We start from the raw sequence: 72,089 nt of genomic DNA on the forward strand, positions 1-72,089 counted from the left end.
ACAAAAACCAGGGAACTAGTAGAGTGTGTGAGAGATTCCGCAGCAGTAGTGTGTAAATTGATCAGGAATTGTTATATTTTCAGCATGGTGACATTGCGCGAGCTACCAGTTAGCAGTTCAGGCGTTGAGGAGGGATCTGGCTCGGGCTTTGGAGCCGGGCAGCTTGACGATCAAATGAGGGATTTCATTTCCGCAGAGATCATGTGCAACATCATTAATCAGACTCCAGTGATTTTCGGTTCGGTTAGAGAGGCCATTGTGGAGCTCATAGACAGTCATCTTGAGGCCTTTAAGGCCGGGATAGTTTCAGGACAGATTGGGGCTCGTCAAGATCCCGATTCTTATGGAGTTCGGGGATCCATCAGGGGGGGGGGGAGATCCCATTTCTAGTTTTTGCCATCAGGGGACAGGAGTGAGTGGGGCATCCTGTCTCCAAGAGAGACCTCTGTATGATTGGATAGTTGAGGAAGTTTCACGAGCCATTCGCGAGGATCTGCCCGACATGGTCGTGAGGATCACTGATAGATTGATCGAGAGGCTCCAGGATCAGACAACTGTTGTTCAGTCGACGGGCAGGGAGTCTGAAAGGAAGAGGAAAACGGATGAGACTCAGGTAGCCACATGTTCGGGTAAGAGGCTCAAGGGTTCGGATTTGAGGACGAGGAACTATCAGATCCGCAGTCGATGCGGGAAGTGCGGAAGGACGCACATGGGTGTGTGCAGGCGTAGAAGTGGTGGCGATGTTGGATGTTTCAAGTGCGGCCAGATTGGTCATTTTAGCAGAGACTGTGTTGTTACCATCGCCCAGGGACTTGATCCGTTATGTTTCCATTGCATTCAGAGGGGCCACAAGAAGGCCCACTGTCCGAGTTTGTATACAGCAGGGCAGGTGCCAGCTCCTGCCCCTGGGACTTCGAGAGCCACCAACGGACATCAGGGCCGGGCAAGGGCGCCTACGGCTCGGAGCCGAGTTTTCCGGTAGATTTCAGCAGGGATTCGAGCAGCACTGAGTGATGGAGGTATGTATCTTTTACTTTTCTGTCAACTATTATTTGTGATATTATTGTTATGTTGCTGCATTGTTATCAATAAGCTTAAGTGTTGGGGTATTATATTACCTGCTTGTGACTGAGTTTTATGCCATCTGCATACCTTGGAATTAGAATGGTGAATTGGAGGACGTCCCCCCTCCAGATCAGGTTACTTCGGATATAGTAACTGTAGCATGTATGTGTAAGATGCAGTAGTGCCTTACTACTTGTGGAAGGCGTTAGTCGGGTAATGATCAGTTATATTTTCAGTAGTGATAACCCAGAGTTTTTAGTGGAGTAGCTAGCGGTCAGTAAGGAAGTGGGTTGGGGATGTGCGCCCCAAACGCAGATTCTCGGGATGTAATCCCTAAAGCAAATACATTTAAGGATCGAAGGGTGCTCAGTCAGATAGCAAGAAGGGTGCGGATCTGGTAAGAGTTAGTTAGAGCGCTGGCAAGGGTAAACGTCGGCGGACAGCATATCGCCCTTTTAATGGAAGGAAGGATGGAAATCCTTTCGACCAGTGAGTAGTAAGGATCTAGCCGAATCCAAGTGGGGGAGAACCCTCCGAGTATACAAGGATAAGAGCCACGTAGACTCAGAACGAGTGCGCGGCCTCCGAGAAGAAATGATAGTAGCACAGTGATCGATGGATTGAGAAGTTCAGAATTGGGAGTTTGAGGACCTTCTCAGCAGTTAGTTCATGTAATCGAGATGGTTAGAAGCTGGTTGAGAATCCAGGATTGGAGGACCACTTGTAGGGGCTCAAGTGAGTCGGAATGAGGATCCTGAGAACGGTTAGCAAGAGATGTTTTCGTATTAGTAGCCAGTGACAGAGTCAGCATGCAGGATTGTGTAGATTCAGGAGTTGGGAGTTTGGAAACTTCCCAACAATAGCTTCTTGTATCCGGATTAGTAGACGGTTGGTTTGGGAACCAAGCCGAAGAGTTCCTCGACAAAGCGCTAAGTATATCAAGGATATAAGATGTCGAGGATTATGCAGTATTCAAAGACTGAGGGCTGGTTTTGAGAAATCAGGATGAGGAATCACTAGCGGGACTAGGGATAGTCAGGATGTCCTCGGGATAGTAGTAGTAGTGTTGTAAGTCTGCGGGGGTAGCCGTAGCATTCACTAGCAGTCAGATAGTAGTAGTAGTGTTGTAAATCTGCAGGGGTAGCCGTAGCATTCACTAGCAGTCAGATAGTAGTAGTAGTGTTGTAAGTCTGCGGGGGTAGCCGTAGCATTCACTAGCAGTCAGGTAGTAGTAGTGGTGTTGTAAGTCTGTGGGGGTAGCCGTAGCATTCACTAGCAGCCAGATAATATTAGAGAGTTGTAAGTCCGCGAGCGTAGCCGCAGCCTTTATCAGATTGGTAGGCAGCATGAGCGCGTTGTTGGACGCGGGAAAGCAGTAGTACCCACCAATTCGGGTGCAGTAGTGAGGATATGGGAATCCACGGGTTAGATTTCGGATTTCCAAGTATTTCAGTTATGGTTAAGTCGGCGATTTGTCAGTAGATCGTCACCTCAATTATGAGATCAGAGTAGTAGTGGACCGTTGGGGTTCGGGTATGTTAAGGGCTACCATCAGTTTGGGAGCCATCATATTGTTAGTCGTGGAATTGATGATGTCAGGATGTGACGTAAGGACCTGATCGGTGGATTGGGAGGTTGTTAAAGTTACAGTGTCAGGATGACTGGTGGAAACTAGTTCCAGAGGAAGATTTCGTTTAGAAGTTGTGGGAAGCAGCCATTCAGCCAGTTCAGTGATTCAGTCAGCTCAGTGTTTCAGCCAGTTCAGTGTATCAGGCAGTTCAGTGTTTCAATCAGTTCAGTGTTTCGGGCAGCTCAGTGTTCCAGGCAGTTTAGATTTTCAGGCATGTTCAGTACTGCAGGCAGTTCAGTGTTTGGATAGTTTCAGAGTTTTGGACAGTATTAGTATTTGTGTTGGAATGCAGGTGCTGACGGTATAGTTGGTTGGTTTGAAAAAGTGAAAAGAATTTTGAAAAGAGAAAAGGGTGTGGTGCATGCAATTAGCCGAGCTCAAGTAAGTACTCCCAATTTACCCATACAAGTTATGTTATGATTATCAGTATCAGTATCAGTTTCAGTTTCAGTTTCAGTTTCAGCTTCAGTAGAACAGCATGCTAGAATAGGACTAAGGATCTAGGATGATGCCTTATATGCCTGCTTTATGTGTTTCAGCTTGATAAGAATTTCATGCTAGTAATGAGTAGACAGTAGTAGGATAGTCTGTGTAGGTTATGCCTGGTAGTATGAGCTTAGCATCGTATGCTAGTACAGTTTCTTGTTATGAGAATAGTTTTGCCTGAGTATGTTTCCTTTATCCGAATGCTGCTTGCTTTGTGCATTGTGGGATTCTGAGTGATGGGAGTTAGCCATTAGGTGAATACGTCACATCACATGTGATCAGGATTGAATAATCTCAGAGTGCTGGATTTGGCCCTATTGCGCAGCTCTTGTCTGAGTCCAACCGTTGTAGGGACGAGACTTTTACTCGAAGGATTATCCGAGCCTCATTGCATGTGATGGTAATCAGGTGGTGGCTAATTGGCATTACAAGGAGGCCTTCAGCAGCTGACTGTTTGGGTAGAGTTAGAGGTTCCCGAGGGCAAGCCTAGGATGAGAGTAGCAGAGATCAGTAGAAGAGTAAAGGGGACTTGGTGGAGTTGAGGTAACTCTTGAGGAAAGTACGGATAGATGTGGAAGGTAGTATGGGCCCGTACTACTGAAAGTAGAGGATCCGTACTCGATTCAAGAAGGGCCAAGACAAAAACCAGGGAACTAGTAGAGTGTGTGAGAGATTCCGCAGCAGTAGTGTGTAAATTGATCAGGAATTGTTATATTTTCAGCATGGTGACATTGCGCGAGCTACCAGTTAGCAGTTCAGGCGTTGAGGAGGGATCTGGCTCGGGCTTTGGAGCCGGGCAGCTTGACGATCAAATGAGGGATTTCATTTCCGCAGAGATCATGTGCAACATCATTAATCAGACTCCAGTGATTTTCGGTTCGGTTAGAGAGGCCATTGTGGAGCTCATAGACAGTCATCTTGAGGCCTTTAAGGCCGGGATAGTTTCAGGACAGATTGGGGCTCGTCAAGATCCCGATTCTTATGGAGTTCGGGGATCCATCAGGGGGGGGGGGGGAGATCCCATTTCTAGTTTTTGCCATCAGGGGACAGGAGTGAGTGGGGCATCCTGTCTCCAAGAGAGACCTCTGTATGATTGGATAGTTGAGGAAGTTTCACGAGCCATTCGCGAGGATCTGCCCGACATGGTCGTGAGGATCACTGATAGATTGATCGAGAGGCTCCAGGATCAGACAACTGTTGTTCAGTCGACGGGCAGGGAGTCTGAAAGGAAGAGGAAAACGGATGAGACTCAGGTAGCCACATGTTCGGGTAAGAGGCTCAAGGGTTCGGATTTGAGGACGAGGAACTATCAGATCCGCAGTCGATGCGGGAAGTGCGGAAGGACGCACATGGGTGTGTGCAGGCGTAGAAGTGGTGGCGATGTTGGATGTTTCAAGTGCGGCCAGATTGGTCATTTTAGCAGAGACTGTGTTGTTACCATCGCCCAGGGACTTGATCCGTTATGTTTCCATTGCATTCAGAGGGGCCACAAGAAGGCCCACTGTCCGAGTTTGTATACAGCAGGGCAGGTGCCAGCTCCTGCCCCTGGGACTTCGAGAGCCACCAACGGACATCAGGGCCGGGCAAGGGCGCCTACGGCTCGGAGCCGAGTTTTCCGGTAGATTTCAGCAGGGATTCGAGCAGCACTGAGTGATGGAGGTATGTATCTTTTACTTTTCTGTCAACTATTATTTGTGATATTATTGTTATGTTGCTGCATTGTTATCAATAAGCTTAAGTGTTGGGGTATTATATTACCTGCTTGTGACTGAGTTTTATGCCATCTGCATACCTTGGAATTAGAATGGTGAATTGGAGGACGTCCCCCCTCCAGATCAGGTTACTTCGGATATAGTAACTGTAGCATGTATGTGTAAGATGCAGTAGTGCCTTACTACTTGTGGAAGGCGTTAGTCGGGTAATGATCAGTTATATTTTCAGTAGTGATAACCCAGAGTTTTTAGTGGAGTAGCTAGCGGTCAGTAAGGAAGTGGGTTGGGGATGTGCGCCCCAAACGCAGATTCTCGGGATGTAATCCCTAAAGCAAATACATTTAAGGATCGAAGGGTGCTCAGTCAGATAGCAAGAAGGGTGCGGATCTGGTAAGAGTTAGTTAGAGCGCTGGCAAGGGTAAACGTCGGCGGACAGCATATCGCCCTTTTAATGGAAGGAAGGATGGAAATCCTTTCGACCAGTGAGTAGTAAGGATCTAGCCGAATCCAAGTGGGGGAGAACCCTCCGAGTATACAAGGATAAGAGCCACGTAGACTCAGAACGAGTGCGCGGCCTCCGAGAAGAAATGATAGTAGCACAGTGATCGATGGATTGAGAAGTTCAGAATTGGGAGTTTGAGGACCTTCTCAGCAGTTAGTTCATGTAATCGAGATGGTTAGAAGCTGGTTGAGAATCCAGGATTGGAGGACCACTTGTAGGGGCTCAAGTGAGTCGGAATGAGGATCCTGAGAACGGTTAGCAAGAGATGTTTTCGTATTAGTAGCCAGTGACAGAGTCAGCATGCAGGATTGTGTAGATTCAGGAGTTGGGAGTTTGGAAACTTCCCAACAATAGCTTCTTGTATCCGGATTAGTAGACGGTTGGTTTGGGAACCAAGCCGAAGAGTTCCTCGACAAAGCGCTAAGTATATCAAGGATATAAGATGTCGAGGATTATGCAGTATTCAAAGACTGAGGGCTGGTTTTGAGAAATCAGGATGAGGAATCACTAGCGGGACTAGGGATAGTCAGGATGTCCTCGGGATAGTAGTAGTAGTGTTGTAAGTCTGCGGGGGTAGCCGTAGCATTCACTAGCAGTCAGATAGTAGTAGTAGTGTTGTAAATCTGCAGGGGTAGCCGTAGCATTCACTAGCAGTCAGATAGTAGTAGTAGTGTTGTAAGTCTGCGGGGGTAGCCGTAGCATTCACTAGCAGTCAGGTAGTAGTAGTGGTGTTGTAAGTCTGTGGGGGTAGCCGTAGCATTCACTAGCAGCCAGATAATATTAGAGAGTTGTAAGTCCGCGAGCGTAGCCGCAGCCTTTATCAGATTGGTAGGCAGCATGAGCGCGTTGTTGGACGCGGGAAAGCAGTAGTACCCACCAATTCGGGTGCAGTAGTGAGGATATGGGAATCCACGGGTTAGATTTCGGATTTCCAAGTATTTCAGTTATGGTTAAGTCGGCGATTTGTCAGTAGATCGTCACCTCAATTATGAGATCAGAGTAGTAGTGGACCGTTGGGGTTCGGGTATGTTAAGGGCTACCATCAGTTTGGGAGCCATCATATTGTTAGTCGTGGAATTGATGATGTCAGGATGTGACGTAAGGACCTGATCGGTGGATTGGGAGGTTGTTAAAGTTACAGTGTCAGGATGACTGGTGGAAACTAGTTCCAGAGGAAGATTTCGTTTAGAAGTTGTGGGAAGCAGCCATTCAGCCAGTTCAGTGATTCAGTCAGCTCAGTGTTTCAGCCAGTTCAGTGTATCAGGCAGTTCAGTGTTTCAATCAGTTCAGTGTTTCGGGCAGCTCAGTGTTCCAGGCAGTTTAGATTTTCAGGCATGTTCAGTACTGCAGGCAGTTCAGTGTTTGGATAGTTTCAGAGTTTTGGACAGTATTAGTATTTGTGTTGGAATGCAGGTGCTGACGGTATAGTTGGTTGGTTTGGAAACGACAAATCCCTCTCAGTAGGATCAGTTGAGCCCTTCTGCCAAGTATAAGTGATATGTAAGGATAGCTAGGCAGGTAGCTTTTCTATCAGGATGAAAGGCTTGAGTTAGTAGGAGTTGAGTAATCAGGTGAGAGATAAGCAGGCTGGTTCCAGCAGCATCGATTCAGTATGGATGGCAGAATGGATAGAACAGTTGTAGATAGTCGAAGTATATTCCGGAGTCGCTGGGAGCGACTAGGAGATTGCGATGGAGTGTAGTGACCGGTGGGAGTCCGGTAACTCAGATATTGGCAGAATAGTTGGACCAGGGTGGTCTCAGTGCATCCGGTAGGCGGTTGAGGGGTAACAAAATTTTCAGTCGGAGGAAGTAACGTTGAGAAAATTATGGAAAAGAGAAGGATTCAGTATGTACCAATAGTAGCGACCAGCACTGTAAGTGGCTGGAGTGATGGACAAAAGGGTGTTAACTTTCCCAGACAGAGAGTTAAAGGCAGTTCGCAGGACAGTTGGCCATAGCAAACTTCGAGGACGTAGTTTAGTTTAAGTGGGGGAGAGTTGTAACACCCAAGATCAGAAAGGCCAAGAAAAAGAAAGAAACCCTAAGTCAAGGAGTGGACTCGTCGAGCCCGGGGAGGAACTCAACGAGTCGGAGCGGGATCCGGGGAATCGAGTAAGTGACCAACTCGGCGAGTCGGCTCGTGAACTCGGCGAGTTGGGTCTGAACAAGGAAACCCTAATTTCAGGAATTGGTACTCTATTTAAGCAACTTATTCTCTTCCCTAGGGCTCATTTGCGACCCTATAGTCCAGAACTAGAAACCCTAAGCCTCCATTGTTGCTCATTCAAGCTTTCTTGCCATTTTGGGTGATTTGAAGGAAGAAGGAAGAAGGCACTCATCGGGGATTCAAGAATTGGCAGTAGATCCAGAGTTGTGAGGTCTTCCAGAGCATTTGAAGGTAATGAGTCGCTACCTTCCCTCTTTTGCATATAGATCAACCTTTATCTTGGGATTTGGGACTTTTAGGGCAAGTTTATGAGCTATTCCGAGTTAGAAGCCCAGATCTGAAGTTGCTACTTCAGATCTATGTGTATCTTGGCCTAGAGAATCATAAAGCATTAGTCTATGGGTTGATTGTTGAGCCCCTTTGTCTCAAACCCTAGTTTATAGTGATTTGAGCCTAGATCTCGTTAGCTACACGTAAAGTTTGCCACTTTACGTAAGGAATAGGCTTTAGAAGAGTGGATCTACAGTTTGGAGTCCATGCATGACTCTAAAGTCCTCTGCATGTATGTAGATCTGTTGGGACTCGGCGAGTAGCTTGAAGATGAGGAGGAACTCGACGAGTGGGATGAACAGCTCGTCGAGTCGGATGAAGTTAGGCATGAAATCGACAAGTTGGAAGAACAACTCGACGAGTTGGTTGAAGATTGCCTTGGGCTCGGCGAGTCTATTCTTGGACTCGGCGAGTCAGGTCGCGAAACCCCAAACCCTTCGAGTTGAAACTCGAATCAGTGAGTCGGGTGGAGACTCAGCGAGTTGGACAGGTCAGGACTCGGGAATAGTTGACTCGGCGAGTCATGGACTGACTCGGCGAGTCGAGTCGCGAATAGAAAGACCCTGAGCATATGAACTCGGCAAGTTATTAGGTGGACTCGGCGAGTAGGGTTGACCTGGAAGGTTGACTTTGACCAGGATTTTGACCTTGACTAGAGTTGACCTAGTTGACCTTTGTAGGTCAGTTGGGTCGTTACATCAAGCCTGAGATGCAATTTGGTCTCTTGAATATGGGTCATCATGCCACTTAGGTACCAAATTTGTTTTCTTTCTACTGATTTTTTTTTTCTGGGCAATCATAAGCATACAATTTTTTTTTATTATTGTTATCTATTATTCGGGCTTTCATGCGATTATAAGATTATTTGCAAAACTGATATACCCATACCCTTCCTTTGGCATGGTGAGATATGCTTTTAAATTTCGTTATATATCAATTCGACATATCCATTATATTTTATTTGCCGCCAAATTATGACTTACGCCATTTAGAATTTTGGAAGAAAATAATCATTATCTGACGAAAAGAAACTAATTGCTAGAAAAAAAAACTATTCGCAACCCGCCGCTTTGCGCGGGCAGACGGCTAGTATATATATATATATATATATATATATATATATATATATATATATATATATATATATATATATATTGTGTGTTTGTATGATTGATTATGGACCAATCATTTTAGTTATTTTAAGAAAGTAATTAATGCTTATTAAATGTTGAAGATGTAATTAATACCTATTATATCTTCAACATGTAATATGCATTAATTACTTTCTTAAAATAACTAAAATGATTGGTCCAGAATCAGTCATACATGCACACAATAGATAATGAAAACAAAATAACATAACCCTATATATATATATATATATATATATATATATATATATATATATATATATATATATCTTAATTACCTTATAAAACATTTTTGGTCAAATGCTGAATTTTAAGTCGTACAAACATACAATGCATTTGTACAATCAATTTATGCATTATAAAAAGAGTAGAGTACATATGATCAACAATTGAAAATGTCAAATCTCTTATCCCGTATTCTTAGGCTATTTTGACCCGGTTCATTCCTTATCTCCGTATTTCCCCAAATCTCGCAATTTCTGTTCACAAATCTTGGATATATATCGCTGACGTTTCCATTTCTAGGGTTTAATTCATCTTTCAGCATTCAACGACCATTGTCACATCCGTCGCTTGGCGTGGGTAAACGGCTAGTATGTGTGTGTATATATATATATATATATATATATATATATATATATAATTGGATAATAATCGGGTGATAATCGGATATATTCAATTGGATAATCAGATATATTCAAGTAAATGATAATTGGATATCCAATCGGTGAATCGGTTCAATTTAGGATCGGATCCGGATGTTCATTTAAAAACCGACTGATCGAGTTTGGATTAGGCCTGGCAATCGTGTCATGTTCGGGTTGGCGTGTCGCGTGTTGGCGGGTTGGCGTGTCAAAATATGCCAACCCAAACACGACCCATTTAAATATACAGGTCACGTGTTAGCGGGTCACGGGTTGGCGGGTTTGAAACATAAACCCATATATGACCCACCAATCCATTTATTTATACGGGTTCACAAGTTGGCGGGTTCGTGGGTCAGATTTGGGTTCATGGGTCCGAATTTTAGATATTTAATTCTTAAACATTCAAATGAAAACTAAAAACATTCATAGAAATATGTTACAAACTTAGCTTTATAAGTTACGACTTATGACATTAGACCATCCACCACGAGTCATAATGTCGAAACATTCAAATGGTCTATGAATAAATGGTATATATTATGTAATACTTATTAAATATTAATACTTGATACATAAATACATTTAAAAATAAAATAATTTTTTTTTATTAACAATGCCAACCCGTTTGTTTTTTGAGAAACCTATATATGACCCGTTTAATAAACGGGTTGGCGGGTTAACGGGTTGGTACCCAAACCCGTTTATTTCGTGTCGTGTCGAGAATTGTCGATCCTAGTTTGGATGTTGTTGAAATTTCAACCAGTTGTAATCGAATTACTATTGGATAACAATGTTTGAATTTGATTCGTCTTGCACGCATATAAAAACAATTCCGTATCGTGAAAAAGAGTTTTTGGCGAAAGATAACGGGATACGGTCGATAAAACCGACGTGGACACAACATAACCACCAGAACAGCAACTGTCGTCTTCTTCACTAGCTAGCTCATAATCACCACAACCACACCAATATATTCATACGAATTTCCAAGGAATTCGAATTCCAAACCTTTTGTATTATCCTCTACAAACAAAACCAAACAAAGTAAAGTTCGCCGATGACATACTTCGGTTGCAAGAACTAAAATGGCGTTAACAACTCCGATTTCTTCACCATCACAGTTAATTCATTTACCAGTGGGTCATCGGCCATCTCCGTCGTCGTACGCTCCATTTAGGGGATACACTTTGATCCGGTCAAAATTCCAAGTGATCGCTCTGCGGAACACTGGGAATTCGTTGTTTCCGGTTCTACCGAAATTCTCGTCGACTGTTAGGTTTAGGTGTTATGGCAAATCGACGGAGGAGAGAGAGGTCGACACGTTAACAAGTGACAACGATGACGATTCCCGTGAAAACTCTCATCAGAGTCCCAATAATGTGGAGAAGGCGGAGGACGGTGGTTCTCGAAGGAATGTATCGTCTTTGTCTGATGCTCTAAACCTTGGGATTCGTGAACCGGTTTATGAGGTCTGTTACGAAATTATTCAATTCCATTTTTGCTTCAGTTGCAGTTCAGGGCTTCAGGCTGGGGAGATTGATATACCTAGAATTACTTTATCCTAATTCTTAAGTGGCAGTTTAGTTTAGCTTATTTCATCGTGAACTTGATCGACGTTTCTAATAGAGTTTTATGTTTATTCCTCTAAAGGTTGTAGAAGTGAGTTCAAGTGGAATGGTGTCGACCAGAAAAATCAATAGACGGGATCTACTAAAGTCGAGTGGTGTGTGGAATGTTCTAATTAATAACATAACTTTTGCTATTCTAGTGAACAAAATTGTAGCTGTTACTTGCCATTCTCTGTTCCATCTATATAGCGCTTTTCAAAAATCTATGATGTTCAAGCTTCTTCATATGCACATACAAGCTATTCCTAATTGCATTTCACCTTATTTATACTTGTGATTAATACCACAACATCTGAGTTGTGATTTACTGAGATTACTTTCTCTGCATCTTCACTAAAATGAGGTTTTGGTTGCAGGTCTCCGCCCTCGAGACATTCGTAGTGTTGATCCTTCACTATGGTTGACCAATACAATGCCTTCGTTGCTGGTAAGATATCAACTCAAATTATCACCAATGGTGTTTTAGTTCATGCCTAAGAAAATCAAAATCCTGTAGCCACTTTCTTCATCTCCATTCTGAGATATTCCATCAATTCATTTGCTGCCAAAATTGCATATGCTTTTAGGGCACCTACATATTATACCCAAGGTGAAATGAAATTGGCGTTCTGAATTCATTAAAGAATTTATCTTCTTATTTGAAGATCATTTGAAACTGCAAGATAGATCATGGGAATAATCTACTTGATAATGACTTATAATTGCATTTAGGCTCAAGTTATGATCCATTAGTAGTTTTTTTGTTACCACTTATATGACTTGTGTGGTTGATGTGTAGAAGAATTTTGGGTGTTTTGCAGGTTCGTGAGAATGCCATACTATTAAATTTGGGGCCATTGCGGGCAATTGCAATGCAAGAAAGTGTGTTTATATTTAATTACAACAGGTAAGCATTGTTTTCCTCCATATCTTGCGAAATCAAAGGTTAAAGGGATAGTTAAGATTGGTATTTTGTGGTTTATTTATGTTAGGAGAGCAGGGAAAGCTTTTATAGATGCATTATTACCACGATTAAATCCTAAAAGCAGTAATGGAGGCCCTGTAATGCCCTTTGAACTTGAGGTTGGTTAATGGTGATTGAGTGATTTCTCTCCCATGTTTATTAGAAAGAATATTGGAGTTTGAACTTGATATTTCAGGTAGTTGAAGCTGCCCTGCATTCGCGAATACAACGGTTTGAGGATAGACTGATGGAATTAGACCCACGTGTGAGTATGGAAACATAGTGAGTATATATGTAATTATCTTTCATTTTACAGCAAGATCATATTTATAATTTATGGAAATGATGAGAAGCTTTTATTTCTGTATGTATGTATTGTTCAGGTTCAAGCTTTACTAGAGGTTTTGCCAAACAAGTTAACTGCTGACATATTGGAGCAACTTCGGATTAGCAAGCAAACCTTGGTATGTATTTTCAGTTGTACATCACATCAACTTGCCATACATATATAATTGGAATTTTTTTATGGCATTGAAGGTTGAATTGGGATCGAAAGCAGGGGCACTGAAACAAATGTTGTTTGATATACTTGAGGATTCTCATGAAATACGTCGCCTTTGTATAGTGGGCAGAAACTGCATCCTCAGTAGAAACAATGATTTGGAGTGCTCTGTCCCACAGGAAAAGCAGATAGCCGAGGGTAACTTACTTGTCACATATTTTCAAACTAGATGCCCATTCCCATTATTATTGACTGTTGAATATTCTAACTGTTGGAATCATTCTCATTTCTCACATGCAGAAGAAGAGGAAGAAATTGAGATGCTACTGGAAAACTATCTTCAAAGGTAACTGTAACTAATTCAATGGTCCCTGAACCACTTCCACTTGAAGTCCAGAATTGTGATTTATCATTTATGTGTGTGGTTGCTTTTGCAGATGTGAATCATGTCATAATCAAGCAGAAAGGCTTCTTGAGTCAGCAAGAGAAATGGAAGACTCCATATCTGTTAACCTAAGGTTTTGTAATCTTCTACTACTTTTGTCTGACTTTTGTTGTTGAGGAATTTTTAATATTATTATTAATTAATCTTAATCGTTTTTGTTATCAGCTCTCGGAGGCTTGAGGTGAGCAGATTTGAGTTGCTTCTTCAGGTTGGGACTTTTTGTGTTGCGGTTGGTGCTCTCGTTGCAGGTTAAATTGCCCATCCTCTATTCTATTACTTTCTTTCTTTTTCAATAATGAAAACACTCACTTTCTGTTTGTTTTTTGGTTGTACTTGTTATTTGTATTATTGTAGGTATATTTGGCATGAATCTAAAATCCTACCTCGAAGAACATGTGGTATACTACTTTTTTCTTTTCTTTATTCTAATCATATGCTTAATGGAAAAATCAAATCATGTCTTATTTCTACCATATATATGCAGTTTGCCTTTTGGCTTACAACAGGAGGAATCATCTTTGGTGCTGTGGTGGCGTTTTTCGTCATGTACACATACCTCAGAACAAGGAAAATACTTTAGGCTTAATTTGCAAACAATGTACTAAGTTACACCCGTATGTATGATCAAAGTCACATCACATAAACTCAGATAGTATCATTTCAGACTTGCAACAAGGAATTACCATTTTTAGCCTCACCTGCCCAAATCAAGACATGATGCAAGATGACAAAACTCTCAAGTCTAGTACTGTACTTCACTTCCCAGAGAAGATATTATTGCTGATTTGGATCTTTCTTCTTCTTGTGAATACAATTTATTTACTACTTGTTATGTGAGGGAGGCGATACATACTATCATTGTTAAAATGTTAATGCTTGAGTGTGAATTACTTGGATTACTGTTGAATCATATTTTATACATAAATAGAATCGGGGACAAAAAAAGAAAAGCAAAATCATCAAAACAAATAGACAAGACATAAGAGTATCCAGGGTGGGCATTGATCAAGATGAGGATATCAGAAATAACACAAAATGAGGGCCCAAACTTGCTGTCAAATGGGACCAAAGAGATTTCAACAGATTGGCAAATAAAAGTAGTATTAAAAAATAATAATAATAATAATCCAGATTAAGACATGCGCATATGCATTAATGCATATTCTCATTTGTCTGGTAGCAAAAGAAAAAGAAAATCACGGACCCAGTCCAATAAGATGTACAATTGGTTTGGGATCATCATAAATCATACCAATCCAAGCAAATCCCCCTAATACATAAATTGTACAAAGAATATGCATACAGCCTTAAGAAAATTGGCAATGTTTTTCCAATAACCTGATGCACAAAATCCCCATGCCACGGTCAAAAATATCAACTGCTAAGCCCAGACAACTGAAAAGTAAAAAAACAAATAAATGTATAAGATAACTTTTAAATCAAAAACCTAAAACGATAAAATAGTTACCTCAAGAAGCTTGTTTTGATGGTGTCTTTGAAACTCCGCCAATAGCTATGTTCCCAACTCCAGCCTCCATAGCTTCCCTCTCATGTTTCTCTTTACTTTTCTCACAACTCTTATTATTATCATCATCAACAACATCAGCCTTGGGAGTAAGTACCCGAGGTCCACCAGTGAACCATGAATGACTAAGGCATTGAGCAGCTGTAGGCCTTTTCTCAGGGACAAAATCAAGAATAGGAACAAGAAAATCAGCCAAATCAGTCGCCTCTTGTTCACTAAACTCATATTTCTCCTTAAGCACCTTATGCAAAGGCCAAAAACGCAATCGCCTTATATGCCTCAAATCCCCATGTCTATTAAAAAACTCACGCGAGTATCTCCCACCTAAAGCTATCTGCAATATCAATTTTTTTCATGTTATAAACCTTAAACATAAACCATCAATTATCCATATCCACCCAACTCACCTTTCGAGGCATCATTCCAAGAAGTTCCATCATTAGAGCCAAATGATCCTGTAAAAAGTACATACCATGTCAATATGTCATAACTCATTATATACTCACAAGTCACAACAAAAGTAAAATGTTAAAAAAACTCACCTCATCTCTGTCATAGTTGTCACCACTATGAGGATCAAAGAGGACATCACCAGTTGCAAGCTCGAAGCAAATGCAAGCAAAAGACCATAGATCAGCAGAAGTTGAATATTTGGATCCCAGTAGAACCTCTGGACACCTGTATTGCCTAGTTTGTATATCTCCAGTAAATTGTTTATAAGTCCAACATGCGTTACCAAAATCAACTAACTTGCATTTAACATCAACATCAGCCAATAGCTTTTGTCTTGTTGATCGACTCCCTCTTCCACGAAGTTGATTCCTTTCCCTTACATCAGGATGATTCTTGGAGTCATCTTTCACAACTGAAGAAGAAGCATGGTCTTCAATGGAGTCCACCCCATTTGGTTTCTCATTAGAGCAAGAATCAGGATTGATTGAATCATTGTCTTGTTCAACTTCATCAAGATCTTCCCTTCCAGCACCGTTTTGGGCAGCCTTCTTAGCCTTTTTCTTGATTTTCTTTTTCTGGTTCTTGGTGAGATCACCATTTGAATTCTTAACTTCTTTAGAAGGCCCGGAGTCAGCTAAAAGATCTTTACTTGATGAGAGGATGAGGGGTGTGCCTGATTTTGTTCGATCTCTTTCTGGATCAATCATGGATAGAAGTAAAATGTTTTCTGGTTTAAGATCAGTGTGTATAATGGAAAGCTGGCGATGTAAGTAATCCAAACCCCCTAAAATGTGGAAGCAAATTTCTTTAACCTTGTGGAGAGGGACTCCTCGGTAATCTGAATACTTGATTAATGTCAGAAGATTATCACCCAAATACTCAAAAACCATACAAACATGCTGTCCATTTGGTCCTGAGTGTTTGAAATGATCCAAAAGCTTCACAACAGACTTTTGATCATCTGGATCCCCCTCAGCTATCTGCTTCAATATAGTGATTTCATCCATTGCTGCCTCGGTGTAGTGTTGAGCACTTTTTTGAACTTTTAAAGCTACATATCTCTACAAACCAAATCCAGGTTTTAATTCGTCAATTAGAAAACATCAAGCGATCATAAACAACATAGCAGGTAATTTCAGTGCTCAAATTATCAAAACCAATCCTCAAACAGCTAATTTCAGAGCTCAAATTAAACTAATTAGCTTTAAAAGTTTATTCTCTCTGTACTAATATATCGCGAATGATAAGCTTGAGAATCTTTGTAATGCAAACAAGCAAGTTATCTAAAGTAGAGTTTGGTATAGTTGATAGAAGGAGGAAGTAGTATTAGAATAGAAAACAATTTTGTCCAGAATCAACGAAACCACTGATATTGACTAACGGAAACTCAGGTACAACGAAAGAAGTAGAAGACATACCGATTTCTGAGTGTCCCAAGCGAGCCAAACGGTGGAAAAATGACCCCAACCGAGCTTGCTCTGAACAATATATCTCGAATGCTTAAATTTATCACCAATACGAACAGCATGATAACCTCCGCGCCTGTAATCCTCCGTCCCTTCGTCCTCAGATGAGTAATCACTCGTCTCGCTCCGATCGTCTCCAGTGCCGCCGTTTCTTCTATTATTATCTTCCGCCATCGAACAGAACACAGCTGTACGAGTAGAAGCTCCAAAAACGGACGAAATCAAAGCTTCCAGACAAACCGATTGCGATCGATCTGATATTGGAACCCTAAAAATGAAGAGAGTATCTCGAACCTTGAAAGTTGAAACTAGGGTTTCTACTTGCCCCCTGGTCTTTGTGTTCTAGTTTCTTCTTTTTGTTCTCGTGTAGATAGAAGATTAGTTTCGTTTATAATTTCTTTACAAAATAATATTTTGACAAACATTCGACAAAATAATAAATCATGATTATTTTTTTGTGGGGGTGTTATCAATTTTTATTAAATATCTTCTAATCAAAGATTTTATTTTAATAATTAAAATGAACATAATAATGTTCTATGTAATTTGAGATACTGAAAACATGACCGTTTACCCAAAATTTTTTTCCAATAGTTTCTATTGAATGATTGTGGATCTTGCTCAAACCTTTAAAAGAAATTTAAATGATTTAAATAGAATGATTTGTAAAACTTGATTATTAATTGGCGATCAAGTAATTCCAAATCTTTATATTATTAAAACTGAATAATTGAGCCTCTTAAATATCTACAGTATAATCTTTAATGTTTTTTTTTCTAAAATTTTATTGAAATAGTATAATATTAATCCATGGTTGTAATCAATTTGCACATTCTTTCCTTTTCATTTTATCCGTAGGCCTTAAAAATTAGGTAAAAAGATGCATAAGTATCATTTATGTTCATTGGCACTCGATTAGTTTAAAACGTGAAGAGTAGAATTAACGTAAGAGAACAACCTCTTTATCAATTTCATAACATTTGTTCATTTAACATTAGATTTGTTTTTAGTTATTTTATTTGAGCTTATTTTTTAATAAACTTATATTTATAAATATATGAATTATAAATGAAACATCTTGATTTTGGATATTTTTTATATAACAAAATCATTAAGTGAAATCATATTTTATATGATGAAAATATTGTATAGTTTATCATCATATATCGATACAGATGATATCGTACAAAAAAATGGATTGTGAATTTTTTGTGATAACTCTACTCATTAATCCATTTTATCAACTAAAACAACACAATCAAGAGGAATCAAATTACTTGGTGTCTTTTCTTCAAACATGCATTCACAAACTCATGTATGTATGGTTGTTCTTAGAAGTATATCATCCATTTCTTGTGTTTCCAATTCATGCCAATTGCTCAAATCACAAGTCACATCTCACAGTTTTATAAGTTTTATAAGCTTGATTTGAGTGAATATTGTATTTGATTTATTGCTCCACATGATGGATAGTCATGCACACTACAGGGAAATTCAACATGAACATTCTTCTTGTATTTTTGTTATTCCTAATTGTGGTTATAACTTCAAAATTAATTATTCTCTCTTTCCTTTTTTTGTGAAATGTTGCTTCCAAATTTAATTACCTCATTTTCATGTTTTATTTTTTCCCTATGGATCATTTGTATTTTACCAATTAGCAAGGCATATATGTTTAATATTTGGTATTCTGGGACAATCAATCGGTGTCTTTAATGATAATAAAATCACATCCTTATTAAAAGAAAGAAATTACAAGTGTTCTTGATAGAAAAGCTTAGAGCTACAAACAAGAAGAAAAAAATTAAATACTAGCAAAAACCAAACCCTAATTGGCTAAAGACTAAAAGGCTCATAAACATATAGGCTAATAACATATGGGCTAACCCCCCCCCCCCCCCCCCCTCTCCAACTGACAATGTCACAACAATAAGCATTGAGAGTTTGTCACACAAAAAAACAAAGCCAAGACACTCATAGAGCATTCGTAAAAATATATGCAAGTTGCAACGTTGATGGAACAAACGAAAGTGATATGGTCTCGAGTTGTAAGTGATGACGGATGAAGTGATAATCAATCTCAACGTGCTTCATCCGCTCATGGAAAACAGAATTCTTCGCAATTTATATCACACTTTTGTTATCAAAATGAGGGAGTAGGTGAAGAAATGTGAACCCCCATATCTGCAAGAAGCCATTATAACCAGATAATCTCACATGTAGTCACATCCATAACACGATACTCAACTTCCACGGAAGATCTAGAGACAATGTCTTGTTTCTTGCTCTTCCATGAAATTAGGGACTCTCCAAGAAACACGCAAAATCTGATGGTGGATTTACGATTATGACGATCACCCTCCCAATCAGCATCATTGTAGGCACGTAACTCAAGAGATAAAGTCGAGGGAAATAATAGGGTCTGGAACTGAGTGCCACGAAGATATCTCAGAATACGGAGTATAGCCCCCCAAGCTGATTGACAACATGAACAGCACGAGCAATATCTGAACGAGTAACTGTGAGATAAACCAAACTTTCCACAACAGTCCGGTAAAGATTCAAATCGGACAAAGGAACACCATCGATAAGAGAGTATCGTGCATTGGTTTCAAGAGGATTATCTACAGTTCGATTGTCAGAGAGGCATGCCCGTGTAAACATGTCAGATATATATTATTTAGTATGAGAAAGAATATACCCTTTCTTAGACTGAGCTACCTCAATACCAAGTCAGATATATATTATTTAGTATGAGAAAGAATAACGCAACAAGCTTGAATCCTTCATAGCAAATCAATGAGCTAGATCATTTTTCAAAGACTCAATACCACCATGGTTATCACCAGTAATAATCATGACATCCAGATATAAGGACAAAAGAATATCTCATGCATTTGTGCATCTAATAAACAGATTTGAATCATGATTGCTTTAGACAAATCCAAGAGAGGTAATCACTTAGGAAAATTTCTCAAACCAAGCATAAGGTGCTTGCTTGAGACCATTCAAAGCTTTGTGAAGCCGAAAAACCTCACCTGACTGGTGTTGAATTCCTCGAGGGAGAGATATATAAACCTCCTCATGGAGGCCACCATTCAAAAAAACATTCTTGACATCCATTTAGACGATCTTCCACTGTCGAACGAATGCAACCACAATCATATTACAGACTGTCATCAACTTTGCCATTGGGGCAAAGGTCTCCAGGTAGTCAAAACCATACTGTTAGGAATACCCTTTTGCTGCAAGTCTGGCATTGTACCACTCAACAAACCCATCAAAATTTGTTTTTATCTTGTACACCAATGACAACCAATCATATGTTTCCCAGGAGGAACATAAACCCAATCCCATGTTTGAGTTTGATAAAGAACAGTGAGTTACTTAGCCACAACATTATGCCAAAGAGGATCTAAATAGCCTCTCTATACGATTCGGGTTTAGACAGATGATGGATGTTGGCTATAAATGAAGAAAATGATCCTGAGTATGTAGAGTAAACAAAATTTGGAAGCTTGGTGGACTTGATAGGACAAGTAGACCTCCTGAGGGGTGGTGGAGGTGGGTCTTCAATCTCAACAGTCGAAGGGGCAGACTCAAGAACAGGATGAGTCGAGGAACTCTCTGAAGAAGCGGGTGTGTCATGAACTGGAGGACCAGGCAGCATAGATGAATCTCGAGCCTCTATATCCATATCAAAAGGATCAATATGCAGGAGATATGTCTTTGTTACATTGTGGGGTGTAACAGGAATCGAGTAGAAAGGAATATGTTCCAAAAGACATGTTGGGAAACATATAACTTCTGACTCACAAGTTCATAGCAATGCTATCCTTTCTGTCCAACACCGTACCCCAAAATACACAAATAGTAGATTTCGGCCCAACTTGTTCCTCTCAACACGAGGACAAAGAACAAAATAAGTACATCCAAGACTCATAGAGCATAATAGTCTGGTAGGTGACAATATAGCTTCTCAAAAGGAGAAATTATTGAATTCAATGCAGTATAAACACGATTAATCACATAAACAACTGATAAGACTGATTCTCCCCAAAAGGCACTAGGGACCCACACATACAAGAGCAATGAGCGGGTTGTCTCAATAATATGACGGTGTTTCCATTATGTCACACCGTTTTTGCTGAGGAGTATCAATACACGATGACTAATGTATGGTACCATCAGAAGCAAGTAACTTAATAAAATAATTAGAGGTATATTCACCCCTTAAGTCACACTTGAAGCACTATATCACAACCGAAGGTTGAGCTTTAACAAGAGCTCTAAAATTGTTGTAAATGTCAACGAAATCATACATGTGTTTCATAAGATTAACCCAGGTATAGCGAGTATAATTGTAACACCCATAAAATTTGAGCCAAATTAAAACATTTGATTTCATTCAAAAACCATTAAGTTTAGTGAACTTGTTTTCAAAATAGTTTAAACATCAGAGTATCCCCCAGAACCATATCACATAAATCATAAAACATGAGGAGCGGTACGATCACGCCTTCGCCTTGCCACGATCTCCTGAAGTACCTGAAACAATACACTGAACTGTAAGCCCAAAAGCTAGTGAGTTACCCCTAAAATACTAACCACACATAAACATACTCATAACATATCACAAATAGAACAGGCATGCACATCGGGTCTACTGTGTAACTAGTCCGCCCGCACCGGCCTTCAGTCCTCCTAGTCCACCCTCCGAGTCTAGCCATGTACATCGAGTCTACAGTGTGATTGGTCCGCCCGCATCGGGCCTTCAATCCACCTGGTCCACTCTCTGAATCTACAGTATGACTGGTCCGCCCACACTGGGCCTTCAGTCGGCCTGGTCCACTCTCCGAGCCTCGACACGTCTGGTCCGCCCTCTTGGGGCCTTCAGCCTATCCAGACCGCTTGCTGGGCCTTTGGAATATCTGGTCTGCCCTGGGTATGTTGGCCTACAGCACAAAGCAGGACCCACCTCAACCCAACCCCCGTCAAACAACCATGTACACATAAAACAATTAATCATATAACAAATCCTTAACCAGACAAACAGTCTAACATATCACATAGCATATCAACATCTTAACTAGGATTCCGACCTAGCCGATCACTAGCACAACATTACCCTATATACCGGGTACCGACCTTAACCAGGTCACTAACATAACACCATCCTAAATACTAGGATGCAGATCTAGCAAAGCAATAACATAAAAAACAATACCCAGATTTCCATCCGATAAAGGGTCGGCGTTGGTGCCGTAGACCTGTCGATATAGTGAGGATAACTCACCTGCAATTGTCGACTGAAGAGACATGACCAAGCTGCTCTGACCACCGACACGAACTTCACCACAGAACACTACCAAAGAACCAATTCCATAAATACTAAAATTACCAAAATACCCTTGGAAGTCAAACAGGTCAACTCTTGGTCAAAGTCAAAGTCCTCAGTCAAAGTCAACCTTCCTGGTTGACTCTACTCGCCGAGTCAACCCGTCGACTCGTCGAGTTCTTATACTCAGAAAACTCCTATAGCACAACTCAATTCGCCGAGTCGCCCCAAGACTCGTCGAGTTCAACGATCTCGGAATTCCATCATGTCCAACTCACTGAGTCGCCAACAGACTCACTAATCCAAAGCTTTAACCAAAAGAGGATGGGTTCTGCGACCAAACTCGCCGAGTCCAAGAACAGACTCGCCGAGTCCAAGGCAATTTTCAACAGACTCGCCGAATTATTCTTCCAACTCGCCGAGTCCATGCACATGTTCATACAACTCGCCGAGTACACCCATGTGGCTCACCGAGTCTCTCCAGTTCTCAATCCATACAGAGGCTTTTCGAGCCATGCAGGGGCTCCAATCCATATATCCACTCTTCTACAGTCTAACCCTCACATAAAGTTGCAAACTTTATGTGAAACCAAGGAGATATAGGCCCAAAACACACTAGGTCTAGGGTTAAGGACTATGAGGCTTCACCAACAACTCTTAAACATATGCTTTATGACAATTTGGACCATCACAAGCCTAGATCTGGAGTGGCAACCTCAGATCTAAACTCCAAACCCGAAAACAAGCTAAGGAACTCCAAATCAACCACCAAGGAGGAACCAAAAAGGAAATAGCTTAAGATAATGGCTCCTTACCTCTGAGATATGCCCAAACTGATATAGATCCTAGATCTACACAATCCCCTTGATGCTAGCCTCTAATTTCTCAAGCTCCTTCCACTAAACTCTTCTTCTAAGCTCCAATCTCCTCAACAATGAAGTATCACACGAAAATTAGGGTTTTTTGGAACTCTCTGGGGGAATAAGAGGCTGGGAGAAGGACATAAAGTCCTTTAAATAGGGGTGCAACCCTCGGGATTAGGGTTTCTTATTCCAGCACCAACTCGTCGAGTACATCTTCCGACTCGGCGATTTGGCCACTTAACCCGCGTTCAAATCCCGCCCCGACTTGACGAGTAGCTTACCTACTCGTCGAGTAGCTTCCTTAATTTACACTTAGCACCCTTCAACTTCTTGCTTCCGAACTTGGGATGTTACAATTCTCCCCCACTTAAATCAGGCTTCGTCCTCGAAGCCTGCGGCAACACAAACTTCCGGATGATACTCCCACAATGCATCCACTGATCTCAAACCGACCCAGATTCCTTCAAACACTGCTATCGAAACCCTAAAATCCATATATTCCCTTGAAGGGTCCTGATCAACTGCTTCAAGCTGGCCATCGGCTTCTTTTCTCTGATGACAACACTCATCAACTAAGTGTCACCTGAAGACACTAGCTTACTTCCGTCTTACGCTTTCATTCGCCACCTACGAAAACTGGATACCACAAACACCCACTGAGCTCCGCGAAGACACTAATCTATCTTCCTTCGCTCAAAATTGGCGATAACCTTGGTAACTTGCAACCTGGAACGAATCCTCATGATGGAATACCCAGATTGGAATACCTCCACATACTTAACTCAAGCCTACAACCATGCTCGGGACTAAGGATCTTGTCCTTGCGTCACCCTCGAACCCTTCGGTTCGACACAACAGAGTGCAACCCACTCACACCTCTCTATCACGATCTCTAGATCCTTGACCTCCGACTGTAATATCCTTATACAATCCTCAGCACCGGTCCAGACTACTCCCGAGTCTGTTAACTTATTATCTCACCTTCCTCTGTCCCAATCTCCAATCTGGAACCACTATCCTCCTCCTCTTCCAAGGAGACCGAAAACATGTATGTGCATCATCCAACATTGCCACAACCTCAACGGGCATCCAACCCGTATGTGCTTCCATATATCTGGTACAATCATAGTGCTTACTACCAATAACTGAAGCACTTTCGCTCATCCATTTACTCTGCTGTTGTGACAACCCAAAATTTTCATTTGTATAAACTCCGCAATCAAGCACATCAAAATTTTTCCAAATCCATCTCAAAACATTTTTGACCGGATTTAAGCCCGTTCGAGTATTTTATTTTATATTCGTCAAGCAAACAAAAATAAGGAAGTATACTTTAGAGTTTGTTGTATATCACGTAAGTCGCGAAACTCCAAAAGTTTGGAGTTTACGGACGTAAACAGGGAGTTTACGGCCATAAACCCCAAAGAGTATAAATATGACACTTAGTCATTTTTGGCTCATTTTTCACTTCCAACTTCAAGAACACCAATAATTCTCTCTCAACTATCATAAAATCATTTCGTCAAATCCGCCAAAATGTAAGTGTTTTCTTCTTAGATTTGTTCATATAACACTTTATCTAGTGTTTATACTCGATTTCATCCATGGAAATCTTCTCTTTTCTTAGATCTTCAAGTGTTCATCAAGAACACCAAGAACACATACTAGTGTTTTTGGCCAAAATCGATCATTCAAGCTCCTAGATCGTAAGTACACTTGCCCTAGCTTCTTGTGTGCTTAATATGAACTTGCTTACACTCGAAAATCATCAAAATCCCCATGTTCATATGTGTTTACGGTTTGGGGAGACCTCCCAAAACCATAAACACCTTCAAAGGGTGTTTAAGTGCCCTTAACACCTTCCAATGCTTGTATAAGTGACTAGAACCTTGCATGCATAAGATAGAAACACCAAAACACGAAAGAAATGGACAAACATGAGTTTACGGCCTTAAACCCATGTGTTTACGACCGTAAACTCCCAAGGAGTGGTCCAAGGACCGTAAACTCCAAAAGGAGGTCATTTCGAGCCCCAATCACTTCCTAAGCCTTTGATTCGAGTCTAGCATAATTCCTTGAGTGGTTTAGGACCTTTGAACACCCAATGACACCACTTCCATGAGTTTACGGCTGTAAAATCATGGGGGAAGTGGTCCAGAAACCGTAAACACCCCTACGGGCCACCATTTGAGGAGTAAACTCCAATGTGAGGCCATACTCTCTTTATATGCAACCCTTGGTACTCCTAGCACTTGTAGCAAAGTGTTTTCATGCATTCGGATGTCCTTACTTGCATAATTAGTTATTAAATGACTAATTAGATATTTAAATGTATCATTACATGTTAAATAGGATTCACGTGTGTGCCCAAGTCCTCACTTGACACTTAACATCTTGTACCATCCGTTCATCTGAATCACCCACGTCAGGTGAGTTCATACCCCTGAATTAACCTTTTTAAATGATTTTAAATGCTTTTTCTGGGGGGAATACAAGTTGAACTATAGAGTTATTATATCAATCACATGTGATTAATAACTGTATAGCAAATAGATTTTTGCATGTTAAACTGCTTTATCCAGCTAAAGGTTTTCAAATCTTATTTTTATAAACTGGCATCAAGTCATAAATTATTATTGATAGATTTTCCAAAGGTTTTACCAAAACTTATTTTATGCTTTTATATTGTAAAATGCATGCCTATATATGTATAGTTATATAAGAAATGTTGAAGGACTTAGGAAGGCTAACTCGCTTTAATTCCTTTTCCTTATTTGGATGTGGCTTTAGGGTGTCGGTTATCCGTTCAAAGGTCATTTAAATATTAGTTATATATCATGTATACATATGTAGTCATAAAAGTTCTATCAACCAGATCATCATCCTTTGGGTAGCAAAGGCATCTAGATAACTTTTCAAGTAAACTATAATAGGTATAGTTTAGAAACCAACAATAAATTTCATGAAGGGGAACCTAGTTATATCTATATTCTAAACACTTATACTTTTTAATAAAGATAAAGGTTATAGAAATCAAAACACGAGATACATCCTCATGACGCGGATTCCACCGTTGTCAAGTTGGTAACCAGAGTCTACTAGAGGGAGAGCGGGCATTATGTGTATAGATCTATACGGGACAGACACTCCCACATCCTGACTGCTAGCTACAGTCCCGGCCGACCAAGCCAAGGGGTGACAAATGTCACATTCATTCCGACGCCAGCAGGTCGTCAAGTATTCGATCGTCAACCAGTATGGTTACGAGTATCTTTACATTTACCTTATAATTCATGGCTTTAAGGTAAGAAGCATTATCACGGTATTTTCTATATATGAAACCATCATGATATATTTTCCTAGTTATATACTAGGCCACATTTTAAACCGTTAAACTAATCTACATAAGATTAAAGGCTATTTTAGACTCTCCGAGGCGTATTGTTCACTTAATACTTCTTGGAGTCTGTATTTTATTCTTTTAGACCCTCCAAGGCGTGTTGTTCATTCAACACCACCCTGGGGTCTGTATTTGATCCTTTTAGACTTTGCTAGGCGTGTTGTTCATTCAATACCACCTGGGGTCTGTATTTATTTACCCTTTTTAGACTTTGCGAGGTGTCCCGCCTGGAGTCTATATTTTGTTTACTTTTAGACTTTGTTAGGCATGTTGTTCATTTAATACCACCTGGAGTCTGTATTTATTTACCCTTTTTAGACTTTGCGAGGCATCCTGCCTGGAGTCTATGTTTTGTTTACTTTTAGACTTTGCTAGGCGTGTTGTTCATTCAATACCACTTAGAGTCTGTATTTATTTACCCTTTTTAGACTTTGCGAAGCGTCCCGCCTGGAGTCTATGTTTTGTTTACCTTTAGACTTTGCTAGGCGTGTTGTTCATTCAATACTACCCGAAGTCTATGTTTTATTTACTTTTAGCCAGCAGCGTTACTGCTGAGGAAAAAAATTATTTTCCCTATTACTTGTGAATATGATTTTCTCACATATTCTTTAAAGTATAAGTCATATTTTGATAATGATAGTACCTTTAAGGGGAAAATGTTTCTTAAACATAAAACATATGGGTCTTGGTAGAAGACTGCTTTTAATAGAGATACTCCTTGGTTTAAACATAAAACAATTAGGTCTTGGTAGAAGACTACTTTTATTAGAAAATATAGGATTTTCTGGAAGGGATTCTAATACTCTGTAAACTCAAATCACCATCATCGTGTGAGATTATTTTTGAAGTAAAACATGTATTTATACCAATGTCATTAAATACTTATGAACTCACCAGCATTTAAAAATGCTGATACTCGCTTTCAAAATAACTTGTATTCTCAAGTCATCCGTAGACAGGTACACTCCGGGAGCTTTTGTGAATATAGCCTTGTACCGAGTTGCATTATATGTTTTTCTCTGTATTTACTTTGATGTTGTTGCTAAATGTAACCTATGTAAAATTATTACTATTAATGCAATGGTTGTTGTACTTTGATTACTATAATGTATATGTTGTGATACTTGACATGACGTCCTCCACCCTAGAACGTTTCCACCGTTACGGTTTTGGGGTGTGACAACTGCCTTCTTTCAAAGGACCCACACTCCTTCTGGAGCTACATACCTTTCCTTTCCAGGAAGTCTACTCAACAACCCTTACCGCACCTATAAGTGTCACTGAGCTAAACTCCACTCTACATTATCCATGTAGAGCAACTGCTATTCTCGAACTCCCATGTACTCCGAATTTGATCACATAACTAACAAGGCCCACGCACGGCCTCTAGCCAACTCCATCATCATGATCAATACTTGGGGTCATACCATATCGATTACTATTGCATGGCGACATATCCACTCATTCTACGTATACAGATCTACTAACACATACATAGTCTTCAGCATGAATGGACCGCCTTACCAGGCCTTCAGCCTATCTGGACCACTCTCAGAACCTTCAGCATGTCTGGACCGCCCTCCTGGGCCTTCAGCCTGTCTGGACCGTTCCCCGAGCCTTCGGTCTGAATGGTACGCCTTCCGTCCTTCAGTCTATCCTGACCGCTCAAAACTGTCGTACGTCACCCTGAACCATCCTTCCCGGGAATCTCTCCCATGCAGTCTGTTCTAGCCCTCTTGGGGTTCCGAACTCCAGTTCCATTCCCAGAATCCTTTCCATGGCCTAAACCCAGACCTCACATCGACCAACTACCTTTCCTGAAACCATGGTCTGTTCCCTGACCCACTTGTCTATCACTTGCTCCAGTCATGCCACACTCTCAGCTAACAACACTGATAATTCTAAACAGCTAACCAACCCTGGATACTTGCTGTTTTACCGGAGAATTTTCCAATTCTCCCCACTTAGTGTACCAACTACTAACTTCCGCTGACAAACCGGCATAACTCGATCGACCTTACTTGATAATGTTCCCCCTCTTCTCCCGGAACTAAATCCCTCCAGAGTGAGCAATCTCCATAGAACACTCTCCCGACATCGCACATCCCAAACTCCAAGGAAGTTCGAATCCCAACTGAACACTTCCCCCATCGCAGTTGCTATTCCTAGCAACGAGATCGTATATCCTATCTTACGATCACCTATCCTCTTGGATGCTAACAGACTACAACCCCAACTACTAAGATCCTCAATCATACCAAGGCGAACAGATTTACAATACCACACAAATAACAAGATAACAAGATAGAAACATACCCGCAGCTGCATCTGGCTCTGACCCGACCTCCTCTACAATGAGCTAGAAAACACGACCGTGAACCCTCGGAGGCTCCGCTCCCCCTGACCCCATCGGTACCATTTCTAGTCGTTCTTATGGTTGTTAATGTTGGATTAGGTGTCTAAGCTCATAACTATTTTGGTATGTACTTGACTCGATTATGAGCATGGTCTTTTTGGGTTGCCTTCACCATAGCAACTTGATAGGATGACAAGAGGAGAGAGAGTATAATTTATTATATGAATAAAATGTATTATATGAATAATAAACTGGTACTCGAAAATAGTTTTATTAATATATTACAAGTTTAATATATTATTTGGAAATCATATTATTTAATTGCTATTGATCAGAAATTAATTTAGTGATCAAAAAAGACCGATTAAATAAATGGGACTGATTTTGCAATTAAATGTTAGTTGCTAGTTGGGCTGATGGACTCCATAGAGTGGAGTGGACGAAATTTATGGGAAAACCCATAAGATTTCGTCCATGGGCTCTAAGGAAGGAGTTCATAGGCTGCTTAAGGCTTAAGCAGTCATATTAGGGTTTCCATTTAAAAACCCTAGCAACCACAAGTATAAATAGAACCCTTAATATAAGGATTTCGGCTCTATGCTTCCTGGTGTTGCCCTAGCCGATATCCTCCCCTCTCCTAAGTCATCTTGTTGCTAGTGGTGTTTGTGACTCCATTAGAGGTGCAACGCTCGAGGCACTAAGCTTTCAAAGGTCAAGGATATTGAAGGAGGACTTGTTATTACTACATAACAAGAAATGTAAGATCCAAACCCTAGTTTATATATTAATTTGATTGTTGTATGCTAATTCATAGGATCATTGCTTTGGTATTCAATGTTGTTTTGTTCATAGTAGAAAAACCTAGATCAAAGCAATTAGGGTTGCATGAACACCATAGAAATGATCTTATGCTCATAACCCATTAGCGGTATCAGAGACTAGGTCATTTTTCTAATGAACCGATGTAAAAATGAACCACCAAATATCAAGAAAATCGAAAATTTTGGTTTATGTCTGACAGACTCGTCGAGTCCATGTATGGACTCGACGCGTTCCATAGTGGACTCGACGAGTCCAAGGGTCTGTTGCCGAATTTTTCGATTTTCCTGCCAGATTTTGCTGAGGATAATTGCCAAAACTCGTTTTTCTTTCCAAAATCTGATTTTTTATGTTTGGAATGGTTATCCTCATCAAAATTAATGGATTTGGTTAAATATGGATAATATAGGATTATTATTAGTCAAATATTTAACCTAGTAAGATTGAAAAGTTTCAATTTAAACCCTTTTAAGTTTTATAGTTTAAATTTGAACTTAAAAGTTTTAGTTTTTGAAATTTAAATAGTTAAACCCCAATGTTTTGAAAGGTTTCAAACCTGTCCACAAGTTTTGGAATTTAAAATTTTAATTAAAAGGTATTAATTTTGAAATATTAAATTCTAAGACCCTGGTATTTTGAAAAGTTCAAATTGCACCCTTATGGTTTTATTAAATTAATTAAGTGTTTAATTAAAGGAGATAAGTAATAAATTCATAATAATATGGTTTAAGTTAATTAAATTAAAAGTTTAATTTATTATTAGATTAAACCACATAGTATTTTAAAAAGTGTAAAATACACCCTTATACTATATAGAATTAAAAGTTTAATATTATATATGTATAAGTAAATAGTTAGTCTTACCGTTAGTAGGTCTGATTCACGAAGCTAGTCTCTAAGGGGTGTTTAAGGAAATTGCCTATAAAATGGTGATTGAATGAGTATCCACTCTTACCCACCGCACTCTTGACTAGTGGAGGGTCGTTAGCAGAACGGGTAGGATAAGACACAACCTTCCATTATAAGTATAATGAAGTACGAAGTAACTAAACTCTTTTAAAAATTCCTAAATCTTAGTTACTTTAGGAAAAATGTGGAGTTGGTGCTAATCCAAAAAATTGCACATTGCACCTTGTTGGTCGTTAGTGGAGCGTGTGTGGTTAACCGACACACTAATAAGGGACCAATGAAGGATGGCAATGGGTAGCTCGTAGAATATCATAGATCAATGGAGCGTGTGTGGTTAACCGACACATTGATTAGGTGATATGCATCTTCGAGAGTACCAAGCTAATTTGCATGGTTATCCACACCTTGTTTGTGATCCTCAGCATCCCAGTTACAAACTTGAAGGGCACAATCGAGATTTAAACATGCCATTGAAAAGTTCAATGAATCTCAAAAGATCTAGGAGTTTCAATTCATTTAAAACCTAATTTTCAATTTTCGTTTTTCATGGTTGAAATTGGTAAATCGTCATTTACCTACCTTCAAATGTTCTGCAATTTGGATTACGACCTCCGTCTTCCAAATTGTAGAATATTTTGTTGGATCCCAACCTCAATATTTCATTTGGGTGTTGTATTGAGGATTTTATCAACTAACTTGAATTTCTCCCGTTTTGTAGATGCTAAAGTTTATCAACTATGATCTACCTAAATCCGTTGGAAAAAGTTATCCGCTTGAAGATGATGTTCCACGGTTGGATTGTGGAAATGGAAATTATTCTTCACTTCCCCCACCTCCTCCAATAATTCTCCCTGACCCACGTGTTCGAAGACTTGAAAAGTTCAAGGTCACTCAAGCCCTGTTGGTAAACAAAAATAAAGATGGAAAGTTTGTGTGTGCTAATGTCTTGGATATGAAGTTACATATTTATAGACTGGGAATGTTGGGCGTCGATGTCTCAAGGAAGTTGGTTGTTGACTTGGGTCTTCAGTCACTTCCCAAATCATATAATGAGTTCATTAGAGAGTACTATATGATGGACCACGACATGACCCTCATTGATTTGACTTATTTGCTTATTGTTGTTGAATCAACAATGATTTGGCACACTGGTCAAGCAAAGTTATCTGGTAAATCAATATCCCAACCTTCTATGAGCAATGACAACATTGGAAGTCCAGAAAAGCTTCCTTTACGCAAGAGAAAGGCTGAGTCTGAGATAGTACCATGTATCGTTCCAGAAGAGTCTATATGTTTCTACTGCCAAAATAGGGGCATTGGTTACGAAGCTGCCCTGACTACCTAAGAGATCTAAGAGATGGGAGAGTCAAGATGTATGACTCTGCTTTAGGTAAAATCCACTATCTAACTTTATTAAGTTTTCTATTTTAGATTCTAAATACATGATATGATGAGATTACATTTTGATGTTTTGTAGGATCGAAGAAAAGAAAGGAAGCTTAAAGGAAGAAGTGAGTTGAGTCTGATCGTGAAGAAATGGATTTCGATCGCATGATTCGATAATCGGATTTTGAGCTACTGCTTAGAGATATGATAGATTGCTTAGGAATATGTAATATCATAGTTTTCATTCGAATTTGCGTTGTAAGGACAGGTTTTCCGCACCTTTTATAAATAAAATAAATTTTGAGTTTTGTCTTATTTATATCTCCTTGCAATGTCATTTGTGAAAATTGATGCTTGCATTATAAACAACATTAAGTGGATGTGATTCTTAGTTATGGTATTTATGGTAGTGTTGAAATTTTCTAAGTAAAGAAAGATTCTCATCGCCCAAGTTTCAATTGGACAGAAGTTTGGGATCATATGATTTGAGTCATGTCATGTATGGAAATCTTGGTACTTAGAAAATTAAGATTAATTCCTTGTTCACATAAGTATGTGAGTCAAGTGAAAGACTAAGGAGATCTGGTATGCAATGTTGTGCACTGGTCAAGTCCACCACAAATAACAATAAGATTATTCGTCATGATTTACAAAAAGTCTAGTAGATGTGGTTATGCTTACAAGATTAAGTATAATTTTGAATCATTGAAAAGTTTCAATGAATGACATAACGAATAAGAAGAATCAATTAGGCAGAAAGATAAAAGTTTCTCCAATCTGAAAAAAGATGGGAGAGTACTTTAGTATCATGTTTTATGATCGTCTTATTGATTATGAAACCATATCACAATTGATCCTCTAAGGACACCTTAGTGCACTAGTGCGGCTAAGAAGAGGAATAGGAAATTCTTGAAATGGTTAAATCAAAAGGTGAATCATACTTCGTTCCAAAATCAAGTCTTAGAGTCATACTCCAAGATTGTGACTTTAGTGAAACATCGTAAGAAGTTTTTTAACACACTGATCAAATGTGGAGTAGAAAATGTTTTTCTTACTCTTTCACGTTTGAAATTGGTAAGTTGTGATGTCTTGGATAAGACAAATACCAACTAAGACCAATTGTGTGTAGTGTTTGTCTTGATAAGAATCCGCACTAACTCTTAAATATTTGTTTGTCAAGAAATGTTTATTGACAATATAATCTTATATGTCAAGAGGTTAGTGGGATTCTAAATGATCTTGAAAAGGTTCAAGAACTAATCAGGATTAAACATAATATTAAACACTAGCACACGACTTGAGGTTTGTAACCTATCGTGTTGACACATTCTTGTTTTTGTGCCCATTCCATTTAAAGTTGACTATGCATGTGAGTCCTATGAGTTCTCATTTGATTGCATAAGGCAAATCACCTTGATCAATGGAAAGTACATTGATATGTAGGGGTGAGTTGCTCAATAACTTGGAAGCAATGGTGGGACCCTTGATGGCAAGAAATTAAGAATGAACAAGTTCAATCCATATGAGTCTGGATTTGTCTTAAACCTTGTCTTACGGTTATGGTTATGAGAATTCACATGGATAGGAACACATATACCATAAAATCTATGTAATAAGGTTTCTCTCTGCTTCATGAAAATGATTGTGAGGAAACGCTTTCACTAAGAGAGATTTTAAGGAGATAGAAATTGTGATATTTGCATTCTCAAATTCGATTATGATTACCGCATCCCTTTTCATAGTTCAAATTGTGAGATTTGGCAATTAGTCTAAACATTTAGGACTTATTTCTATAAGTTCTGAATTAGTTTAGACATACATATGTGATATCTAAGGAAAGGTGTATGAGTTTGAGAAGCTTAGATAAAGGCTTATCAAATCATATTGTATTATAAATATGAACTTTGGAAGTAGAAGTCCAATTGTTTTCTGAATACGTGTCAAAGCTAGTGGGAGCATAAATGTTATGTTGGTATGGATATAATTATCATGTTAGTGGGAACATGAGTATTATTTTAAGTGTAGCAAGTTATAAATATTAATTATAGAAAACAAAAGTTTCACTTTGCAAAATTGCAGGCGTTGAAAAGTTGTTTTGCTATAATTAAGGGAGATAATATTATACTTTATTTCAAAAATCTAAAAGATTGGATCAAGAAATTTTAACTAATTTTAGTCAAATGACATATATGGATGTTATGTTGAAAAGGTTCAACTTAAAAGAATTCTATATATGGCAATATTATAGCAATAAACTGGTAAAGTATCACGTTTTTCATGAATCGTGTCCCATACACTTCTGGTATAGGATCGACTGCATATGTTGTAATATTCGACCGTTCTAAATTTTCTAAATGCCTAGGGAATTAAGAGGGAAAAAGGACTAGAACAAGATTTGACTAAATTAATTAAACAACCCTCAAGGACAATCTAAGGTTCGCCAAGGTTTGGTCACTTGTGGGCAGTTGGAAGTATAGTAACAAATAGACCATAATGAAATTAGTATGATTAGATATGTTTTTATTAATAACGAGTTGTCATATGGAAAATATGGAAATGTCTCCATATTGGGAGTTGGATATCGAGAATCTATGTCTAGATTAGAAACTTTTATGCAAGAAGGATGTTCAAAGGAATGTAATTTTAATGTGAGACTTCATATCTATGGAATTGCCTTGTAAAAAATTCTAATAGAGCAGTTTGTAATATCATTGGCAAAGTCTTGGTGGCTTTGATGCTTTGACATTACGAAAGGATCGTTGCATAAAATGTTAGAATCTAACATATTCTAGTAGCGGCGAGAATCTTGGATTCTTACACTAACGATAAGGATTATGAGTTTTGACTTGAGCATCATTGGAAATGTTTTCAAATTGCTTTATTTCACAATGTATGGACCGTAGGAAAACAGAGTGTGCATGCTTAGAGCATGGGACAACTGTTGTTATAATTCAAGTAACAAGTTGATTATCTGAAACATTAATACAATGAATAATGAGTAATCAATATGGTGATTAAATAAAGGTATTTTATTTATACTCAAAAGTTTGGGGCCATATATGATTAGTATTATTCTTGTGTTTCACTTTGCATGTTTTGACTTCCCGAATAATAAGATTATTCAAACCATCAACAGTCGATAAATATTTTGGAAGTAGGTATTGAAGCTAGACTGTCATGAATCTGACTGTAGATTGTCTGAAGCGTTTTAGACATAGCAAAAATCTGTTGTAGTGTTCATGAGTACTCCTTAAATAAGATTTGAATATTGGATTAAACCCACACTCACTTGAATCACTTCATGGATTTTATCATGAGTGATTAGTGAGATGATAATATCTTATATTCTTGAAACTGAGACTTGTAAGTTTTAGTTTGTAAGTCGGTTGCACATTGATAATATGTAAACGCACCAGTAACGTGGTGTTATAAAACATATTGTTGCGTGTGATTTGATGAGTAAGTACAAGCGAACATTTGAGTTGAAGTTTATCTGCTCCTTTTACCCGAAGTGGGATAAAAGCGATATTTTTGGGCCCCTCGATGATTTAGTGATGACACCCTAAGCGCTTGGCCAAGCAGGGACTAAGTTGATGTGTTCAATTGTAGTCTGTAGTCAGTCGTCATAAATCAGAAATCGAGAAACAACACATGAACAGATAGTATGATTAAAATCCATTTCTCAGTTCATACGATATCTAGGATAGAGGAATATATGATCCTATATCTAAAAGACGCGTTACTGATAACATTAGAGTTGACAACGACTTTTGAAAGCTATGATTGTTGATCAGGTTCTGAAGTCGTACTTGAAAAATAGTTATTAGACTTATCCATTTCTCAGTTCATACGATATCTAGGATAGAGGAATATATGATCCTGTATCTAAAAGACGCGTTACTGATAACATTAGAGTTGACAGCGACTTTTGAAAGCTACGATTGCTGATCAGGTTCTGAAGTTGTACTTGCAAAATAGTTATCAGACTTATCCAAGTAGGAGACTGTTGGATTAGGTGTCTAAACCCATAACTATTTTGGTATGTACTTGACCTGATTATGAGCATGGTCCTTTTGGGTTGCCTTCACCATAACAACTTGATAGGATGATAAGAGGAGAGAGAGTAGACTTTATTATATGAATAATAAATTGGTACTCGAAAATGGTTTTATTACTACATTACAAGTTTAATATATTATTTGGAAATCATATTATTTAATTGTTATTGATCAGAAATTATTTTGGTGATCAAAAGAGACTGATTAAATAAATGGGACTGATTTTGCAATTAACTGTTAGTTGCTAGTTGGGCTGATGGACTCCATAGAGTGGAGTTGACTAAATTTATGGGGAAACCCATAAGATTTCGTCTATGGGCTCTAAGGAAGGAGTTCATAGGCTGCTTAAGGCTTAAGCAGTCATATTAGGGTTTCCACCTGAGAACCGTAGCAACCACAAGTATAAATAGAAACCTTAACATAAGGATTTCGGATCTATGCTTCCTGGTGTTGCCCTAGCCGATTTCCTCCCCTCTCTTAAGTCATCTTGTTGCTAGTGGTGTTTCTGACTCCATTAGAGGTGCAACACTTGAGGCACTAAACTTTCAAAGGTCAAGGATATTCAAGGAGGACTTGTTATTACTACATAACAAGAAAGGTAAGATCCAATCCCAAGTTTATATGTTAATTTGATTGTTGTATGCTAGTTCATAGGATCATTGCTTTGGTATTCAATGTTGTTTTGTTCATAGTAGAAAAACCTAGATCAAAGCAATTAGGGTTGCATGAACACCATATGAATGATGTTATGCTCATAACCCATCAGTTAAGTCATAAAAATGAGAGCTTGGTTACTATCGTCCATCCATGCATGTGTTCTTGAGAAAAAGATGACTTTAAGGGACTAAGTTTTGGATTTGTGTTCCCTGTGGTCATTCAAATGGATAAAGTCAATGACTTTATCCATTAATACATTTATAAGATATAGATATGGAAATTGGAAGAGTTGATGGTATGTGTTAAGGAGTTAATAATTAAGTTAGGGCATCAAGCATCTACGTTGGGTGTAAATCTTCTTACGTTGGGCGCAACCCTGATTTTACCTGTCTTTGCCACCTCAGGCTCTACGATGGGCATAGAGCTGCTACGCTGAGCGTAGATTGGTTGGTATGGATCTGGTGCTTTCAGTAGTAAAGGCTCAATACTACTTTCCAAAGCAATCCATATTTGCCTCAAGTCGTCATCTTAAGACCCTAAGTCACAAGAACTCTATTCCTCAAGGGTATCTATACACTCACCCTTGGATTGATTTGATAGTTTATTTTATTTCCTTCTTTTTTTTTATAGTTTATTTTAGTATTTTTAGCTCTTTTTATTGGTATTTCATTGTATATTCTTTACTTTTTTATCATGGATCGTGTCGGGTGCTTTCTATTTTGCATGAGATATTTTGCAGGGTTTTGGAGCTCGTTGCGGTTGCGGTTTGACTGGAGTTGGGCTTAATGGGCTTTTCAATGCATTATTGGGCTTTACGGATCCATCAAAGGATATTTGGGCTTAAATGGTTGAAGACTTGGATGAATTAGGCTTGTGAAGATGGGTCATGGATTCTTATTTTGGGCTTGGACTATCCATATATTAAAGCTAAAAGATGATTGGCCAAATTTGAATCATGTGAGGCATGGAGGGGACCAAGGGAATCTTGGGCAGTGGGGTGTGTAGTGGAGAAAAATGAGTCAATAGCATTCCAGCAATATTTGTGAGGGTGGAGTCTCAGTCGCGCAACACTTGCGAGGGTACCCATGCAACTGCACACTTTTGGGCATTTTGGTCATTTTGTTCACCATTTACCTTGGGGGTTGGATCTTTCAGGAATCACTTTGATTTTCCACCATTGGAGACCATTAGAGGCGATTTTGGAGCTTGATACTCATTCTTCTCATCTTTCTAAGTAATTGGTAGTTTCTTGATGCAATTATACTTTTGTGACTATTCTTTTGTTGCCATGAGTGGCTAATTTCTCTATTTTGGTTAACTTTGGCTAAAACCTTTGGATAATTGTGGGTTTTTGAAGGATTCATGCTTAATTGTCATTTATCTTATGTTTGTGATTATAGTTCATATTTCTTATGCTTGTTTAATACTTTGATCATGAGCTTGGTACTTGAATGAGTAATTGTTGGTTTATTTATTTGGTTTAGCATTGAATCATTGAATTTATTTAGAACAAGGGATTTATGATGGTAGAAATCATATCTAGCTTATGAATCATGACTCCTTTATGGATGTGTAAGCATTGACATCCTCTAGGAATTAGGATTCCTTCATTCTTAAGGCTAATCAACTTCTTGGGTACAATTGCTTCAATTGAATCCTTGATTTTGATTGAGAAGTTATGTTGTAGGCTTCCCCAACCTCCATACTACATATGAGGAATCTTGGCATATCATACTTCATGATTGCTATAACCAATTTGGGATGAATGATAAGCTTCATATTTAATCCTAAAGATAAACACACAAATGTTCATTGTGTTGAATTGCCTTGGTTAACCAATTCTCCCCAATATTTGAGCATCTCACCATCTTGCTTAATTGCAAGCTTTTTAGTTATTTAACTCATTTAGTTTTCAAACAATCACAACACCCCCCATTTTAGTTTAATTGTAGTTAGTTAGTTTATTTACACTAGTTCTATTGGATTGTATTGGTGATTGAATACAACTATTTCCATGAGGACCGACACCCTTTTTTACCATTATATTACATTTTATTTGCAAACAAAGGGTGTAATTTGCTTGGTGGACTTGACATCCCACCAGTTCCTCATAACTGATGGGTTTTGGTCATAAGACATCCTATGTGCTCATACAAACCCTAATGCTTGGATCTAGGTTTCTCTATTGTACATGCTTTGAATCCAAGACTATAAACCCTAATTCTAGCATATGGGAATCAATATTAACATATAATTAGGTTTATGATATTACCTTGATTGTTATGTAGCAATAACAATCCCAATTCCTCCTTGAATTGACTTTGGAAGGCTTAGAGTCACAAGTGTCACTCCTCTAATGGTTCACAAACACCATAAGCAAGAGGATGAAGAGGAGAGAGGATGGAGTCTGCCCAAAACTTGTGAAACCCTAGAAAAGAAGTTCCCCACGTTTTTGAGCCTTAAGGGTTCTATATATAGTGAGGCTATTAGGGTTATCTAACAAGGAAACCCTAATTTGGTTGCTTAAGCCCTAAGCAACCCATGGACTCATTTAATTAAGCCCTTGGACGATTTCCTTATGGGTTTCCCATTAGAATTCGTCCACCCCTTGATTCAAGACAATCCATGGCCCAAATTGCAATTATCTTATAATTACAATTCCAGTCCCTTAAGTTTAATTAATCTCTTTTAGTCACAAAACTAATTACCAATTAATTATTGACTAATATTAATTAAACAATATGATTTCTCCTTTAATATATTATTCTCATAATATATTAATAAATCATATTTAATCCTTTTTCTCCATAATTCATCCTATCAAGTTGCTTTGGTGAAGGCAACCCAAAAGGACCATGCACCATCGGGTCAGGTACATACCAAAATAGTTATGGACTTAGACACTAATCCAACAATAACCACTATTAAGCATCTAAGCACTTATCCCAGACTACTCCCCAAATATCGTTTCGCCTCGCAAAGATCTCCATCATCCTCACCATTTACTCCGCGCATACCAATCGTACACAATATAGGACTTGATAGACAGTCGGATAAATGATTCTTCCTTAAATCCACAACCACAAAAGGAACAGGAAGAAAGGCTAAATCAGGCACTATAAGGCTATAAAATCCTAACTATGTACAATTACGCAACATACACCAAGCAAATATCAAAGAAAGGTTTAATCTTATAAAAGCAACCTCTAAGGCTAGATGCATCACAAATCAAGCAACTCCATCACACACTTCCTGATGGATCCTTAGCCTATCAACAAGCATGTATTGCTATCAACTCATAAGATAACAGCTCGACACAACTCATAAAATAAGTATAAATATTTTGGGAAAATCACCGCTCGAGCTTTGGTTGATTTTACACACTGCTTCATCCGACCATTCTCCTTTTGAAATTCTTTGTTTCTTTTGAAAAGTTTTTATGAAAATCCTTAGATCTTTAGTTTGAGTTTGGAATCCCACAAGTGTTCATCCAAATCCATTAAACTGGGGCTCTGATACCCATTTGTAACATCCAAATTTTCAAACCAAGATTTTCATTTTCAATTAACTAAAAACATTCTGTGGATTATCAGCAATCCTGGAGACTACTCGAAATCTCAACGCACACAGCAACACATATCACAATAACAACAAATAAACCCAGTTGGTCGACACATATATTCTACCACACAGGTAAGTATAGTGAGGAGACTCACCTTGCATAGATGATTTATAGAACTCACACACGAACTGCCGGAACTAGACTCCGCCTATTTATTACACCAAATAAACCTAATTAACATTTAAAGTAATTTTCCATACTCAAATAGTCCAAATCCAAGTCTAATCTAGATTTTTGTGCAAAAGACCATTTTTCCCCTCCAAAGACCAAAACCCTCACAAATTGACCAAAAGGTACACTTGGTCAAAAAGTCAAAGAAAGTCAAAGGTCAACACTTTTGACCTTACGCACAGCGTACTCAGCTCTACATTGGGCGTAGAGCACAAAGCTGAAAAACGGGCTCGCACCTGGCTACACTAGGCGTAGCCTGATTTACGCTCAACGTACTCACTTAAACCCAAACTTAACTTTTAAGCTCTTAATCATTAAAACACTTTACCACAACCTCATATATGACCTCTAAAAGACATCCTTATCCGTAAAGTCTCCAACTTTATGCCTTTGCATGGCTAAAGAGAGCTTAATCCCAAAATCCTAACTTCTAACATCACCAAAAACTCCATAACTCATGCATGGATGAAAGGAAAGGACCAACCTTCCATTTTTATGACAATGTGCACTCTAAAACGTCTGAAAGGACGACTCAAATGGTCTGGAGTAGTCCATACTCACAAATGTAACGACCCAAAAATACTTTCGTTAGCAACATTAGTGTCTGTTACCCGAATATAATTTTTGGAAGGTTATTTCAATTCTAATTTATTAAAGAAAATAACAATGGGACTATTATGTAATAATCATTTTGGAAAAATATCTACTTGAGACATTTATAAAAGTTAGAGGGACTTAGTTGTTAATTTGGCAAACTAAAAATATATGCCTATAATATTTGAGGGTTTGAAATAATTCAAATAAAAGTAAAAAAATAGTATATTAAACAAAGATAGAGTGATGAGGGGTAAATGTTGGAAGTTAGACTTTAAAACCAATTTGGTAAATTACACACAATTTGGTCGCTCATGTACATGCCAGAAAGCGTGTTTAGTCCCTATTTTCAAAAATTAACTCGGATCGTCCATCATTTGTTTTAATCTTACACGCTTCATCCCTGAAAGACGATTTTGTTGCGAACTTAGTCCATGCCTAATTTAAAATGACCATAGTACCCTTCTATTTTTATTTTTTTAATAAATTTAATGTTTTTATTATGAATTTTGATTAAAAAATAAAATAAACCCCCTCCCCTTCATTTTCCCCAACCCATCCACCCTTCACTATTACTGATCGGAAAGAAGCACCCAAACACATACATACAGACTGTCGGCCACCGCCACCGTCTCCACCCTCTGGTGAACATTCCCCGTCATTTTTGATGGGTGGTTGTGGTTGTCGTTCTAGAGCCTTTTCCTCGGAATGTGGTGCTTGTCTTTTCTGGCGGAAACGACGGGATCTAACGGAGGCTCTTGCGATGGTCTTCAACCTATTTCTTTACCCTCTTTCTTAATCTAAATCTGACATAGGCCCCTTTCAATGCACACCCTCACCGTCGCCCTAAGCCATCGTCGCCACCTCACATGTGCGTCACTATCAACGTCGGTTAGGGTTTCGACAGATCTTTGTTCAAAACATCCATCTCCACAGTCAAAATCGAAGCTCCACAGTCGGATCTACATCTTTTCAATTGAAAACCTTCATCTTTGTCACCACCTGTTCGTTGGAGATAGAGCATTTATCGCCACCTGTTGGGTTATACACCGGTTTGCGCTAGGGATTTGAGAGTTACAAGTCGGATTTGTAGATACGTGGTCGCCGGTGGAGTTGCAGAAAAAAGGAGAAGGTTTCTGAGCGGAACTACGATGATGATGCTTTGTCGAAAGTCAACGATCTCCTTCTTCTCATGTGTGCCACCATCAGAAGTCGTCGATAAAGTTTCAAATGGAGGGTTTCAGATCGAGGTGTTTCCGGAGGAATAAAGAGGTGAAAAGAGAGGATAAGGGAAGTGTGGTAAGGAGGGGTGGGGATTTTTGGTTTATTTTCTTTTTATTTTATTTAAAACTGTTAATGAAATAAAAGAAAATCTATAAAGAAATAATAAAGGGTAAAATGGTCATTTCATGTCAATAGGGACTAAGCGTGCAAGAAAAACTAAATCTAGGGACAGTCCGAGTTAATTTTTGAAAATAAAGATTAAACACTCTTTCTGGCATGTGCATGATTGACGATTGGTGTAATTGACCCAAACCAATTCATGTCATCGTAACCTCTTCATTTTTTCGGTGGGAGTTTGAAGCCTATTACAATGCATATGAAATGGAATGTTTGAGGCATTCCGTTTGTCAACATCGCGAGGAAGAAACGTGAGAGAGAATATGGTGAGAGAAAAACATAGAAATGAAGAGAGCACGAGAAAGATGGTGGTATCATGTTCTACTACACAGTATAGGTATCCAGAAAGAAAGAGATGGCTATCGATATTGTGAGAGGTACTACCATTTACTAAAAATAATGAAGAAGAACGGAGATCTCAGACCAAGTTTCTCGGAGATTTCAAGAAGTTCTGATGGGTCACAAAAGAAGACGGTAATCTGAATCGATAGAAGAAACGAACTACGCATAGAGGAATCGAGGTGCACATGGCATCGATTTAAAGGTTCTATACCAGAAAAGAGGATGGGTCGGTGTTGTCTTTTTTCTGGCATTGGGCTGATGTACCCGGTTCCGTGGCGGTTGTGCCATTCCTCCGATGACGTTGCGTGAAGAAATTGTGTTGGTAAGGGATTATGTTTCGGCTTATGCATTCTTACTATTTGTAAATCTATGTATTAATATTATAAATTTAGGTTATGTTTGGTGGTAAAAGGAGATATCTGAATGCTAATATAATTCTACATATGGTCAATTCGTCATGTTATAATGAGGAGTTACTTGTAGATATATATATATATATATATATATATATATATATATATATATATATATATATATATATATATATATATATATAAAAAGATGGATTTATTATTATTTAATCTCATTTTAAGGATAAATATGATGCACTACGCAGCCTTCGAGTTTGATATTTTAATTATCATTATGAGGTTTAGGTTAATTAATCCATAATTTAAAAAGCGTTAAACCTAAATATATTTTTGTTTAGGTGCTTAGTAATCAAAGAAATTATGGTGGATATGTCTAAAAGACGTAATTATGGAAAATGAACATAGAAACCAAAGTTTCTTATATAATACTACGCACTTCTTTCATGGGAAATCTCACATGGCATGGATAATTCAGGATATATGAAGTAAACTTTTTTTTTAAACCACTCTTTGTTACATTAGTGGGTTATTGTTACTCTGGCCTAACTATCTTTCGTATATTGGTTTAAATGGTCCCTCGTGACTATTTTTTGCTTTTAAAGGGATTATACTTGTAAATGACTGGTTAATATGAGACTTTAACCCACAATCAAAGGTAAAAGAACTTTTTGACTTGCCAACTAAGCAACTTACTCAGCATTGAACTGGAGTCGTGTACTCATCCTCCACCTAAGTGTCCAACTAACCTTCATTAATTAGCCATTATGTCTACCAACCATCCAACAACCCATAGAGGACAAGGAAGAGTCGGTGGTGGTAGGGGCATAAAGTCTTCTTCACAAATCTTTAGTGCTTAAGGTAGCAGAAATCGAAACCTTTTTACCCTAATAAGCCAAACACGATTCCGACCAACACCCTAAAATCTATCAATGTTGGCTCCACCACCTCCCTCACCTGACTCGATAAATTCTGGAGAGTTTGTTAACCTTAGCGACTTGCATTCGATTTTTTGCGACTGTGGAGACAAGATTGTTGCCAACCAGATCGAGATGCAGACGCTCAAAGATCAAGTGGGTAAAGATTTCATTGTGTGCCGTGTTGATCACATCAGTCTGCATCACAAGTTGGAAGATCATGAGAGGAAGTTAAAAGCGATTGCTCTGGTGATGGGCGGCGTCATGGTGGCAATGCTTAGGATGATGATGGTTGGGGTCAAAGTCCTTATGAAGCTTGGATAAGATGCTTTGGGTACAATATGAAGCTAGGATAGTTATGGATTTTCTGTTCTTAGTTTTTTTTTGTTCTTTTGGGTTTCAGATATAACGATCATGTTAAAAGACTTGTGTTAATGACAGGCATTTTGTGCGTATGTTAAGTTTTTTAATGGAAAAGGACCTGAGTAGCTCTCAGACGTTTTGTATCATAGTATATTTGACCATTTTTAGTTTGGTTGTAAGATCATGCAAGAACGAGAATGATAACATATGTTGGGTTGTTGTACCCCACGTGCGTTGCACGGTGAGGGTATTTTTGTCATTTGATGCTTCTAACGCCTGTAAATAACCCTGGAAGACCATTTTGTTTTCTCTTTTTCAAAGCAACTGTGATCCTTCATTTTGTTTTCTCTTTTTCAAAGGAACTGTGAAGTGAGATTCAAAAATTCGCACATGAAGATTGTGTGTGGGTGTGTAAGTCCAGCAATAATTTGCATATCGAAGACTATCAATAACCCTGGAAGACCATTTTATGCATGTCCAAACCAGGTAATTGTATTCATATGTTTAGAACCCTAGTTTGATGATCGGTTTTTTAATTTTACCTTAATTTTTGTTTTAGGGACCACGATCAGGTTTCATTTCTTGGGTGGATGAAATAAAATGCAACAATGAAGACATAATTTTAAGTGTACTCCTGAGGTCGAAGAAAAACCTACAAGCAGAGGTGTTGAAGCTGAAGCTGCTTTTACTTTGTAGTTGGGTGTTTTTTTTGGGTTTAATCATTTATAAGTTGTAATCAAATGTACTTTAATCATTTATATGTTATGTACTTGGATTGGTGAATTAAGAAGACTATGTAGTTATGTGATGGTTCATTGATGTGTTGTTGTGTCATTACCCTTAATCTAGTCAAATAAAAGCAATTGTTAATGTTCTTGGGTTGCTTAATGAAAATACCCTTACTTACAAGGACCACATTTTTGTCCATTAAGCACACAAATAGCACATGAAAATAATGGGAATTGACTGCATGCTAGGTGAAAAGTAATAGGAATCCGAAAGTCTTAAAGAAGCAAAGCATGATAATATTACAAACCATTGTCAATGTAAACATACTAACTTCACACAAACAAGTAAATGTCAAACCAAACAAACAAGTACAACATAAAACCATTGTCAAACATACCCATAGGAAACCATCAAATTATACCTACTCATTAAGGTCTACCGGGTTTGCACTAGTTTCACCTTTCCCATCCTTGGTCTTAACCTTCTTTGCAAGTTTCTTTTTTATGATCCTCTCAGATTTGTTCCTTTTACCACCAATTTTTGGTCCACTCCTTCCTTCATAACCTGTAGTTGGTCCACTCCTTCCTTCACCATCTCTAGTTGGTCCACTACTTCCTTCACCATCTTTACCCTTGTCAACTGTTTTCCTTTTCTTGACCCTTAGTTTCATACTCCTTTGCACCCTTGACCTTTCTACATGTGGCCTTTCAACTTTGGGACAAGTAACGTTGTTATGCCATGATTGTCTACACACACTACACAAGATTATTTTACCTGCCTTAGACACAGTGTGCCTTGGAAGCTTTTCTGATGCATCTCTTCTTCTATTAACCTTTGGTCTACCTGGCATTCTTCTTTTCAATGGTGGTAAGGGTGGTATGAAATCAGTAACTGGCCACATGTTGCTGCCATTCATCCCATGTATATGGTATTTGTAAGTGTTCTTGTAGAAGGCAGCATACAACATTGGATCAACATAAGTGGCTACATCTCTATTCAAATATGATATAGTAGCTACTGAGTGCACACAACCATACCCATTAAGTTACCATACTCTACAAGTACAAGTCTTCTTGTCAAGGTCAACAACATATGATTCTGCCAGGTTTTTGGTTTCAAATTGGTTAAGACCACTTGGTAAAACCTGCCAATACCTATTAAACCCACCTTATTAGTTAGTATGTCACTTATATTAAAAGCGTAAAGACTAGAAAGTACCTTTGAGCTCTTTTCAATTTATTTAGTGGGAGTGTTATTGATGGGCAGGGTTTGTAATCAGGCCATGAACAACCTTTCATCTTCAAATTGTACAGCCTCACCATAACATATAGTCTAATCTCCTCTAACATGGTGATGATTGGCTTTTTCCTTGCATCCCTGATGACACTATTAAAGCTCTCAGACAATCCATTTTCCACTGCATCACACATCTTTCCTTCTTGAAAGAATGCTCTACTCTAAGATTTTGGGTTTGTTTCCATAAGGTAATCATAGGCTGCAGGATTAAGTACTTGAATTTCCTTCATGGCAACATTGAATAAAGGCTCAGTGGATGCTTTGCTTGCCTTCCAAAACATGTTCTCATAGTGTACACCACTAAATCTTTTCCTAAAGTTGGCTACAATATGCCTTGCACATTGCCTATGTTCAGCAATAGGAAGCACTTCCTTAACAGCCTCTAACAACCCCTACATAATAATAGTCATATTTTAAACATCATGTAACTTAATTGTGAAATATATAAAAGTTGTAAGTATATGACATACCTTGTGTTGATCTGACATCAATGATAAACCAAAACCATCCTCTAGATGAAGGTCATCTTTTAGATTTTCCAAGAACCATTTCCAATTTGCTTTGTTTTCTACACATACAACTGCCCATGCAATTGGGAATATGTGATTATTAGCATCCCTTCCTACAACAACAATTAGCTCTCCTGAACATAAACCCTTTAAGAAACACTCATCCAAATTTATAATTCTTCTGCAGCTCCCTCTCCACCCTTGCTTGAGGGCATCAAAACAAATGTAAAACTTTCTAAAATAAGTCTTACCATCTGGCATAGCATTGACATCTATTTTGACTGTTGATCCAGGATTTGATCTTCTTATCTCCTCACCATATGACCATAACTTTGCATAGTGATCCACTAATGTTCCCTCAATCAACTCAATTGCATACTTCTTAGCTCTTCTACATTGTCCCATACTTACATCTATCCCAAATTTCTCTTTAACCTCATCCCTAAGGAGCCTAACACTAACTTTTTGTTTCTGTAAGAATTGGGTGGTGTAATGGGTACCTATCCAAGCATAGTTGACAATTGAACCTAATTTGAAGTTTCTTGCACAGTTATGCTCATTTATGAGACTCTTAATTTGGAAAGATTTTTCCTCACTCATCCAAGATGCCCACAATCTAAACTTGCAAGCACCGGAATAACAAAAGTCTCCTGCTATCATTTTTCTTGTAGCATAACTGATAACCATTTGCAACAGCATAGTTACACAACATGTGTTTCAGTTGTTTAGGATTCACAAATATCATACCTAATACAGGCTTCTGTTTTTTCCAATGAGCATTGTCATTATAAATAGCTTGCTCATTAGATATTACTTCATCATCGACTGCATGCTCATATAGCTCTTCATGAGGAGGACTGTTAGGGGTAACTTGGTCATTTGGGCACAGTTTGCTAAAAAACTCATCATCTTTTATCCTATTCATAGGAATACATTCATCAGGTTCATTGTCAACTTCCAAGTCAATGCCATCATCTTCCTTTTCTTGCCAATCCTCCGTACTACCTTGCAGATCCTCCATATCACCTTGATCATTCTCAATTTCAATGTTAATGTCATCACCTTCCCCATCTTGCAACTCTTCCCTAGTGCCTTGCAAATCCTCCGTAACACCTTGCCTATGACCCAACAGATCCTCAATTTCAATTCCATCATCCATATCTATACCACCTTGCACTTCTTCACCAACTTCAATTCTATCAGACAATTCATCTAATGAACTGCATATTTCGCCTTGCTCCTCAAGGATCCATTGATGTACATTAACACCAAGATGGTCCATGTATACATTAATAACACTACCAGAAGCATATCCTACTTCGATGAAGTCCATATAGTCTATATCAGTAGCTATTAACCTCAATCCATCAGGGAACACCACATCGGGCATGCAACAGTAAACATTGATACATACCTCATTAGCGAATCTTTGAATGAACCCCACAAACTCGTTCTTGTCCATTCCAGCAAAATCGACATCATCTAACATTTGTTCTGCACCATCTGAGTTACAAATAGCGAGGTACCTCGAAAAAAATTCCGGCAAAATGGAGATCTATCTTCATGTAGAAAGCCATAGGATTGATTATGTTGGCCGATTTCAGGGAGGAAGAGTTTAAGAAACGGATTCGTGTCAATCACGGTTTGAAAAAAGTATACGAATGCAAATGGTAGCAGAATAAATGAAAGGGACAGTTGAGAGGGTTTAAACGGATATAAGTTTCATTTAGTGACATAACACGTGGCAATGACCTGGCATATTTAATCTACTTGGCATTGAGGTGGAATAAGAAAACGTCCTAGTCAGATGGGTGTGACCGGTTGCACCCTTCAAATCTAGAAATGTGACCTTTTAAACCATAAAATGACAACTATAAGCCCTTTAAAAGCAAAAAATAGTCACGAGGGACCATTTAAACCAATATACGAAAGATAGTTGGGCCAGAGTGACAATATCCGTACATTAGTGGATGAAATCAATTCATGTATTTATCCATTTTAGCACGTTAACTATACATTAGCTTGAACTTGTGAATTTAAGTGGTATCAGATTATATATTTATAATTAATGGTCAAAACACTTTTATGTTTATAAGTTTATATTATAAATTACAGTGTAAAACGTTAGGGTATAAACTAAACCACACTTATATTTAGGACATTCGCCGTATTAGAGCGTTCACATGACGGAATGTAGGAGCATTTGCACAACGACAATAAATGTAAGTTAATTTTGTGTATTTATAAAGTACATTGTTAGGAGAATCTCATATCTTAGATGGAATGGGATGAATTTAGTTACCTAGGATGTATGTGCCCCTTTTGGTGTTGAATAATATGTAATGGATGTTGTAATGCTTTATGTGTAAGAGTATCTAGGATGTTGCATGCTAGTCTCTTCTTTGCTTGATGTGAGATGTGTTTTCATGACATGCTAGATTGAGTGTTGTACATGAATATTATGTGTTGTGAGCATGTCAATACTTGTTTGAAAATAGTTGTCTAAATAGTTTTACGACAAGCATGCGAATGTTGTAAAACCATTATAGAAGTGTTGTGAATGAAAATGGTGTGTGTTGTAAAATGTAATAATTAAATAAAATTACATGTTTGCATGAAAGTAAACCCTTAGAGAGGTAATATGTTAGTGAAAGAAAATTTCTTAATTCTTGCATGATTACTTGAAGAAGGTAAAATTGTAACTCATTATTTAATTAATTAATATTAATTTAAAAAGAAGAAAACACTAGCGGAGCGAAGGGTAGTAACCTAGTCATAGGAATATACCATATTCGGAGTATTACGGGGACCCGATGATTTGAACGACACCTATGGGAAAGAGCTTAAGCCAAAGCGGCGTCAAATGATTTTTGTAAATGATCAAACGAGACATGGTCCGAGCGGTGGACTGGAGTGATGTTGGTCTAGCGGTGGGGCCAACGCAAACATCGTGTGGGATTGGGAGGTGTAACATTGTGGAATTAGCACTGTTTGTACCAATCGTTAACGACAACGCATGTGCACGTATGTGCAATGTTGGAGTAGCGAACGCAACGCACCGGGAACAATCATTACGAGTGAGAGTCGTTCCTCACCTAATGCATTGGGTTGTGTTGGTCATCTTAGTAGCGAATGGGGTACTTGCCTTGGGGGTTTGCAGGGAATGAATAGACCCTAACTAGGAGGTATTACTTTAATAGTTACAACGATGGTGTGCGATGGGTAATTATTAAAATAAAGCGGATAAATAAAATATTATATAATAATATTATAGCGGCGAAAAGGAAAAAAAATTAGTTACAACAGGGTTGAGGAGAGTAATTAATAAAAGAAGCTCTAAAAAAGAACTAAATAAATTGAGCTAAACAATGATTGATATGCGGTATGTTGTTATGTTTTGCTTGTAAGTCTCTGGTTGTGTGGGGATTTTCTGTGTGATCCATCTATAATATGTGTGTTCTTTTAACACTGTACTGTAATTGACTCACTTAGCTTATGCTAACACATGTTCTTTGCTTGTTGGTTGTTGTACGTTGGAACAGGTAACTTGACATGATGCCTTGGTGAGGATGGGAACACTTTCGGTAGAGGTATTTAGTATCTTTAGATATGATACCATATGGACATGTTGGGTTTTCATCATTTTGTTTTTGTGAACTTTAAATTTTGATGGTTTGGCATTAAAGTAACAGTGGTGATTTTTTGAAATATTCATAATAAGTCTTCCGCAAACGTAATCTGTTAAAAAATGTTTTTTAAAAAAAAATTAGGGTGAAAATCACAGTGATACAAGAAAGACCAAGGTTTTGGGACAAAATGAACATAAACTTAAGCTTAAACAAGATCTAGTAAAGCAAGCCTCAACGTATGAACTTTATACTTTCTGAAGATAAACAATGAGGTGTATATTCTTGATCCAATAGCTTGAGTGCACCATCACTTCTTCAATTATATTCCTTCGCCACCAAGAACACTTAAAAAATCACTCAAAGGCTTCAAAACTCACACTCAAGAGCTAGGGTTTCGATATCAGGGCTAAGAGGGATGGAGGTTGGTCATAAGAAGGTCTAAGGGGGAATAAGATGCTTAGAAAGGGGACACAACCCTAAAAATTTAGGGTTTGGGAGCAACAAGAGTACGTCTAGCGTACTCACGTGTAGGGGTGCAAACGAGCCAAGCTACTCGCGAGCTACCCGAGATCGGATCGTTAAAAGCTCGACTCGAAATCAATTTTAAACGAGCCCGAGCCGAGCTCGAGCTTAATATTAAGCTCGTTTATTAAACGAGCTCGAGCTCAAGCCTATGTCATTAAGCTTGATTAGGCTCGCGAGCCTAAACGAGCCTTTATATAATATAATTTAATATTATTTAAATATATTAAAATAAAAAAAAAATATTACGGGAATTATGGATTAAGGGTATTAGTAAACGATCTTCTTAACGAGCTCGAGCCGAGCTTAAGCTTATTTAGACACGTCAGATAAAAAACGAGTCGAGTCCGAGCCCGAGCCGAGCTTGTATAATTCTTTATGAGCTCGAGCCGAGCTCGGTACAAGGAAGCTCGAATCGAGCCGAGCTCGAGCTCGAGCCTTATATAACTTAAACGAGCCTGAGCCGAGCCTGGCCAGGCTCGGGCTCGGCTCGGCTCGTTTGCAGCCCTACTCACGTGTACATCCAACGTACTCAACCTCCGTCTCGATCCTTTTTTAAAGACTTAGGCCCCATGTACACTTCGTGTACGCTTAGCGTAAAGGCTTATTATGCTATGCAAAAAAAAAAATTAACATTTAAAGGTTGAATATGAAAATACATGGAAATGGGTGTTACAACAACTTGAGTGGAAGTAGGAGTGACGATTGCTTTAGACCCTTTATCCGCATGAGACTTGATACGAGTTTCTTCAGCAATTAGCTCATAAACAGCAGAATCAACCGAGGGAAGGGGAACAATGAAGAATCGTTCCACGTAGGCCTTCAAAATCAGAACGCAACGCCATCAAAAACTGAACCAAACATTGTTATTCCCTCCTAGCAATATAAGGATCAAAGTCTTTTAACCCTTTAGATTTAGTAAGAGTCAATTGATCCCACAAATGAGACATATCAACATGGAAATCTTAAATACTCATATCATTTTGTTGAAGGGCACAAATGTCGTATTCTATCTGATATTGTTTAGCAAAGTTAGACTGAATATACAGTGTCTCCAAATGATTCCAAACTTCATTTATTATGTCATATTTAGCCAATAGCATACCAATAGACTGTGTAATAGAATTGTTAATCCACGTAATAACCTTGGAGTTATCAATCTCCCAAGTATCAACCAACAAGACAAAATTCTCAGCTTAAGGTTCTGAAAGTTTGGCTTTAACCCCAATGACATATCGCCACATATTCTTCCCACGAAGGAAGTTCTTCATAACATAGTTCCAATATGTATAATTCTTTCCATCTACCCAGAGAACAAGAACATCAACAAACTAGCGGAATCAGCAATTCGGACAAACATAAGTCAAATAGCAGAAATTAAACCATCACAAATCGAACCAGCATAAGCAACAAACGAACCAACAATAACATACGAACAACACTAACTCTAGAAATCATACCATCAGTTCGATCCGCGCCATAAATAACTACTATAAAACATTCTAACAACATATCAAACCCTCGCTCTGATACCATGATAATAAAACCACATCCATATTGAAAGAGGGGAATTACAATTGTTCTTGGTAAAAAAGCTAAAGCTACAAATAAAAAGAAGATTAAATACTAGCAAGAACAAAACTCTAATGGGCTAAAGACTAAAAAGATCCGTAAACACGTGGGCTAACATTTAAAACGTAGTGTTGGTGATGTGCCTCTGTGAAGCTATGACGCGCCTTTTAAAATAGTGGTAATAACTGTCATTTATTTTGATCAAAAGCTTATATAAATTTTTTATGTTTTCACTATAATTAAAACTCTCATTTAAACATAAATAATCATCAACCTCTTTTATTCACTTTAATCAAATCAAATAATATATTCACAAAGGATAACCAACTTGACAAAATAGTGGAATATCATCACACATGTGAACAAAAGACACAAACTTGATCATTTTGGTGTTTAACGACTCTTTTCATTAGGAAATTTGGGCAAGTCCAGTTGAACATCTAAGACAGAGATCGAAGAAAAAAAATTGATAATAGAAAAATGCTAACCACTATAAATGTTGTAAACTATTTAATATACTAAAATGATTTTTCTGAAGAATAAATTATCACAATTTAAATATGATTATATAATAGAATATACAATTGACAGATATTGGTTTTTAAATACAAAAATAAAATATAATTAGAATACAAGACTTTTGTTGGAATTTAATGACTTGGTGTGATTGGGTCAACATTTTCCCAAGTCCGACCTTTGTGTCCACTTTCCTCGGGTTGACCGACGCTTTTTTCCTCCAAACACCCTTTCATGTGCCTCCAACTACATCTAACAAATAAATACTGCAAATACCTATATATCTCATTTTAATATTCATCATCTTTAAATAATAAGCCATATTTCTGTAAATATACATATAATTATACAAATTGGATTAGGGTTTTTTTATATGAATAAAGTGAGTAATGAACAATAACGTTTACATCGATAAAATGTTGTATATATAGATATAGATCGAATGAATTTTACCTTTGCATTTCAAAATCAATTTCATAATATTAATCAATTATTATAACATATGTGGAGTTGTAAGGAAAAAAGAAAGATTAACAAATACGTAAAGGGTTAGACGATCCCAATTATTAATACATTATTAAGGCATTTTTTTTGGTTTAACTCATTAAGTCATATGGTCCAGATTAAATAAAAAACAACATATATAACCTATTAAAAAAAACCCTAATATACGTGTTGAGTGTCGTGTAAAAATGATTAGTTTCTTATTACATCCAAAGAGTCTAAAATATTGGTATAGATTTCAAGTACGCATAATAACAAAAAGAGCACACAACTTATAATCAATGTCAACCTTGTATTTCTTTATATGTACGAGTACATCATATATATATAGACTATCGTGTGCGTGTATAAATATGTAATAATGTTACATACAAGACTTTAGACTCTAACAGTATGTAATCGATAAAAAGTGGGAAAAAAATGGACAAAAAGAATTAAACTCTTTTTGAAAATTACTCTAATTACTACTATGAAAAACCAAAAAACATCACCACCAAGTGTACTATGGACACAAGAAGAAGGACCGGAATTAGTTGGTATCGGGTGATCTGCAGTGAACTGCCGACGCCGCCAATCTGACCGGCGTTCACAACTTCACTTCTGCCGCCGCTTGAGGTGGAGGAGACATTTACATTTGTTTCACCTAACAACATAATTTAATCATTTTATTTTATTTTTCTTTAAAATATAATTTATTCATTTTTTTTATATATATAACAAACTCACAGTCATAATCCGCCCATCCAATCCTTTGACCACCCAAATCGTAAACGATAATCTTGTCCTTAAGAACAAGATCTACATTTAAAAAAAAATAATAATGTCAGTTTAAAGGTTTTTCATGTCCCATAATATTATAAATATAATTTATAGTTTTATACCTCCTAAAATAGTAATTCCTTGATTCGGAATCGTTTGAAAGCCAATACACCATACTTCAGCCCCATTCTAATTTGTTCCAATAACCAAACAAAGATTCAAGTCAATATTAGTCAATTATGTTACATTTGATACATAGGATAGGCCTGAACAAGCTTTCTAGGGCTATTTTTCATGATAAGGGCATTCATGTCTTTTACACGAACGTGACCTTTTTAGGTGGGGAAAAATTGTAATTTTTTTTTTTTTTTTTGTCTTGGTGACATCAGTCTCAATCCTAGTCACGCCAAATGTTGTACAGTCTGTTATGTTCTGTCTTGTCCTGTGTATGTGTGTAAGTGTACCAGATGGGGGCTTAACAAAATGTCATAAAACATACCACGGAATTCTGCTGAAGAAGGTAGTCCTGAGGCCTTAAATTCATCGAAGCACCACCAGCAAAGTTGAGACTTACTATGGGAAATATGTCGGAGACACTGAAATAAAGATAAAAGATTTGTATTAAATAACACCAAATAGGAAGAGCTATAATTGTCAATGTAACTACAAAGTTATGGGTAAGAAAGAAAACCTCGAAGTAATTAAATAACACCGATTTCCTTTTGAGATAAGTGGCTGAACAGACTGCGAAACTGATTGTGTGATCTGCAAGATTACAATGTTTGACCATTAGTCAAACAAACATCTACAATGCCCTTAATGATGACAAATTAACTAACAAAAAGAAAGATTTATAAAGTTTGGTGATGGGATTTTTATATTGTCACTTACAGCATCTACAAAAGGGGTGTAAGCCCCTTCAGCAAGGTATCCCAAAGTTGTTCCAGAATCAATTATTGTTCCTCCTTGATTATCATCTATTGCAAATACAGATGGGTCAATGGACAATGTTTGACCATTGACTGAAATACTCTGTAGATTTACATTATAATGCGGCCTGAAAATGTTCATGAAAGGAAAGAAATTAGAATTAGGTGGTGTTCCTTTTTGAGTTAATGAAGAAAGAAAACTTACTGTGATTTGACTAGTGGAGTAAAGACCATATTTGGCTCAATTATTTGACCAATTACTAAAATACCACCACCATTATCAGATCCAACAAGACAATGAGAGAAGGAATCAGGAGCAATCCCTTGTGAAGAAAGTTGTGAAATTATGGATAAACCTTGTTGACCAAATCCAAAGATCCCATCAACTGCTCTATCCGACTTAACCAAATCCCCAGTTTCAGTTGTGCTACAGCTGTTGCATAAGCATAACTCACTAAATCAATAAAAAAAAAATTATGAAAAAAAAGAAAGAGAAAGAGAAAACTTGTTGATAAGTGATAACACTTACCCAAAGACAACAGAAGCTGAAGTATTTGATGATCTTGAATCAGCAACAACTGTTTCTAAATGCATCAAGTCAGATACATAATAACCTGATGTTCCACTTCCATCTCCATATTGGAATGTGTAACTACACTGATCATTTGAACAGCTGGAATCAGAAGATTGACCAGCTTGAGAACATCTCTGATCTGAACATGAGATTGGAGATGAGGTTGATGAGCTTGAAGGATCATAGAAGGAAACTGGAATCTGTTCAATAAATAAAAACATACATAGATGTTCAATAAAAACATACTAGTTCATTAATTCATAAAAAGTCACCCTTTTATTGAATGAATGAATATATATAAGATATGATAAGCATACTTGGAGTCCACTTGATTTAGGGCAACCATTGCAAGGGCTGCAACCCACCCATAACACATCACTTCCTGTATCAATTTGTACATAATAATCCTTTGGAGGAGATCCCAATGTAACTTGCGTGTAATAAAGCCTACAAGATAACCAAATTTCAATATATAAATGCCTGTATATCCCTAACAATAGTCTTTTCCGTTTAGGGTAACTACTGGTTATCTAAAGATCACTGCTTGAATATGAAGGTCAAGTTAACCGAATAATGAAATGTCTGTAATTCGAGAAATTTTAAAATCATAAACAAAAATTGAGGAAGTTCGAGTTACCCAACGCGATAAGGATCATAAGTGCCTTTGACAGGAAAATCAATAACACCTCCTGAAGGAGACTGTTGTTGCAATATCCTACGGTGTCTCAAATTGTCTCTGTCTTTAAGATGACTCAACTCAATTCGGTGGTTCACCGGAAAAGCTCTCTCCAACTTGAGAGTCGCCGGAAACCCACATCGAACAACCGACGCCTGCAGTAACAGGAAGACAACGGCGCTGAGTAATGTTAAAGTAACCGGATTTTGAATAGAAACTGGCATTCCTGATCTCCTCTTTCTTCCTCAATATCAAGATTAATTCTACGAATTAACTGAAAAGCATACACATGTGTATACTTATAGGTTGCTTGTATGAAGATTGCCAATCGTGTTTTGTAAATTTCAGGCGGAATTGAAAGGGCATAAATCAAGGAGTGGTTGATTTTGCGCCGGAGATGTTTGAAAACTGGATTACACACGAATAAATCAACTTAATCAACCTGTCAATAAATACTCTTTTGTCGTGCTGATATTCCTATAATTTTTTAAAACAAGTTACAGAAGTGACCCTTCATCTATGGTTTAACTTACATTTATAGGACAATATGACAATTTTAGTATTTTAGTGGTAATCCAGGCCATTTTTGTTAAGTTAAGAATGTCAAAACAGAAACGTGTGTATCACATGCCGTAATGTTTTTTTCAAAGAAAAGATAAACCACGGATAATTGACTATACACTGTTAAATATTTAAAATACAGTATTGTTGTATTATTTATTAAAGTACAGGGGTTATTTGTGAAAAAGTTCGTGCATACCATCATCATATACGTGTACGGTGACCACTGACCAACCGACCTTTTGTTTATCAGCTTTGACATAAACCCAAATCGTGCATCGAAGACTTGTACTAAATAAAAATTGTGTACATATACGTGTTTCCCTTTTGAATGTTTTGACAACAAGGCAAATTAATGCAGTGAAGACTTGTACTATGTGGCAAATCTCTTGCACTCTACTAGATTATATAAATAGAATCTTCTTCGCAGTTTGTTAATGCATTTTGACTTGGTAAATATTTTGTGTAGGATGATTTTATTATGTGTTCATTATGGTCAACGAGACTATAAAGTATATTAGGTGAACTAATTCAACGATTAATTATGAATTTAATTAGATGATTGCTTGCAACTATCCAGGTTGTTTCTGAAAATTTGTATAGTAGTATTAAACTGTTAATAAAACAAATTTTGTATGCTTTTGTCAGTTTATATAAGCATTTTCCAATTTGTTATTTTTTTTGTTGGAAACCACAAATTTTATTAAAAAAATAAAAAAGTATCCACGACTAGCAAGTAGCTATCAAAGGGACAAGATAAGCGACAAAGAAAAATGTTAGATAATTATCAACTACAAAAGGGAGAAGATGACCATTGATGACCACTCTTCCCATGAACAAGTACCACATTTACTCCTACATTCAACCCACAAATACAAAACTGGTTTTATTTGCTTTACACCATACGAGGGAGTGATGAACACTTGTTTGAATATCAATCATTACAATATTTACATAACTTCCAAAAGAGACTGTAACAGATGGTATGGAGTCGGTCTTTCATTTTATAATTTCCCCCCAAATTGCAACAAATCCAAACAAGTCACCAATCTATTGCACGAATAAAATTGTAAGCCACACCAATTGAAGATTTTATCCCTTATTGCTTTAGCAAACGGACACCTCACCAAAATGTGATCAACATCTTCTTCTTTATTGATGCAAACACAAGAAATAGTAGTTTGGGTGTCAATTCCTCTTGTTCTAAGACCCACCATCGAAGTTATCTTCTGTTGAATTGCTCGTCACAAGAAACAATTGACATTGATTGGTATTTCTTTGCTCCATTTGATTGTGGGAATATTTTGAGTATTTCCTGACTGCCAATCGACTTTCCTTCTTAGATCACATACCTTGAATAACTCGTCCTTATCTAAGGAGTAAGGAGGATACCCAAGTATCAGTTCGGTTTACCAGCTGCGTCGAAGATAAATCACTTTGAAAGTTGTTAAGATCTGATCTCAAGCCAGCTTCGTGAGGACATGAGCTCCCATGACCTGCAAAAAAAACCTTAAGCAATGAGTATTGATACCAGATTTGATTTGCAGTTTGAATATGTCATCAAGTTCCAAACCATGTTTATGTAAATCCTTTTTTGCCTCCACAATGTTATTCCAAACCCCATTGATCTTCCTATTAGCCAGATAATTATGAGGTTTGTCATTTAAATTGTGGATGCTTTTTATGATTCTACCTCACAACGTGTCTCCTCCAGTCTTCAAATGCAACCACCACTTAAAAATTAGACCAATGTTTAATGCCCTGATCGAACCCACACCCAGCCCCCAACCGATTTTGAAGCAATAACTTTATCCCATGAATAGAGAAAAGAAATAAGTGGGTAAGTTTCATAGCATCGAGTGATTAGTGTCAATCGACCACCGAATGACAATGTTTTAGACTTCCAAGAGGATAGTTTTGCAAGAAATTTTTCGAAAATCGGTTTCTAGTTTTTATAAGCTTCATATTCGCAACTACTTGGACCCCGAGATACTTGAAGGGAAAGGATCCCGCTTCACATCCAAGTATATTGGCCCGATTCAAGGTCTCGTTTACTGATGCATCAATTCTAAACACTCTTGATTTGTGAAAGCTTAACTTTAATTCGGATGCAGCATGAAAGCACCTCAAGATCCTAGCCAAGTTTTTTAGGTTAGATCTAGACCATTCACCAACAAACAATGCATCGTCAGTGTGTAGAACAGATGAGTGATAATAGGACATTCAAGTGAATTCCTTTATAGGTCCCTGTGACATCCCCAAAATCACGGCTAGAAAAGACCGGTTTGTTTATGCTTTGTTTAAAAATCAGAGTAACCTTTTAAATAAAAGTGTTGCGGAATTTGTCCCAAAACAAAATATGATAAAGATTTATCAAAAGCATTTCCATAGAAATGTATTTCATTAAAAGACTTGGAATGTCATGTTCGTACAGATCAAAAGCATAAACAGTACAATATAAGCCTTACTACATTATTTCGTATCTACAGGCCTATATCCGTAATCCCTCGTCCAAACATCATATCTATGCTCAAGCGCCACTACCAGTAATACATAAAACTGAGTGGGTCAGGCTTGGGAGCCTGGTGAGCACATAGGGTTTTCAACCCACAATAAATAAGTTTATTAATTTCATCAATCAACAATAACCCGATTACCCGTTCCCGTTATCCTCACTTTATGTCCCTAAACACCTATCATAAGGGACCTAGTCTAAGGATCATTATCGGGATGGACACTACTGCTAAGGGGATTCCTTAACAATAAATGTCCTAAAGGCAACCATGTGGGGGATGGAGTACACCGGTGAACACATCATTCACAAACACCTACAGGTTGCGAGCCTGCTAGTGTTCCACCGGACTGTCTAGAAGAGTCCGTGGTCGTCATCCATACTCCGCTAGATGACAGAATCAACAACATCAACATCGAGGCCTCTCATCATTTTATCACACATCACCTATTACATCTACCCATGTTTTACCCCAACATTTTCGTAGATATAAAATACATATACAGTTTAAATCATTGAAAACATGTATAACAATGTTCATCCAGCATAGATAGCAAGTATTTTAGATAATATGCACACATAACACGTAATTTATATAAAATACTTCATATCTATGTGTAAGCTGAAAGTAACTATGCACTCACCTGAGTAGGTGGTGACTCGACACTTGGACAACACTTCGTTACTCTTAACACACTTTTCCTTCAGTAACACCTAGTATCATTGCCACTAGGGTTTAGTTTAATATTCACCGCGACTAATTAGTAGTCTAGTTATTATTACTATTATATAAGTGTTAAATGATACTTATATAACTCATAATAATAGCCCAAGTACTTATTATAAGGTCCTAATAACATTACTATATTAAAACATAAGCTAAACTAAAGATAGGTTAGGCGTAGCTCACTTACAGCGGGTTTTCTCGAAAACCGGGCTTCGTTGGAGCAGCGTTCCCGAGCCGAAAGGCTCTTTTCTCAGGACTCCGGGAGCCTCGGGGCTTCCTTCGGGTGCTAGGGGGTTTACCTAGGCTTTTAGGGGGGTTAGGGAGGCTAGAGAGAGAAACTAGAGAGAGAAAGTGAGTTTGGGAGGTGTGAAGAGAAGGCTAGACCCGACACCTCTATTTATAGTGAAAATATCTGATGGAATCGCCGAGTAGAGGGACCTACTCGCCGAGTTGGTCCATGTGGTGGCCTTCTGGTGGTGCCACGTGTCCAATTCTGGTGGTGCCACGTCACCCCTATCGCGTATCAGCCTTCGAACTTAGAAAAATCATAACTCTCGCATACGAGCTCCGTTTTCGACGTTCTTTATATCCACGTGTAGGTAAAATCAAGATATACAACTTTCATTTAGACTCCGTCGGCAAATTTTCGACCGATCTCAAATTTAACAGTAGGAGGCGTTTAGACTGTTAAATGACCGCGAAGAATTCGTAACTCCTTCATACGAACTCCGTTTTCGTCCATCTTTTTACCGTTGAGTTCCTATTAATGAGATCTTCAACTCTCATTTAGGTCGCGTAAGCCAAAAACCGCTTGAACTAACATTCGAGTTTCGGGTCATGCACTGCTAAGCCGAATCTTAGAAAAATCATAACTTCCTCATACGAAGTCAGATTTGGGCGTTCTTTTTATCGACGCTCTTAGTTTAACATATTCTACAACTTTCGTTTAGATTGCTAAGGCTAAATCTCGCTCTATGGTAAACTCACTATTTACGTTTCCCGGTGCCGTGCCGGTTTTGCCGTAAAGCTTCGACGGGCCATAACTTCTTCGTTATAACTCGGATTTCGGCGTTCTTTATATGTACGGAAACCTTGAGACATATTCTACAACTTTATGTAGAGATATCGGGCTTATCTCACACTTTAATTTTGACGCTTATTTTTATTCTTTATTTATAATTAAATTGTAAGCACATAAATACACATAATTCACATAATACTCAAATATTTCATCTTTATTACTTCAAAAAGAGTTACAATAGTTGACCTAGACTATTACATTGATAAATATGCTTAGCCCTAAAACCCGGGCGTTACAGTCCCTCTATCTCTAGCATCCATCAAAGAAACGTTAAGACCTTGCAATGATGAATAGGAATGAGGAGAGGGGGTCTCCTTGGCGAACACCTTTAGAGATCTCAAACTCATTGGTCGGGGGCCATTGATAATGAAACGACCTAAAAATACGACCCAAAAATTTCATTTTTAATATAACCAAAAATCATGAAACTGAGTATATCATAATAAAACCATGCGTTGCGAATCTCAAAACCATACTAAAATACTGTGAGAAAACTGTGTCACAATTGTATCAAAACATATCTAAGATAGATGATCAACTCCCAGGATAAAAACTAAAGTTGTGATGTGTGCGATGCCATCATCCCGAGCTCTTCCCTTTGCTTGCGGAAGTACCTGAAACCAAAACTTAAACTGTAAGCATGAAGCTTAGTGAGCTCCCCCAAACTACCACATACCACACAATAACATATAAAGCACATACTAGGCCTTCCCCACTGCATCGGACCGAAGGCCGACTAACCGGGGCCTTGCCCCTACATCGGACCGAAGTCCGAAGCTGACTGAAACATCGGACCGCAGTCCGAAGCTGACTGGGACCTTCGTCCCCTACATCGAACCGAGTCCGAAGCTAACTAGGACATCGGACCGAAGTCCGAAGCTGACTGAGACATCGGACCGAAGTCCGAAGCTGACTGGGACCTACGTCCCCTACATCGGACCGGAGTTCGAAGCTGACTGGACCTCTGTCCCCCACATCGGACCGAAGTCCAAAGCTGACTGAACATTGCATAAACATATCAACTGGCATAAACACATATATCCTGTCTGAACCACGAAGGCATCAAACATACTAACTACTACATCGGATCGAGGTCCGAAGCTGACTGCTAGCTAAACGGGCCGACATTGTGGCCTTAGACCCGTTACTACTGGAAGGAAACTCACCTCGTGAACTGGCTGTTGTGTGAATGGCTCTGGAAGCTAACTGTTGCTGCTCCGGTATCTCCCCGGCTACAAGTCCATAAACACACTCAATCAAATGCTAAACACTGCACTGGGTAAAATGACTCTTTTACCCTTGGTCAAAGTCAACTCTCTCGGTCAAAGTCAACCCACAGTTGACCTGACTCGCCGAGTTGGGCCGCCAACTCGCCAAGTCTCTAGTCTCACTTCTCAGCCCTACTCGTGGCTACTCGCCGAGTATGGCATCGACTCGACGAGTACCCTCTCGATCCAAGAACTCAGACAATCTTCATCTGACTCGCCGAGTCATATGAACAACTCGACGAGTTGTTCTTGAGCTAAGAAGATTGCCTTGGACTCGCCGAGTTGTATGAACAACTCGTCGAGTCCCTCCATTACTGAGTCTGCCCTCCAACTCACTGAGTCCACTCTACTACTCACGGCTTCCACTCGACATCACTCAAAAAGGGGAAAAATGGGACTCGCGACCTGACTCGCCGAGTCACATCCATGCAACTACTCTAAACTCAATTCTGCTTGAATCCAGCGCATACAAATGATAGATATGAGTCCAATAAGCTGATTCACCACGTAAAGTTTCCAACTTTACGTGTACATACACATGAAAAAGGAGATAAAGGCTAAAAAGACACTTAGAAGAGTAGATCTAGGGTTCTTATGCAAAGCATCTTCAAAAAGGCAATAGATCCGGGCTCAACAACTCCTAAATGAACAGATCTAGGGATATCTCGACCTATTAAGGCATCCAAACAACTATAAGGCTTGGAGAATGCATCAAACTAGCCCTAGAAGAGTTCAAATGGAAATCTAAAACATAAAACAGAAGGAATCCGAGAAATACCTCAATGAACTCTGATTTTGCCCTTGGATCTTTGCTCAACACCTCTTCTCCTTGCTCCTTTCTTCTTCTTCTTCTTCAAGCCTTCAAAATCCACACAAAAGCACTTAAAACAAACAAGGGATGGATTAGGGTTTTCTCACAGCTCTCCGAGAGGTAAAGGAGGCGAGTTTGGGGCACAAAGCATTGCTTAAATAGTGAGCAACCCGGGGATTTAGGGTTTCTTCCAGGCAGGCAGACTCGCCGAGTCCCGAATATGGACTCGCCGAGTCGCCAACTAACACGTGCACGAAAACTCGACCCTACTCGACGAGTCAGGCCATAGACTCGCCGAGTCCCTCAATAAAACTTCTAAATAAAAGCCACAAAAGCATCATACCAGAGACGGGGTGTTACAGATAATAACAGAAGTATGAGAAAATTGTAAGCACCCCCGAATCCTGAGATAGACACTTGTTTTGAATCTCATATGTGCAAGGATACATGAATTGAAAAAAAAAATGTTTAAATAAATGCAATGGTGACGTTTTTATTGCTTACAATTAAACATATGTGTTTGACTATGTGACTTAGATAAATGCAATGTTTAAAATCCAATACAAATCGTGTTCATCGTTTTTTTTCCTCAAGTTATTTGTCAAAAAGACAGGTAGTTGTGTCAAGCCTGTGTGTTTTAGACTTGAATCAAACACAAATCATAAACGTGGTATGTTGCAGAAAATATATACAAGAAAGCATAGGTATAATCAAACAAGATTATCATATGAGCATAGTACAATCTACCAGAGTTATCAATTGAGCGTAGTATAGTTTTTTTTTTCTACTAAAATATACTTGATAGATGAATAAATTAGCTGCTCCACATAATCCAATTTTATGCAAGCAATTTGTTTTTTTTTCTTGTAATTTCATCACAATAATTCATGTAATGTATCTTTACTTAGCATGGTGGGTTGTCCCCACAATTTTTTTTTGAATATGTATCCATTACCAACAACATGCTTTTACATAATTGACACATATTTTAACTATTAAAAAACTTTATAAAATAGACTTGAATATCTTTCACTTTTTCTATGGGAACACCTTTTCTATTGTGGTATCAAAAACTTTGTATTTGTTGTTTTCCTCATTTACAATATTTATATAAGATAGTTTATCCACATAAAACAACTCATTGATACGGAAATGTCCACACCTCTATGAATTTGAGCCTAAATATTTTTAATATTTTGTAATAGGCACGATGCTAAAAGTCATTGTAATCCCTTTACGAGTTTAGGAAAAGTTTCTATTTTGTTTTTTTTCAACAATTTTAAAGTGAAAAATTAGGATCATGGGTATTAAAAATATAATTCAAGTCATCGATTGATTTTATAATCATGAAATTTCTCAAACATAAAGTAGTTACAGAAATGAAAACAAAAAACAAAATGAATTTGACAACTACAACTGGAAATTAATTTATAGACTAGTAATAATTGGATATCTAAAATAGTAATGTTGCTCATTATGTGGTTTGTTAGATTGAAAAAGGCTTTGCCCTATCATAATAAATAAAAATGATTTTGTCGTATGTCATTTTTTCATTCAAATGACCACATGTCATTTTGTCGTAATTTTGAGATATATTTATTTTTCACTTGTCATTTACTTTATTTTTTATTTCCAATATATCATTAATTTAATTTCCATAAATTAGACCTATCATAATGACTATTAATTTTAAATTTAAAATTTCAATTTCAACTTAAAAATAAATTTATAGTTTAAACCTTTGTATTTAACATTTTATTATAATTAAACCGTTTAATACACGAATCTGCTAACTAAACACATAATTTTAATTAATTTATTTTTACATGTTTTTCTTCTCATAATTTCCAAATTCAAATAAACTTTCTATTTAATTGTTCATATTTAACATTTTGTTTTAATCAACCCGTATAATATACGGGTCTCACGACTAATATATTCATATAATAGTCCAAAAAAAAACAAAAAAAGTATTCAAGTTCATGAACTTTCAATTTCTTTTAGAAGATACACGTACTCCAATAATGGGACCGGTTTGAAAATGACTTTTTTTTAAACGGCGAAAAATTTATAAAAAACAAGGAAAACAATTGTGAAGTGCAAGTTTTATATTAGAGTAAATTACACATTTGATTCCTTTAGCATGCATTTTTCTATGGGTTTAATCATAATTTTAAAAATTGATATCAATCATCCTTACGAACAATGGCGGATTTAGAATAACCTAGGGTATGCAATCAATTAAACAAAAAGTAACTTAAACCGTCCTACGGTATAATTAAAAAAAATTATCATGTCATTGAAAAGAAAAACGAAATACTTTTTAATTTGTTATTTATGAGTTTTCATATTTTAGGAAATTTTCTAATTAAATAAACAAATGTTTTTTTTAATTACGTTTTAAGAAAAAAGACATGAAAATTAACGACTTTACAACTTTAAATTGAATACATCAAATTTTCAAAATTGTAAACCACATTTCTTATTAAATTTTCTTAGGATTTTTTTTTTTCTAAATTTTTAGAGAATCTTGATATATAAAGTAACCACTTTTGTTGTACTTCTGTGATGAGAGCACACAAGTATTTAAATGAGGATATGTAAACTTAGTATTTATTGTTTTAAAAAATGAATTATTTAGAAAATTAGCACTTCTTGTACAAGATCAACTTCTTGTACAAGATCAAGGTATGCAAATACATACCCTTATTAAACACTAGATTCGTCCATGTTTACGGTTTGACATTAAGTATAAGACTCAAAGTCATGACGCACCATGACGAGTTTTTTAAAACCTTGTTTATACCTCTTTTTTTACTATTCTATTAACTCCAATAACTAACTTTGTAAATTTTCGAAAAAAACCTAAAATGACTAACTGCTTATTTATCACCAAGAAATCCTTCGGCCTCATGTCGTCGACACCGATGTTGGAACACTCTGTCGATCATTGTCTCCGATGTATCCAACATCTCCTCAAGCCAACACATACTCTGTTTCCTGAGCCCATCTTCACAACCTTGATCATCATTCTCACTACTTTTATCCTCTTATTGTTCTCTCTCTCTCTCTCTCTCTCTCTCTCTCATTTCTTAGCAAGATCAATGTTGTCAATCTCCTTTAGGGGTGAGCGTTTGTACCACTAGATCGGACCGCAATACGATCCAAATTGTGTTTTTAGAGCGGGTTCGGTTCTCGGTTCTTTGAATCATGCAAAAAATCGGTTCGGGTACAAAACCGGATAGGTCTGGTCTAACAAGTATTCGTTTTAAAGTAATAGATAAAGTAACTTTGGTAGGGCTTCAACTAGTTGTTTCATGTACACCTAAAGTTATATCGGTCTAATGAGTACAAAAACAAAAAAACTGGACCTATATGTGGACCCGATAAACCTCAACAAGTTTGATTCATGGTCCACCATTTTTTGCTAAACTGGTCCAGTACAAATGCTTACCCCTAACATCTTTCTCCTCGCACCAGTGCTAAACCATCGTTGATCTCATTCCCTTTTAAACATCGATATCATTCTTTTATAAGGTTAAAATCATTTTTAAGAATTTTTACAGATTTTGGTTCAATTTAGTTTTTATGTTTGAGTTTCATTTAGTTTGAGTTATAATGTGGTGAAAAATGATGATGTGGTACTTGTTATCTATGGTGGTGGGTAACACACTAATAGCCTATAAGTAGGGGTGCAAACGAGTCAAGCTACTCGCGAACTACTCGAGATCGAATCGTTAAAAGCTCGACTCGAAATCGATTTTAAACGAGCCCGAGCCGAACTCGAGCTTAATATTAAGCTCGCTTATTAAACGAGATCGAGCTCGAGCCTATGTCATTAAACTTGATTAGGCTCGCAAGCCTAAGAGAGCCTTTATATAGTATAATTTATTATTATTTTATTATATTAAAATAAAAACATATCATGAGAATTATGGATTTACGGTATTAGTAAACGAGTTCGAGCCGAACTTAAGCTTATTTAGACACGTCAGATAAAAAATGAGTCGAACCCGAGCCTGAGCCGAGCTTGTATAATTCTTTACGAGTTCGAGCTAGTACAAGAAAGCTCAAATCGAGCCGAGTTCGAGCTCGAGCCTCATATAACTTAAACGAGACCGAACCGAGCCTAGTCAGGCTCGGCTCGGCTCGTTTGCACCCCTACCTATAGGTCATTTATTTGGTTATAATAATATTATTTGTATTAATAATAACTTTAAAAAGAATAAAATATAAATTTTGAAAAAGACAAAAACATATGCATTTTAAGTATTTCGTACGATTTAACGAAGAGGATTTACGGTAACTCGGATAGGGATCATATATGATAAATTTGAAAACCATAAGAATGTTTGTTATCCACTTTTAAAAAATATGATCAAACTACAAAAAGACATATACCAAAGGACCAAAACCGTAATATATATACTCTTTATCTTATGACTATGCACTTTGGCGAAAAAGATAATGCCCAAATTTTGTCACAAACCTTTAACTTTATTTTGGTGGATTGTCTTTTAGAGAAAAAAAACAAACTATTTTTCAATTACTAAGTTAGTAATTTTTTTTAACAGCTATCAAATCATGTATTCATAATTCTAGCAATTAGCTATAATGAAAAAAAAACAAAAAAAATTATAAAGAGTTCATTAGCCAAACGTTTTAAATAACATCGCATTTAGAGAAAAAACAAATTACTTTTTAATTACTAATTACTTCAGTTAGTAATTTTCTTTTAACAACTATCAAATCATGTATTCACAATTCTAGCAATTAGCTACAAAGGAAAAAGAAAAACAAATAATTATAAATAATTCATTAGCCAATCTTTTCAAATAACACCATATTTAAACACTCATATTTTAATCAATACTTTTTTTAACATCTACGTATACTAATAAATAAAACCTAAAGAGATACAATGACTAAAAATAAAAAGTCAACAATCCAAATAGGAGATTTTATGAGATATCATTACATCACTATGATTGAATCTTTAACTTTTTTTTGGATAATCTTAGAATAACAGTTTCAATGACGAAGAAGACATAAGAACTAACAAATATTTATAGTGAAAATTTGCTAAAATCTCAACCTTCTGACCAAACACTTTTCCTTTGTTTTGGTTTAATAGTGTCTTTGTGGCATAATCTTAATATTTAAACTATGGATGTCAACGGGAGCAAACGGGACGGGTAGTACATCCCCCGCCCTCACCCCCGAAATTTCTCTGTTCCCCCGTCTCTGCCCCGCCGCCAAAATGTTCAGCCTTCCTATCCCGCCCCCGCCCCTGAATCGTCTTTATTACCCCCGCCACCGTTCCCCCGCCCCGATTGATTTTGGGTTACCTTTTTTGGGTTAAAAGAAGTTGTTACTTAAGCTAAAAGAAACTATTTTTAGGTAACAAATAATTATTTATAGCAGAATTTTACATGTTAAAAATAAAAAAGTAATGGCATCTTAAAAAAAATTATACTAACAACTTAAAAACATGTTTTTTAACGAATTTTGGAAGCTCAAAAAATCATGTTATTGTTTACTATATTTATATAATTAATATATATAAATATATGTGTAGTTTATTAACGGGGTCCTCATGGGGGTTTCGGGATGGGATTGCCTACCCCCGCCCCCGCCTCCGAAATTAAAACATGGGTTAACCTTACCCCCGTCCCTGTCTCTGCCCCCGATTTTTTAAAACAAAAAACTCCCCCAAACAGGACGGAGCCCCCACGGGAACGGTTCCCATGAGACTTTTTAACATCCCAAATTTAAACCTTAACTTATTCAACTCACAATTGTGTGTAATATGTAACTATCAACATACCTTTACCCCTCCTTTTATGTATCAACTTTTGAGGATATATTATTTCCTGCATAGATGGGTATGTTATAATCCATGACATCTCCAATTTACAGAGCTGAAAAAAAAAAATTCTTTACGCTTTCAAAAATCATAATATTTTTATTTGTAGAAAATCTTAGTATTGTACAACATCTCGAGTACAAATAAATGTCTCAAAATAATATTACATTCATCTCGTATTTATTGTCCACTTTTGACTTTTGAAATATTTATTCTTCAACTATGACCCTAAATATTTTTGTTTTTGATATATAATACTTGAGGCAAAATATAGAAATGGATTGTGTTTTAAATGTCTTTTCATTTTTATAAGTTTCATCAAGTAATACATAACACAAATAAAAATATTTAAGGTCAAAGTTGATGAATAAAGACTTCAAAAGTCAAAAGTGGACAATAATTCTGGGACGGAGGGAGTAAAACTTTAAGGATGTCATAATCGATACACAACATATGTTATAGCGTAAAAGACCTAATGGTCCTATTCAATCACTCAACATCATATTCAAGCCTTCAACAATCTAAAAATCATGATGCATATAAAATGAATGGGTCAACAAACGAGGATCAATAAATACAACAAATAAGGAGAATGTAATAAGCCTCATGAACATCTGTTTATTTATACCACAAGACAATTAAGTTAGTGGTGGTCATCTATATGACTATGCCTAGCAGTGGTCTGATCCCAAGTGTTATTGGACAAAGTTTCACTTTTAGAACCACCCTATCTGGCAAGATAACCTCATATATACCCAGTAGTGTTCTATTACATGTACACCCTATTTGGTTTTCTACGAAGTTCCCTTAATTACTTCGTCAATGGAAACGCTAACGCACGAAGCTCGCCCCATCACTTCATAAAAAGAAACGATGAGTCATGATGCCCATCAAAATAAAGAGGAGGGGGAATACTAATATAGCACTCATGTATGTGAAACATACCCCACCGGTCACCAAAGTCGTCGATAGGAATTTTAGGATGTAACGTCCCCAAAATACTAAATAAAAATTTTCTTTAAGTTAACCAAAATAGTCATTTTTTCATTCCAAATACCCAAATCAAGTGTAAGGAATTTGTATCAAGGTTATTAAAGTACAAAACAAAATAATAGAATGCAGAACACTGGTGGATGTTGTGCGATCATGTCGTGCCCTTCCCCTTTGAACTAGAGGTACTTGAAACCATAAACATAAAACTGTAAGTACAAAGCTTAATGAGTTCCCCAAAATACCACATACCACATACATATAGACGGGTCTGTAACGCCCGTAGATCTGGGCTAGTCAATTTAAGGACAGTGAGCATCAAAAATGATTTTTTTTGGGAAAGATTATTTAGAAGGATTAATATTAACTAAGATTTAGTTTATGTTACTAGGTTTCCGAATATATAAAGAACGTCGAAATCCGAGTTATAACGAAGAAATTATGACTTGTCGAAGTTTCGCGACATAACCGACACGACACAACGAGACATAAATAGTGAATTTATGTTAGAGCGATATTTATCCAAAACAATCTAAATGAGAATTGAAGATCTCATCAATAGTAGTGCAACGACGGAAAGACGGACGAAAACGGACGTCAGACGAAGGAGTTATGAGTTTATAACAGAGTTTTTCTGTCCCGGCCTACTAAAAATAATATATAAGTAATATAATTATAATATATTAAAAATAAAGTCAAAATTAGCCAATGGAGTCTAAACAAGAGTTATAGAGCATAATCTCACCTTTGCGTTGATATAAAGAACGTTGAAAACAGAGTTCGTATGCGAAAGTTATGAATTTCTGAAGTTCGGGGCGCGAAACCCCAAAACTGTCAGATACCACGACGTGGCAAGCAGTGCCACGACGTGGCCAGTCTTCTGACACCTCCGGGAGACCCCCAGATGCAACTTGTGATGACGCATTCAGTGACGACCAAGCCCACGATGTGGAAAAAGGTGTCACGACGTGGCAAGGGCAAATTTTGCCCTATAAATAGATTTGAAGGGCCAGCCGAGTTTGGTTGCTCATTCTCTCGTCTCTCACATGTATTGCATCAATTTACGTGTAAAGAAATACCCCCGAAGCCCCGGTATCAACCCCGAGACCCGAAGCAAGTCCCGAAGCCCTAAGATCCCGAGAAGAAAAAAGAGTTTCCGAGCCGAAGCTCTGCCTGCGAGAAACCCGGTGTGTGAAGTGATCCCGGTTTCACCGAAGAAATACTACTTCTACAAGCCGTAGTGTTGTCCGGTCATCTTCTGATCAAGTGAGTGTATAGCCACTTTCATCTTACACATATATATGAAGTATTTTATAAAATACGTGTTATGTGTATATATATTGTTGTTTATATGTGTGAGTGTATAGCCACTTTCATCTTACACATAGATATGAAGTATTTTATAAAATACGTGCTATGTGTATATATATTGTTGTTTATATGTGTGAGTGTATAGGCCCTTTCACAAACACGTTTTTAATACAAGTATTGTTTGAATGTATTAAGTATATGTTTTGTGTGAGTTGTAGTTACTTTCTTCTAACTCATAGCCATGAGTTATTCTCTATAAGATACGTGTTATGTGTATGTGTCTCATCTATTATTTGGAATGTGTATTGGATGAACAAGCTATACAGGTTTTAAACTATGTATAAAAGTGTATATTTATATCTACGAAAATGTTGGGTAGAGCATGGGTAGATGGGATAGTTGGTGACTATGGAGTTAGTCTACTGTTAAGTAAACCTTGGTGACTATGGAGTTAGCGCCTATTGTATAAACCTTGGTGACTATGGAGTTAGCGTCTATTGTATAAACCTTGGTGACTATGGAGTTAGCG

General features: G+C 37.6%; 3 protein-coding genes across 3 annotated transcripts; 1 reads left to right on the forward strand and 2 right to left on the reverse strand.

The window, feature by feature from the left end:
* The first annotated feature begins 10,569 nt into the window (after nt 1-10,569).
* MGT10 (magnesium (Mg) transporter 10) lies at nt 10,570-14,117 on the forward strand. The gene is made up of 13 exons (XM_079025988.1): nt 10,570-11,161; nt 11,343-11,415; nt 11,677-11,747; nt 12,121-12,206; nt 12,292-12,382; nt 12,460-12,528; nt 12,647-12,727; nt 12,801-12,963; nt 13,066-13,111; nt 13,203-13,283; nt 13,376-13,458; nt 13,565-13,608; nt 13,695-14,117. Exons 1-13 carry the CDS (start codon nt 10,778-10,780, stop codon nt 13,788-13,790), a joined length of 1,368 nt encoding a protein of 455 aa, XP_078882114.1. The 5' UTR covers nt 10,570-10,777; the 3' UTR covers nt 13,791-14,117.
* A 177-nt stretch (nt 14,118-14,294) lies between these two features.
* LOC145087885 (uncharacterized) lies at nt 14,295-17,029 on the reverse strand. Its single transcript, XM_079025987.1, has 5 exons — nt 16,607-17,029; nt 15,278-16,249; nt 15,143-15,190; nt 14,679-15,069; nt 14,295-14,605 (listed from the first exon to the last, which is right to left on the reverse strand). The coding sequence occupies exons 1-4, from the start codon at nt 16,826-16,828 to the stop codon at nt 14,680-14,682; spliced, it is 1,632 nt and encodes a 543-aa protein (XP_078882113.1). The 5' UTR covers nt 16,829-17,029; the 3' UTR covers nt 14,295-14,605; nt 14,679.
* A 36,738-nt stretch (nt 17,030-53,767) lies between these two features.
* LOC145087887 (aspartic proteinase 36-like) lies at nt 53,768-56,865 on the reverse strand. The gene is made up of 10 exons (XM_079025989.1): nt 56,395-56,865; nt 56,075-56,204; nt 55,713-55,957; nt 55,389-55,616; nt 55,146-55,311; nt 54,946-55,019; nt 54,754-54,850; nt 54,377-54,443; nt 54,222-54,293; nt 53,768-54,138 (listed from the first exon to the last, which is right to left on the reverse strand). The coding sequence occupies exons 1-10, from the start codon at nt 56,655-56,657 to the stop codon at nt 53,963-53,965; spliced, it is 1,518 nt and encodes a 505-aa protein (XP_078882115.1). The 5' UTR covers nt 56,658-56,865; the 3' UTR covers nt 53,768-53,962.
* Nucleotides 56,866-72,089: the final 15,224 nt, after the last annotated feature.

This window comes from Lactuca serriola, chromosome 2, assembly GCF_051521515.1.
Source record: "Lactuca serriola cultivar US96UC23 chromosome 2, Lser_US96UC23_V15, whole genome shotgun sequence".
Taxonomy (NCBI): domain Eukaryota; kingdom Viridiplantae; phylum Streptophyta; class Magnoliopsida; order Asterales; family Asteraceae; genus Lactuca; species Lactuca serriola.

Bases quoted from the DNA above. Each gene is read 5' to 3' on its own strand.
- MGT10 (XM_079025988.1), top strand. From the start codon at position 10,778: ATGGCGTTAACAACTCCGATTTCTTCACCATCACAGTTAATTCATTTA. The intron at 12,383-12,459 runs GTTGGTTAATGG...TTGATATTTCAG, and splicing joins TAATGCCCTTTGAACTTGAG to GTAGTTGAAGCTGCCCTGCA. The intron at 13,112-13,202 runs GTAACTGTAACT...TTGCTTTTGCAG, and splicing joins CTGGAAAACTATCTTCAAAG to ATGTGAATCATGTCATAATC.
- LOC145087885 (XM_079025987.1), bottom strand. From the start codon at position 16,828: ATGGCGGAAGATAATAATAGAAGAAACGGCGGCACTGGAGACGATCGG. The intron at 16,250-16,606 runs GTATGTCTTCTA...TTTGGTTTGTAG, and splicing joins CTTGGGACACTCAGAAATCG to AGATATGTAGCTTTAAAAGT. The intron at 15,070-15,142 runs GTGAGTTGGGTG...TTGATATTGCAG, and splicing joins TTGGAATGATGCCTCGAAAG to ATAGCTTTAGGTGGGAGATA.
- LOC145087887 (XM_079025989.1), bottom strand. From the start codon at position 56,657: ATGCCAGTTTCTATTCAAAATCCGGTTACTTTAACATTACTCAGCGCC. The intron at 56,205-56,394 runs GTAACTCGAACT...GTTATCTTGTAG, and splicing joins TATGATCCTTATCGCGTTGG to GCTTTATTACACGCAAGTTA. The intron at 54,139-54,221 runs GTGAGTTTGTTA...TTATGTTGTTAG, and splicing joins TGGATGGGCGGATTATGACT to GTGAAACAAATGTAAATGTC.